At 45.0% G+C, this 60,948-nt stretch overlaps 2 protein-coding genes across 4 annotated transcripts; one reads left to right on the top strand and one right to left on the bottom strand.

Annotated features, from left to right (window-relative positions):
- C7H6orf52 (chromosome 7 open reading frame, human C6orf52) lies at positions 3,276-10,858 on the top strand. 2 transcript variants are annotated; one of them, XM_021098146.1, is made up of 4 exons: positions 3,276-3,798; positions 4,118-4,208; positions 8,955-9,000; positions 10,534-10,858. In XM_021098146.1, exons 1-4 carry the CDS (start codon positions 3,728-3,730, stop codon positions 10,710-10,712), a joined length of 387 nt encoding a protein of 128 aa, XP_020953805.1. In that variant the 5' UTR covers positions 3,276-3,727; the 3' UTR covers positions 10,713-10,858.
- On the bottom strand, positions 19,079-58,547 carry LOC100152566 (N-acetyllactosaminide beta-1,6-N-acetylglucosaminyl-transferase). 2 transcript variants are annotated; one of them, XM_005665561.3, is made up of 3 exons: positions 55,643-58,543; positions 26,337-26,429; positions 19,079-22,279 (listed from the first exon to the last, which is right to left on the bottom strand). In XM_005665561.3, exons 1-3 carry the CDS (start codon positions 56,565-56,567, stop codon positions 22,089-22,091), a joined length of 1,209 nt encoding a protein of 402 aa, XP_005665618.1. In that variant the 5' UTR covers positions 56,568-58,543; the 3' UTR covers positions 19,079-22,088. The 2 variants fall into 2 exon arrangements, with proteins under 2 accessions (XP_005665618.1, XP_020955827.1); XM_021100168.1 differs by lacking the exon at positions 19,079-22,279 and adding an exon at positions 22,286-22,450 and having other exon boundaries at positions 55,643-58,547.

Genomic DNA, 60,948 nt, shown 5'->3' with positions numbered 1-60,948 from the left:
CTCAAAAGATGAAAACTGGAGCCCTATCATTCACGACTCAAAAAATTTGACTCCACAAGTCGTAAGGGCTTAAACATTACTAACGTTGTAAAATTCCTAGAATAAAATAGAGAGAAAATGTCCTTGACGTTGGTGCTTTCAATGATTTTTAGGCTGTGACATCAAAATCACAAACACCAAAAGCCGAAATAAAAAAGTGGTACAACATCAAACAATAAAGCTTCTGCATCACATAAGAAGCAATCAACAAAATGAAGAGACAATTGACAAAATGGAGGAAACGACTTTCAGAACCTATATCTGATCATGAATGAATAAACAAAAAATGTGGAAAAAATAAAAATTAAAAAAATCAAAACCGCCTGACTGTTTCCATCTCCGGAGCCTTGGTCATGGCCTTCAGCACCCCAGCTCCTGCCGTCCTCCTGGATGGGTTCAAGGTCCTCTGTTTACCTTTCCCCCTCAGCCTCCTTACCGCCCGATCAGGAAGGTTCAACTCCCACATTCCTCTCCAAGTACAGCTCCACCTGTCACCCATCCATAGCCAAAATTCGGATTTTCTTTTTACAAAAAAAAAAGAAAAAAGAAAAAGAAAACAAGTCAGTTCTAAAATAAGGGAAGAGAAGATATTAAAGTTTTTACAAAAGAATCCTTAACTGATCTGTTGAATCTGATTTCTAAGCTGCTACAGTATTTAAGAATTGTTTGGTTTTTCTAAAAAATGCAACAGGAATTCCCATTGTGGCTCTGTGGTAAGGAACCTGACTCGTAACTATGAGGATGTGGGTTCGATCCCTGGCCTTGCTCAGTGTGTTAAGTATCCAGCATTGCTGTGGCTGTGGTGTAGGCCAGCGGATGCAGTTCGCATTTGACCCCCAGCCTGGGAATTTCCATATGCCATACATGCAGCCTTAAAAAGAAAAAAAACAATAATTAAAAATAAAAAATACAACAAACTACTGAATATACTGAAGAAAGAAGTAGAGTCACAGATAACCTAGTGGGCACCCATGGGGAGAGGGGGCGTGGGAGGTACAAGCTCTGGGGTGTAAGGCAGCCTCAAGAATGTATTGCACAACACAGGAAATAGAGTCAATATTCTGTCACACTGTAAATGGAAAGTAACTTTTAAACATTGCATAAAAAATTAAAACCAAAGTATTTTTTTAATCTGCACAAGTTTGGGGGGAGAAAAATCTGAAAAAGAATGGATGTATCTATAACTGAAACACATTGCTGTACACCTGAAATTAACACATTTAAATCAACTCCACTACAAAAATTAAAAACAAAACCAAAAACTTGTTAAAAGAATTATTTTTAGGAGTTCCCGTCGTGGCGCAGTGGTTAACGAATCCGACTAGGAACCATGAGGTTGCGGGTTCGGTCCCTGCCCTTGCTCAGTGGGTTAACGATCCGGCGTTGCCGTGAGCTGTGGTGTAGGTTGCAGATGTGGCTCGGATCCCACGTTGCTGTGGCCCTGGTGTAGGCCGTTGGCTACGGCTCCGATTGGACCCCTAGCCTGGGAACTTCCATGTGCCGCGGGAGCGGCCCAAGAAATAGCAACAACAACAAAAAGACAAAAAAAAAAAAAAAAAAAAAAGAATTATTTTTAACTTCATATAATTAATTTAAAACAATAGTGGCTTAAGAAAGACATTTATTTCTTGGAACCTGCTGTGGTGCAGTAGGTTAAGGATCCACTATTGCCACTGCTCTGGTGTGGTTCACACCTGCAGCTCGAATTCCATCCCTGGCCCAGGAACTTCCATATGCCGGGGATGCAGCCAAAACACCAACACCAACACCCAACGAACGAATAAAATCCCGAGACACTTATTTCTTAAATGAAAGGCATTTGGAGGCTGGAGGTAGGTTAGTCTAGTTGGGGTACAGGGGCCCTGTGGTCTTCAGGGACCCCAGACCAGTTCTCTGAGTCAGATCCTGTGTTTGGGTGTGTGATGGCCTCCTTGATATCATGTCATAGGCCAAAAGGATGCAGAGGTATTGTGGCTTCAGCCACCACAGCTGTAATCACAGCATGAGGACTGGGGGGAAGGTGGAGGGCAGGAAGGCCTCCCTCCAGCTCAGCAAACTCCCTCTGCCCACACAGCTTTCCTCAACCCCCTAAGGATAGTTCTATTTACATCTTATTAGCCAGACTGGTCACCTGGCCACTCTACCTGCGAGGGGGCAGCTAGGAAACGCAATCTTTTAACACAATCTTTTGCCACCCCTACAGAAAGTTAGGGTTCTGTTAGCAAAGAAAAGAAAACCAGATATTGGGTGGCTTTTAGTGATGTGTGCACAGCTGCTCTAATCAATAACATCTCCCCCAAAACCCTGAGGAAATTCACCAGCGTATAAACTCCACTGTATCTCCAATGCCTGGCACCTGCCTTCTGCATAGCAGGTGCTCGGTAAAGGAGGGGCAAATGATTTGAATTCATCATGATTATTTTTGTTCATATGTCAGGTAACTATGGACTATATGAAGCACTTGAAAAGTGGGAGAGTGAATTAATAGTGGAAAAGTTATAACAAGCTATAGGGAAATGGTCAAACCCTAAATGTCCCTATTTAGACTTAAAAATTACCTTCTAATGTTTGACATTTTGTGTCGCTTTGCTACTAAACGTGCATGGGAGCCGGCTACAAAGGCAGGGTCTGAGGCCCCACCTCAAATCTATGGCATCGGAACCCACATTTTAAACATGTTCAGGAAATTCAAATGGGCATTATGTTTACGAAGCACTGCTTTATCATGCTTCAAAAAAAAAAAATGGAACCACAGAAATATTTTTTTAAAAATTTTTCATCAGGAGTTCCCACTGTGCTCAGCAGTTTAAGAACCTGACTCGTATCCACGAAGCTGCGGGTTCGATCCCTGGCCTCGCTCAGTGGGTTAAGGATCTGGCGTTGCCACAAGCTGTATTATAGGATGCAGACACAGCTTGGATCAGGCATTGCTATGGCTGTAGTGTAGGCTGGCAGCTGCAGCTGCAGCTCTGATTGGACCCCTAGCCTGGGAACTTCCATATGCTGCAGGTGTGGCTGCAAAAATAAAATAATAATAATAAATAAAAAGAAAAAATTTTCCTGCACTTGCATTAAAGTAGGGGGCTGTGTGTCTGAGAGGCCACGTCTTCCCTCCCAGCTGGTTGGGATAATGATTTCAACCTGCAGGGGCTGGATTTTAAAAAGAGAATGGATTTTGAAAAGTCCATTCGATGCTGGTTCCAATAGTTATTCTTTGCAGGTAACAGATTGGAGGAAGGACACATCAAATTGTGGTATTTGTCTTAAGGTTTAATGATTAAAAGTGACTCTCTTACGTATCACGGTAGGGGGTGGGGTGGAGACTTCTGTCTGCCTCACAGCTGCCCAATACACATTCCCTCTCTGTCTGCCCCCTCCCCCGCCATGCCCTCCCCCTTCTGGCTGGCACTTGGGGGAGGGAGCTGGCAGCTGGAAGCCGGAAGCCAGGAGCCGGTGGAATAGTTTGCAGGTGTTCCCCCAGGTGACCCCAATACCTCCCCCCATCCACTCTTTAACCCATGTTGTCAGGAAAGAAGGGTTGAATTACCTGGCAGGACTGGCCACTGCAGGTAATTATGGCCTCTGAAGCAGCTGGAGGAGTTATTTGTTTCGACCAGAAGCTGAGAGTGTTTGATGCGGGAGTGAAAACTGTGGACCCCTGGTCTCTGGTCCTCAAGCACCTGCATAAATGGCTGGACAGGAGAGTTGTGCGGGCTTTGGTACAGCTCAGCAAAATAATTTTTACTGGTACTGGCAAAGGTGAGTTGATATCTCCTACTCGGAATGACAATGAGAGCCCATAGCGTTCCCTGTCATAATCCGTTTTCAGCCGTGTACAAACTTCTGCTTTGAGAAGAGGTGTTCTTAAAACAGGGAGAGCAGAAATCAGGCTTACGTGTAAGGTCTGGGAGAGACGCGGGAGTCCTGGAGTGTGGAGTGGTCCAGCCTTGATTGCAAGTGATTCCTGTCCCCGCCCCTCTACCCTCAGAGTGAAGCCGGACTCCCAGCCCTGCCTCAGTTACTCCTTTGGCAACTGGTTCGGGCAACAGCACAGTGGTTGTTCTCCTTCTGGCTACAGCTGTGGCTTTGCAATGGCTGGAAATGGACCCAACCTTTATTCTGCACCTGAGACCCCAGGATGCACAGCTGGAACGTGGCTTCCACCCAAGGTATCTCTTGTTGGCCTGAATCCTGGGCCCATCATGTGCCCAGTCTGGAAACTTCCTTTTCCTTTCTTCATGCCTCCAGAGCCTCTCATTCAAATTCTCATTCCATAAAAGCTGATGACCTGAGCAATTTTGACTTGCAAAGACAAAATGATAGGCTGATGAAGTCTATGCCTGAATTCTTACTACGAAATTGTAGATTATCATCATTCAATCGATTTTACTCTTAAACATTTAAAATAGGAAAGAGGTAGTTTTGTGTTTTGTTTTGCAGCGAATATCAAGTCACTTTAAAAAGGTACTTTAATTTTTTTTTGGCTGTGCCCATGGCATGTGGAAATTCCCAGGCCAGGGATCAAACCCTTGCCACAGCTGTGACAACACTAGATCCTTAACTGCTAGGCCACCAGGGAACTCTGAGATTTTAATATTTCAATTACTAAAGTTACGTAGTTCTTCAAAAGATGTGCTGGAATAAGGGAGAGGCTGTCTGACTCCTCTCTCTCCTTCTTCCCTCCCCACTTAGAAGAAAGCATCATTCAGGAGGATCTAAGGCTTCTAGATTTTTTCCCTTGTACTCTCACTAAATCACTCTGGTTGGGCTTTATTTCTCTTTGGCAAGTTGGAGGCGCCTTGGGCAAGAACGGATGGTGTAGGATTGGCTTCCTGGTTTGCTCCTTTTGTTTGTTTGTTTTTTAGGGCCGCACCTACGCCGTATGGAAGTTCCCAGGCTAAGGGCTGAATCGGAACTGCAGCTGCCAGTCTATACACCACAGCCACAGAAACGCTGGATCCTTAATCCACTGAGCGAGTCCTGGAATCGAACCCACATCCTCATGGATACTAGTTGGGTTTGTTACCGCTGAGCCGCAATGGGAACTCCCCTTTCTTTTAAAAAATGTTTTCTTTTGTTATTTTTTTCTTTTTTGGCCACCCCCCAGTGCAAATGGAGTTCCCAGGCGAGGGATCAGATCCAAGTTGAGGTTGCAACCTACGCCGGATCCTTAACTTGCTATGCTGGGCCAGGGAATGGAACCTGTGTCTTGGTGCTCCAGAAACACTGCTGATCCCATTGAACCACAGCGGGAACTCTGAGCTTTTTTTCAAAGCAGCCCAATTGGATGTGCTGTGGTTTTAGCTCATCACTTATCAACTGACATTTTAAATGTTTTCAGTGTTGTAGCAAACTTCCTTTTACCTCTTTTCAAGAATTTGAGTGGGTTTTTTGTTGTTGTTTTGTTTTTAAATTTTGTGGCTATGGATAAAATTCTGAAATGAAAGTTCTGGATTAAAGGATATAACATTTACATTTTCAAACAGCAAACTTCTCTCCAAAAAGCCCACCTGAGTTTACACTTTTCAATGATGCTAGGGCTTGTTTCTCTGTGTTTTTCTGTGTGTGATTAGCCAGCCTGACAGGTGAGGAAGGCACTTGTTTTTCATTGAAGGCAAATACCTTTCAAATGTTTGTTGATATCTGGTTCTGTGACTTTGTTGAAAATGTCCTTTATCCATCTTTTCTCTGTTGGGTTGCATCCCCCCTTTTTCTTGACTGTGTGAGATATTTACATATTAGGGAAAATAACACTTTGCCATTGAAATGTTAAAAAAATGTTCTCCCCAGTTTGATCCCTAAGGCACAGAGTTAACAACCTATGATGGCCTTGGCCTTAATGCCAGAGTTGAATTAATAACTAAGCCCTCAGTTTTTGTTTATTTTTTTAATGATTTTTTTTTCCATTATAGCTGGTTTACAGTGTTCTGTCAATTTTCTACTGTACAGCAAGGTGACCCAGTTACACCTACATGTGTACATTCTTTCTTCTGACATCCTCATGCTCCATCATAAGGGACTAGATCTAGTTCCTAGGCTACACAGCAGGATCTCATTTAAGCTCTGTTTTTAAAACTTGCATTTGCTTAGTATCTTTTTGCCCAAAATTGCATAATTTTCAAGTCTGTTTTATGTGTACCCCAATGTAAAATATCTTGTTAGCTTTCTTGACTTTTTTCTTTTAAGCCCAATTTGTCTTTGAGTTTTTGAGCAGATATTTGAAATTGCATCATTTAAAAAAAAATCTTTTGCTATATTACCTGAGGTTGTATCATGGTTTTTTTTTGTTTTTTTTTCCTTTCACCTATTTCTTTTCATGCTCTTCTGGGAGATGGTCTGTCGGACTTCTTGTGGTTACTTTTCTGTCTTTAAATAGAGAAGTATAAATGTGAGGATATTATCAAGTTCAGAAATGAAAGTATTTCACTCATGAGAACTAAGAAATTAATACCCTGCAGAGAAGTTTCAAAAGACAATGAGAAACAAAAATAAATAAATAAAAAGAAAAAAATTGGAAGAAACAGAAAAGAAATTAATACCCCTTTTCTCTCCATCACCCTTCTTTCCTTCTCTCTGTATTTGTTGGCAAGTTCTGTTTTTGTGTTGTTGCTTTTTTAAAAAAAAAAAAAAATCCCACTCTCTAGTCAAATTATTACTGTAGGAGTTCCCGTCGTGGCGCAGTGGTTAACGAATCCGACTAGGAACCATGAGGTTGCGGGTTTGATCCCTGGCCTTGCTCAGTGGGTTAACGATCCGGCGTTGCCGTGAGCTGTGGTGTAGGCTGCAGACGCGGCTCGGATCCCGCGTTGCTGTGGCTCTGGTGTAGGCCGGTGGCTACAGCTCTGATTTGACCCCTAGCCTGGGAACCTCCATATGCCGCGGGAGCGGCCCAAGAAACAGCAAAAAGACCAAAAAAAAAAAAAAAAAAAAATTATTACTGTAACATACAGGGTTTTCTTCAAGAATTATCAATATACTCTCTTTGGTGGCTGAGGTTATCATACTTAAGCCACGTGCCTGCTGTCATGGTGGGAGCTCCCAGTTGGGAAGGGGGTCAACAAGGTTCAAGATGGTGGGGGTTCCGTGGCAGGTGTCTTTCACTCACATGGCTTCACCTTGGCTTCCCTAATAAAGCGTGTCCTCTACCCTTTATACACTTTAAAGAGATGTTATACACTTGATAGAGATATAGCTTTATAGTCGTCTCCCCCACTGCCGTATTCTCATGTCCAAAGCCCTCGGCCCCCCAAGTTAAGGGATTAGCCCCCGCGAGCTCTCTTTTAACACTGTGTTGTGCTTGAGATTAGAGCAAGCGGAGGGCTTCAAAATAATTCTCAGGTCTTTGAGATCCATCAGTACAACGTTCCCAGACTACCTCTAGCAGAAGAAAACCAGCTGTTACAGGTGCCCTCGTTCAAAGACAGCCAGTCGAGTACCTGCCCAGGTGAGCCTCCAAGCAGAGAGAAGGCACTGTCTCAGCTAACTTCTGCTCCCGGCCTGGGGAATGGGGGACCCACATTTACCAGAGGGCACATTTGCAAAGGAAGAAGCAGGAGATTACCTGGACACTGTGTTATGAGAAAGGCTTCATTTAAGGGCAGATTCTGGCTGTCTTAGCCATTTCTAAACAGAAACAAACAAACAAATCATCCACATGTGTGATAAAACTTTTGGTAACCATGTAATTTACATGGTTAAATTTCAACGCCAAAGGGAGGCATACTTTCAGATAGATTGATAAGAAGAGATAGTAGGTCTTGGGCTTTCAATCTCATTCTTAACAGCAAGGGAGGCTTAATTAAGTTCACTGGTGCCAGGCACTCATTTGGCCCTTCCTGGATTGGGCAGTTCCTGGAAACAGCTGTACATCCTTGAAAAAGACAGAGTCTTGGCAGATGCCCACAGAGAGGAGCTGTAAAAACCTACGCTGCCCTGGGAGAGCCCGTGGAGTCTGGATTAACTGGCCAAGATTTATTGGGGGAGTGCTTCTGGAATTTACTTCCCTCCTTATGTAAGAAGGTAATTGATGGATTTGCCTTTGGGTAGCCTCTGTGATTCCTTCAGCACCGACTCTCCTGGCCCTTAACTGAGCTGTGGGGTTGGGATGTGGTCAGAAGGTGGCAAGGGGTATGGGCTTGTGTAAATTTTGCAAGTTGTCACCTGGAAGGAAGGGCAGAGCTCCCGGTAGAGAGTTGAGCGTCTGATTCAGTGACCGGATTCAGGCCAGGGTCTTTGCTGTTTAGTTTCCTGCTCAGGCCCCAGGATGCCAGTTCGTTCCCCAAGATGTCAGAGAGGCTGACGCTCCTCCTGTGTGACTTCTATTGACCAAGTTCACCCATTTCATAATTGTAGGATAGTATCATTTAAAGATTCTTTTAAGGAGTTCCCTGGTGGCTCAGCAGGTAAAGGATCTGGTGTTATCACCGCTATGGCTCTAGTTACTTCTGCGGCACCAGCTCAATCCCTGGCCTCAGGCACAGCCAAAGAAATATAAAGATTGTTTTGATCAAAATTCAAAATAGAGTTGATTGAAAGGGAATTTTTCCTTGTTTTATTATTTGTAAGAGCTTCCAAGAAAGCATGTCAATAATAACTGTTTCAGTAAAATCATCTTTTTTTTTTTTTTTTGGTGTTTTTGGGGCTTCATCTGCAGCATGTGGAAGTTCCCAGGAGGCTAGGGGTTGAATCGGAGCCAAAGCCACTAGCCTGAGCCACAGCCACAGCCCCAGCAACACAGGATCTGAGTTATGCCTGCGACCTACACTATAGCTCATGGCAACACCAGATCCTTAACCCACTGAGCAAAGCCAGGCATCGAACCCAAAACCTCATGGTTCCTAGTTGGATTTGTTTCCGCTGCACCATGACAGGAACTCCCAAATCATTTTTTCTTAAACTACTGATTTTCATTGTAGGAAACCACAGCTCTGGCTGAAAACCAAGATGAAGATTCACTAGAAGGTAACAGAAACCTTATGTTGCACTAGCTGAAAACAAAACTAACCTTTTCCCAGGTTAGTTTCTAGCTAACCGAGGGATCCTATTGGAAATTTCTAATGTAGGTCTCCCTTTGTTTCTGAATTAATTGTTATAAACAGTTGAATCATTTATACCAATAAGTTAACCAAACGGACAAAGTAGCATGTTTATTTTTTCAAAGCCCCGTTGAAGGGATTTGGTCCTGGCTCATTATTTTTCTTTTTTAGGGCCCCACCCGCAACATACGGAGGTTCCTAGGCTGGGGGTCGAATTGGAGCTGCAGCTGTCAGTCTACACCACAGCCACAGCAATGCCAGATCTGAGCTGCATCTGTGACCTGCACCACAGCTCATGGCAACACTGGATCCTGAACCCACTGAGCAAAGCCAGGGATTGAACCTGCATCATCATGGATACCAGTCAGGTTCTTAACCAGCTGAACCACAACAGGAACTCCTCCTGGCTCTTTCTTTGGAAACATATTCACCCAGGTGCTCATGCTGGAAACTCAGGACTCATCCTCCACCCTTCCTTTCTCTTCCGCTCCAAACTGAACGCATTTCCAGATACCGTCCATTCCTCTCCAGGTTCTCTCTCTTCTATCCATGCTTCTATTTCTTTTGCCATCTAGATGCTCATTGAGTCTGAAAGCACTACTTCTTTTCTAGCTTCTCTTTCTTCCCTTAAAATTTCTATTTTTAAGTCCTGTTGAAAGTAAACACACAATGCCAAATTGTTAAATGTTGGCAGTATTTCCTACTAATATTTTTTCAAAACTCTTAAATTTTTTTTCTTTTTATGGCCACACCTGTGGCATATGGAAGTTCCCAGGCCAGGGGTCGACTCGGAGCTGCAGCTGCAGGCCTTTGCCACAGCCACAGCCATGCCAGATCCGGGTCGCATCTGTGACCTATGCCACAGCTTGTGTCAGTACCAGGTCCTTAAACCCCTGAGCAAGACCAGGGATCGAACCCGAATCCTCATGGACACCATGTTGGGTTCTTAACCCCGCTGGGCCACAACAGGAACTCCTAAAAACTCTTATTTTAAGCCTTTTTAAATATATGTGTTGTAAAAACAACAACAACATCAAAAAAACAAACAAACAAAAAAACTAGGGCCTTCTTAGTATATCCACTCGGGTTTTTTCTCCAATATTAAAAATTCTCCATCATTTTGGTACGTTGAACTTAAAAGGAACAAAGCTTGTCCTGCCATTTGTTCAATTTCTGCATAAGTTCTTCCTTTAGCCCTGGTCCTCCCATTAGAGGCTCCTCTGGTGAAACAAGATGTGCGTAGAACACGATTCTCCGTGGGTCTACGGATGCAGCATCTCAGTGATGGTCCATGCGTGGCTGGGAAGGTAGAAAGGGATGGATGCCACTCCCGCAAGCTCCCAGCAGAGCCAGAATCGAGTCCCTGGTGGAGGAGGTGCCTCTCAGAAGTCTCCAGCAGTCGCTGGGATGTCCCCCTGGTTTTGTTTGTTTGTTTCATATGTATCGTTGGCTTCTGCAGATCCAAACCTTCATTTGAATATTGACGCGTCAAACGAAGAGTTTATGGTGAAAAGCGAAGAACTCTATGACTCGCTCATGAATTGCCACTGGCAGCCTCTGGATACAGTTCATTCTGAAATCCCCGATGAGATCCCACACAAACAAAATGTTCACCCAGCTACCCAGCTATCACATTAATCCTATCGTATTTTGTCTCTGTTTAAAAAAAAAAAAAAAAAAAAAAAAAAAAGAATCTGGATTCTGTAGGTAAATACAGATTTCCAAGACTTACATGTGGTTGACATGAAAGCACATACTCTGAATAAACTTTTCCAGTGCATTCATTTCTGGATGTGTGTTATATTAAATAGATGCTGGGAGAGGTCACAGAATTGTTGGTAAAACAGGCTGCACTGTAAGACATTTGAAAATAGTGGGGGTTTTTTTGTTTTTTGTTTTTCATTTTAGGGCTGCATGTGCGGCATATGGAAGTTCCCAGGCTAGGGGCTGAATCAGAGCTGCAGCTGTCCGCCTACACCATAGCCACCGAATCTTGGGATGTGAGCCACATCTGAGACCTACCTCACAGCTCATGGCAATACCAGACCCTTTAACCCACTGAGCAAGTTCAGGGATTGAATCTGCATCCTCATGGATACTCGTCGGGTTCATTATTGCTGAGCCACAACGGGAACTCCTGAAAAGAGGTTTCATATGAGACGGGCCTGGCCTAAACCGATGGTGGTATTAGATACTTGATATAATTTGCTGCTTTCCTCTATTCACAGACAAGGTAAGTTTTCTCCCCTGCGTCTGGTATAGAAAATGTAGATGGATCTCTATTCCGTGATCCACAGGCTTTCTTATGAGACAATTAGACCATGTAAGACAGCAGAAACTCACCTGTCACAGGTGTTCCCATCATGGCACAGTGGTAACAAACCCAACTAGTATCCTTGAGGATGCGGGTTCCATCCCCGGGCTCACTCAGTGGATTAAAGATCTGGCGTTGCCATGAGCTGTGGTATAGGTTACAGATGTGGCCCGATTTGACCCCTAGCCTCTTGGGAATTTCCATATGCTGCAGGTGCAACCCTTAAAAAAAAAAAAAAAAAAAAAAGAACTCACACCTGCTACAGTTGAATCCTAAGCGTGGAAAACATTTGCTTGATCAAAACAGCCTAGGAGTTTCCGTCATGGCTCAGTGGTTAATGGATCCAACTAGGAACCATGAGCTTGGAGGTTTGATCCCTGGCCTTGCTCACTGGGTTAAGGATCCGGCATTGCTGTGCTGTAGGTTGCAGATGCGGTTCAGATCCATTGTTGTTGTGGCTCTGGCATAGGCCGGTGGCTACAGCTCCTATTGGACCCTAGCCTGGGAACCTACATATGTCACAGGTGCAGCCCTGGAAAAGACAAACAAACAAAAAAAAACCCAAAAAAAGCCTATCGGCCTTCGCAGATACAGGAACTGGACCCCAGTAAATACCAGTTGTGAAACTTCAACACATATATTGACTGTGTCTCTTGGTTCTGGTTGGTTGGTTGGTTGCTTTTGTTTTCTTCTTTGGTCCTGAAGATAAACACTGTCCTGTTCATTGCTTCACCATGAAGAGGTACCTAGAGAGCCCCCCGGGACTGATCCGAGGGACCCGAAGGCTGAAGACTCGTCGCTTAGGAAAATTCAGCCGACTCTATTCATGGACTTCTGCTCTGAGAATGCTTAACACTTGCTAAGCTTTGTCCCAATGAGGCTCAAAGAGATGAGTCAGTAGGGAGTGGAGGGCGGCAGTGATGGAGGGTTCAGGTGTGGGCATGTTAGAATTGAGATGCCTGTTAGCCATTGGGCAGAGGGATGTGCCAGCGACTGCTGGAGACTTCTGAGAGGCACCTCCTCCACCAGGGATTCGATTCTGGCTCTGCCGGGAGCCTGCGGGAGTGGCATCCATCCCTTTCTACCTTCCCAGCCACACATGGACCATCGCGGAGATGCTGCATCCGTAGACCCACGGAGAATCGTGTTCTACGCACATCTTGTTTCACCAGAGGAGCCTCTAATGGGAGGACCAGGGCTAAAGGAAGAACTTATGCAGAAATTGAACAAATGGCAGGACAAGCTTTGTTCCTTTTAAGTTCAACGTACCAAAATGATGGAGAATTTTCAATGTTAGAGAAAAAACCCGAGTGGATATACTAAGAAGGCCCTAGTTGCCTGTTATCCCCTCATCAGGCTTTCATAATATCCAAACAAGAAGATAGATATTTCTTGTAACATTCACGTGGTTTAAAACCCGCAGGGGTTGGTACAGATAGGGCGGTACTTCTCCTAAAGTTCAGGGAAACGGTGATATTATCAATCACTGGTTATTGTGGCCTTAGATCCTTTCCGGTTCGTCGGTCGAGTTAATAGCACCGGACCTCATTGACTGTGATAAGTCCCTGGTTGGCCTATTTTGCGAATGATCGAAAATCAGCAGTAGACTTTGTAGTTCTGTTTGTGATTTTCTTGTCCTGGGAGCAGGGGGCAGACAATATTTCTGTGCTGCAAGGAGCGAGACAAGTGAGAAAAAGGATCCTTGCACTTCTCACTGATGGATGAGCACTGCTTGGAAAAATGTCTTTATTTCTGGCGCTGTCATGTTTTGCTCTACGAAGAAAGAGAAAACCATGGCGCCAATAGATTGGAGTCCCCAGGGTCTGAAGAGGCAATTTCAGTATCGTGTGGATCAGCAGTCAACAGAGCGCTACTTTTTCTCTCTCTTTCTTTATTTTTGGCGGCCCCATGGCACATGGAGTTCCCAGGCCAGGGATTTGAAAAAAACTAGCTTTTCATCACAGATGATTATGAAACACTTTTAAAAAAGATGTCTGAGAGACATTTTCTACCAGACATTTCGATTTGATGGACTTGAAACTTAAAAAAAAAAATGAACTCTGCATATAATGGCCAACTTGTTGCTTCACCCGTTCATGAAATGACTTTTCTCACCTGTTCCCATCATTTCATTTTTTTAAAAAAAACATGGCATCTTAAAATACAAACAAGAGAAAAAGGACTACATTTCAAAGAAAGGCTAATCCATTAAATTTTAGAAGTAGAGCTTTATGCAAAACTGGCTACCGGTTCCTTTTCTCCCCATTTTGTTAAAGGACCAAAGACTGTGATACACACAGTGGCTTCTCCATGGGGCAAGCTGGGGACCACGGTTGAAAAAGTAAATTGGGAGAAATCTGGTCTGTCACATGCTTGGTAATGACTGCAACATCAGCATTTTGGTAAATTTCCTACATGTTCAAATACTTCTCTTCCAGCCTGTACGGTATTTAAGTCACTCTGTGGCTTTGGGTAGCTGTTCTCCCCAAGGGATCTCATGCTATTACTGGCATTATTTTTTAAGCCATCTTTCTGCCACTGGGTCATCTCGTACGCAGCCACGCAACCGGAAAGTCTAATTCACGTACTTCCTGTGGGGCCTCTGTGAAAGCCGTCATGGAATGCTGACCGGGGCGTTATCATGCCTCACCTGCATGTGGCAGGGGACCACCCAAGGTGTGCTAAGCACTGGACTTTACAGGTGTAGACCTGACAGTCATCTGTGCTCTTCCTCCCAGCTCTTCTCGACCCATTACGCCTATTGAGTAAAATCCTAAGAAAACGAATCTAGTTTCTCAACCAGTGATCTGTAAGATGCAGGACAGATTTTAACTGGGTACCCCTGCTTCCTTCCCCATCATTTTCTTAGTGATATGTCTATGGATTTGCACTCCTCTCCTATTCTTTTATTTCATTTCCATAGTCTGGAATAGAGAGTATATGGAATATCCCCTCCCCCCCTTGTTTTTGTCACACCTGCAGCATGTGGAAATTCCTGGGCCAGGGATCAAACCTGTGCCACAGCAGTAACCCCAGCCACAGCAGTGACAATGCCAGATCCTTAACACACTGAGCCACCAGGGAACTCCTTGTCCTTTTCATAGGACCATTTTCATCAGGAAATATCACTTGAGAACAGTCCCTTTGCTGTCATTTGGTTTAATATGATGGTGCTACATGTTATTGGGAATTCTCGGTACCATTTTTGAAACGTTTGCCTGAAGTCTGGTTATTTTACAATAAAACCTTTTAGAAAGCCATCAAAAACCTTCCGTTTTTGCCTTGTGTACAGCTGGTGCCCCAAAGTTCACTAATAATTCACTTTAACAGAACTTAATGGCCTGGAGTTCATAAATAAATTCACCTTCACCTGGCGCTTTTACTTTTTTCTTTTTTTTCTTTCTTTTGCTTTTGAGGGCTGTACCCACAGCATATGGATGTTCCCAGGCTACACCTGCCGGCCTAAGCCACAGCCACAGCAATGCAATATCCCGAGCCTCGTCTGCAATCTACACCACAGCTCGTGGCACAGCCAGATCCTCGACCCTCTGAACAAGGCCAGGGATTGAACCTGCCTCCTCGTGGACACTAGTCAGGTTCATTTCCACTGAGCCACAATGGGAACTCCTGCGCCAACTTTTTCAACTGTTTCTCCTAGTAGCCTCAGGTCCGGATGGCCCACCTGAGATTCATTTTTACAGTTTGACACATGATGCTGGCCCTCAGTTTCTGAATTTTGCCATCTTTTCGAAAGAACCCCTTTGTTTTGGGCCACTCAGTCCTCCTATCTCACATAGTCCCCGGCATCCTTGCCACAATGTAGGTCAGGCTCCCTGGGCTCTGGGCGGGGCTCACCAAGATTAATCTCCTTGGAATCTCCCCACTTTCAAAGTGGGGGTGTCCCTCATGGGAACATGAGCAAGGTCAGCTTCACCTGCTGCCTCCTCCTCCCAGAGACATCACTACTTTCCCCGAGGTCAGAACTCCCATTGGCTTGACCTCTTAATCCCTGAGCCATCCTGACCAGAAGGGGGAGATGTTACAATAGGAAACGTCGCCTTCCAGCATTCGGCTTCCCAAGCTCCAATCATGTACCCAGTCTGTTTAGATGGGTCCCTGCTCTGGTTTCCTACTTGACCTAGACTCCTCCACTAAGTTCTTACTGAGCAAGGAGATTAGGAGCGGTGACTTTTTCTCTTACCTTTTGAAGGAACCTGTGCAAAGGAAAACATTTTAAACCCAAAGTCACTCCCAATTCCTTCAAGTCACAAGGAGATAGAAACAGGGGTTAAAAATGATTAGAATCATAATACATGTTGATTTATATTTACTTTCTGGTATTCCGATTCATAACTCAATAAAGGATACCTACATCAAACACACAACATCATACACAAGCGTTAAACAGATTCTTATGTTGAGACCAACTCAAGGCCAGCTGCTTTCGCTGCTACTATTTCAAATTGCCTTGTAGGGAGTTCCCGCAGTGGTGCAGTGGAAACGAATCCGATTAGTATCCACAAGCATTCGGGTTCGATCCCTGGCCTCACTCAGTGGGTTAAGGATCCAGCATCACCATGAGCTGTGGTGTCGTCTGCAGATGTGGCTTGGATCCCGAGTTGCTGTGGCTATGGTGTAGGCAGGCAGCTGGAGCTCCGGTTCGACTCCTAGCCTGGGAACCTCCATATGCCTTGGGAGCAGCCCTAGAAAAAGGCAAAAAGACAAAAAAAAAAAAAATTATTTTTATGGCTGAATAATATTCCATTGTATACATATACATCTTTTTCCATTCATCTATTTGTTTTTTTCTTTTTCTTGTTTTGGCCGCCCCTGTGGCACCTGGAGTTCCTGGGCCAGGGATCAGCTCCGAGCCACAGTTCCCACCTATGAGGCAGCTGTGGCCAACCCCAGATCCTTAACCCTCTGTGCTAGGCTGGGATCGAACCTGCGTCCCAGCGCTTCATTATGCAGTCATCTGTTGATCGACACGTAGGTCTTGGGTATTGTCAATAGTGCTGCTGTGAACACTGGGGTGCATGTATTTTTTTTAAGTTGGAGTTTTTGCTTTTTATGGATATATGCCCATATAATCGGGTAGAACTGCCCGATTATATGGTAACCCTATTCTTAGATTTTTAAGGAACCTCTATACTTGTTTTACAAAGTGCTTGCTCCTGTGTACATTCCCACCAACGGTGTAGGAGGGTTCCCTTTTCTTCATGCCCTCTCTAGCATTTCTTTTTTTTCTTTTTTTTTTTTTTTTTGGCTTTTGTCTTTTTAGGGCCACACTTGCACCATGACAGGAAACTCCTCTCTCTAGCATTTATTTGTAGACTTTTTGCTGATGGCCACTCTGACCTGTGTGGTGATACCGCATTGTAGCAAAACTGGTATATATGGCTAAGTACCTGAAAATATGAGGTGTAGCACATTGAGAAACTACTAGAAATAATGAAAAAGTGTAGCAAAACCCACAGACAGGACCCAAATCAAATGTTTTCTTTTACGCTATCAATAGCAAGATAGAAATCCTATTCCCCCAAAGCACAAAGACCTCTATGTAATGAAAACGGTAATTTACCTCTGTAATCGTCCTCCTCCAACCCCCCCAAATCCAATCTAACCATGAGAAAAGCATCAGACAAAACCATCTGGGGGGCACTGTACTAAATACCCAGCTGGCACCCCTCAAAATTGTCATCGTCAAAAACAAGGAAAGTCTGAGAAACAGTCCCAGCCAGACTGTGGATGGGACCCGGGACCACCACCACCAAAATAATTATTCGATCCTAAGGATATATCGGTATTGGCTCGTTTGTTGTGACAAATATTTCACAAGAATGCTCTTTTATAAACATGATTCGGGAACCTGTGGGTATGGGGGAATCTCTTGGTCCTAGCAGCAATTTTTCTGTACAATTAAAACTATTCCCAAATTAAAATTAATGTTAATGAATATGAGTAATTTTTGAAGGGCCCAAAAAGGCAAGTTGCAAAAAGATATAATTGCTATTATATATCTACACAGTCAATTCACTAAAAAAAAAAAAAAGCTAGTATGTGTGTCTTTGTATTTCCACTGAGTATACAGAAGCCTATGCACATAACTGATGTAGAGTTAGAGAGCTGTGTGGTCCAAGAGCCACTAGTTACATGGGCTAAAAATAAGTACTATGTCCTCAGTCATCTGAGCCACCTTTCAAGTGCCTAGCAGCTACCACGAGCGGGTACTATTTTGGACAGGACAGATAGAGGATATTTTCATCATAGCAGAAATTCTTTGGGGCAGCATGGTCAGAAGATAGATAGGTACATGTGCAGGCCACCACACTGAAAGGAACTTAAGAATATTTACCAAACACGTCATTACCTCTGGAGAAAGGTGTTCACTTTTTATGTATCTTTCTGTATTCATTCTTTTTATTCTACATTCTTCTGTATTCCATTTTTAAAAAAATGTATGACCTTAATTTTATTCTGCCTTCCAAAAAGATTTTTATTATCATTGATTTATGTATTCTATTTTTATGAGCATATATTTTTGGTTTTGATTTTGAAATGTTTTTCACTTTCAAGGGATTTTGTACTAAAAAAAGGTACATTTGGGGTTCCCTGCTGGCCGAGCTGTTAAGGATCTGGCATCGTCACTGCAGTGGCTCAGGTCACTGCTGTGGTGTACGATGGACTATTGGCCCAGGAACTTCTGCATGTCATGGGCACGGCCAAAAAAAAAAAAGTACATTAGATGTTTAAATGAATTATTTTTCTTAGTATGTCTATCATTTCCCGTGTGTCTATCAGAGGCAATATTTGTTTAGCCAAACTTAGCTCCGAAATGCTGCTCAAAAACTTTGGCATTTGATATTCAAGTGACTATGATAGTACCAACATGTCTTTATTTTTTTAAAAATGACTAAAGAAGGCAAATATAGAAGGACAATTTATGCCTGCTTCAGATTTTTAAATAGTTGTACCCAATTTAAAAGAAAGTGATCTTCCTGGAGTTCCTGTTGTGGCACAGTGGAAATGAATCCGACTAGGAACCATGAGGTTATGGGTTCGATTCCCAGCTTTGCTCAGTGGGTTAAGGATCCGGCATTGCCGTGAGCTATGGCGTAGGCTGGCAGCAACAGCTCCGATTAGACCCCTAGCCTGGGAACCTCCATATGCCATGGGTGCGGCCCTAAAAAGAAAAAAAAAAAAAAGAAAAGAAAGTGATCTTCCATTATATTCCCTTCTCCAACATTCCCAGTTATTCTCCCCATCACCCCACAAGGGGAAAGTTTCATTATTTTTCAGTGAGTGGGCATTTTAGACAGGTAGGTGTGTACGTGTGGATGTATTTATCTGTATGTTTTAGAAAATGCTAGGAGTTCCCGTCGTGGCGCAGTGGTTAACGAACCCGACTAGGAACCATGAGGTTGCCGGTTCGATCCCTGGCCTTGCTCATTGGGTTAAGGATCCGGCATTGTCATGAGCTGTGGTGTAGGTTGCAGAAGTGGCTCGGATCCCACGTTGCTGTGGCTCTGGCATAGGCTGGTGGCTAGGCTCCAATTTGACCCCTAGCCTGGGAATCTCCATATGCTGCGGGAGTAGCCCTAGAAAAGGCAAAACAACCAAAAAAAAAGAAAGAAAATGCTAGGAGAAGTACCTTGTTAAATATCAAATAAAAATACACAATAGCCCCAAGGGTGGAAAACAATATATTAATTTATTTCAAGAGAACAATGTGGAATATCATCAAAAACCAAGCTTTCAGGGCATCTCCACGGACTCGCAGAAATCCACTCGTCCAAACACTACACTCTTTCAATATTAAAGGACTTAAGACACAGAATAAACGACCAACGGCAGACATGTAAACTTCTTCTCTTCCAGAAGATTTCTCGCTCTACATGCGAAAGATCCAGTGTAAAACATTCCTTCTTCTCAGGCGGTTTCATGTAAATAATTTGAAAAAAAAAAAAGGGTGATTTATAGATTCTGCCATTAGCTCCGGGTGTGCTGTCTATGCCTTCAACTCTTCATCACCCGATTCAGTTCTGTTTTTTCAGTAGCAGGAAAAGAAGAAGGCTTTGCTTCCAAGTCATTCCCTTAAATACGATTAACATTCAACAGACACAATTACAGGACCAAAAACTGCATTAATCAGATGCATCCTTCATCGTCGTTACCGTTTTTCATTAGAATAAATAAACCATCAGGATTTTGAAGGGTCCCAGTAGACTTCACATTTTTCTGAGGTGACAGGACATTGTGTCATTACGAACACTGAGACCCTGCTCGGATGCTCAACAGGACTCATTTCATCTTCTCTAAATGTTCCGCCCTGGAAAGGAACCAAGGAGACCAGCAAGAGACCCCAACTCTCAGACAGAGAAATTTGTTTCCTAGTGTTTACTGGCAACCTCGCTAAGCCTCAGTAACTTCATCTGCAAAATGGGGGTAATCCAGGAGCTTCCCTGAGCTGTGACACTTGCAGGCCACGGCAGGGCAAGGCGCTGGCAGAAGGCTGAGGACGCAGTCGGCACGAAGCTTCTGCCTCCTCCTTCCCGTCTCTCTTCATTCTGTAACTGGTGCCATCCTGGGCCCGAGAGCCCACTTTACGACCCTGCACGTGGATGTGTTCAAACAGAACCATTCTGGGAGTTCCTCTGTGGCTCAGTGGGTTAAGGACCTGGCGTTGTCACTGCTGTAGCGCTGGTCGCTGTTGTGGCGTGGCTTCACTCTGGGAACATTCCCACGCTGTGGGTGCGGCCAAAAAAAAAAACTCCAAACAAACAAAAAATGACCACTCAGTGAGATTCTCTAGAACAGTCTTCCCAACGCTGACATCATTGCCAGTATTTTTAGAGTGAAAAAGCTCTGACTGGCGTTTCTGTTGTGGCTCAGCCGGTCAAGTACCCAACTAGATGTATCCATGAATGCGGGTTTGATCCCTGGCCTCGCTCCGTGGGTTAAGGATCAGGCATTGCCCTGAGCGGTAGCGTAGGTCACAGACCTGGCTCGGATTCTGTGCTGCTGTGGCTGTGGTGTAGGCCAGCAGCTGCAGCTCCGATTTGACCCCTAGCCTGGAAACTTCCATATGTGGCCCTAAAAAGCAAACAAACAAACAAACAAACCCCTCTGATTTACTTCTCCTCCTTGTCTCTGCACAGGTCTGGTGTATAACAGACACTCAAGAAATACTTCTTGACTAGAAGCCAAATGCATGAATGGGATGGATGAACGGGATGAAGGAATGAGAGAGAGGCTCACTCACAACTGAAACCTTTTAAAAATCTAGGCATCCTGGAGTTCCCATCGTGGCTCAGCGGTGAACGAATCCGACTAGGAACCCTGAGGTTGCGGGTTTGATCTCTGGCCTTGCTCAGTGGGTTATGGATCCGGCATTGCTGTGAGCTCTGGTGTAGGTCGCTGACGCGGCTCAGATCCGGAGTGGCTGTGGCTGTGGTGTAGGCCGGTGGCTACAGCTCCGATTCGACCCCTAGCCTGGGAACCTCCATATGCCGAAGGAGCGGCCCTAGAAAAGGCAAAAAGACAAAAAAAGAAAAAAAAAAAAATCTAGGCACTCCTAACACCCCTGGGCATTACAAGGCTACTCAGGGGACACCATGAACTCCTTAAAGGCTCCATGGGTTAGAATTTGGTCATTTTGAAGGTAAGATCCCTTGGGTGGCGGTGGAGGGTGAGGGCAAAAAAGGAAAGTGACTCCCTCTGAGGTGTTAGGGACCTGAGGCCAGACCCATGCAATAGCACCGCTTTTCTAGAAACATCTTCATTCTTCAAGCACTGTGCCATGTCTCCAATGGCAAGCGATGGATAAGGGATCAGAGCCCATTCTGGCAAGTATTTAAGAAACAGATCCCCCAGAGACGGCTGTCTTCAATTCTGTCTCCTGTGAATGAATTTACATTCTACACAGAACTTGAGACACAGGAAACTTGAAAATGCTACTGGTGAAACTCCGAATGAGCTCTAGTTCTCAGTTCTGGAAGCTCAAGTTGTAAAGGAGATGGATGAACTACCTAGAAGAAAACCGCTTCTATGCCTACGTGTGGTGAAGCAAAGAGCAGGGGTGCCCATTAACGTGTGGCTGTAGATCTCTTATAAAGGACTCCTTCTCCAAAGAAATCCAATCCTTATTTTCCTAAGTAGTGTAATCTACAATTCTCCTTTTCATTAGCACATTTACATAATTATCTGAGGCAAATCTGACGGCAGGTTAAATTTATCATTGATCAGAACATAAGGAGTTCCCGTCGTGGCTCAGCGGTAATGAACCTGACTAGTATCCACGAGGACTTGGGGTCACTCCCTGGCCTTGCTTAGTGGGTTAAGGAGCCGGCGCTGCTGTGAGCTGTGGTGTAGGTCGCAGATGCAACTCAACCTGGTGTGGCTGTGGCTGTGGGTGTAGGCCGACAGCTGTGGCTCCGATTTGACCCCTAAGCTGGGAACTTCCATAGGCCACAGGTGCGGCCCTAAAAAGACAAAAAAAAAAAAAAACCAAAAAACAAAACACACAAAACTGCCAGAGGGGCCAGAGTGCCAGGAGCACCCTGGGCAACCCTCATGACAATATATTTCACAGTGTCCAGGGGAGAGTTTAAATGTAAAAATGGAGTCAGGTCCTGAGACGGAGGCAAAGAAAGGTTTTCCTTCCCAGCTGTGATTTCCCTTCACCTGTGAGTGGCAGCCAATCAAAAATACCAGCTGGGCTGTATTTCAATTTCACTCTGATTTAGGGTTCTTTCTCGAAGCCTCAGTTCTAGGCATTCCACGGTAAGAGGGTAGGTACTGAGCTCAAACTTGTTAGCAAAGAGGCTTGATGAATTCATCAGCCACTTTAAGTCTCCGTTTCCATAGATACAGATGCCGTGGACGTAGTGGCCTGCAAAGGAGAGAACAAGAAACAGTCAACACAGGCTTGTTCTTGAATCAGGGGCAGTGAACTTGATAGTGAATGGAGGGTTACCGCCTGACGGCTGTCTGGCCAGATCAGTCTCCGGGTTTCTGATGAAAAAGGATTGTTTTGGCTCAGCCCACCAGGTAGTTCACCATTCTATGGGGAGACAAAGGAACAAATACTCACTGGGAGAGAATGAGAGGTAAGCAGTACAAAGTAGGCGTCACGAGGCAACTCATGTATTGTGAAATGTGGATTTCATGGATGAGAAGTTTGAGAAGTGTACAGATGGGAGATTTACGGCTGCTCTGGTCAAACCTCTTCCCTGAGCTCCAGACTGTTCTAGCCAAGTGCCTACTTTATTTATTTAGTTTTTTGTCTTTTTAGGGTTCACCTGTGGCAATATGGAGGTTCCCAGGCTAGGGGTTGAATCAGAGCTGCAGCTGCCTGTCTACACCACAGCCACAGCAAAATGGGATCCGAGCCTCGTCTGCAACCTAGACCACAGCTCATGGCAACGCCTGATCCTTAACCCACTGATAGAGGCCAGGGATCGAACCTGCTTCCTCATGGATACTAGTCAGGTTCGTTACTGCTGAACCACGACAGGAACTTCAACCACTGTGTTCATTTCTGTGTCCCCTGCCTCTGGAAGAGTGCTTGGTAAATAATAGGTGTTAAATGAATACCTGTTGCATCTGCTAATCCCAAAGATGCAAACTATGACACAGAGAATAGATAAACCACAAGCTCCTACCGTAGAGCACAGGGAACTATATTCAATATCCTGAGATAAACCATCACGGAAAAGAGGAGTTCCCGTCGTGGCTTAGGGGTTAACAAACCCAACTAGCATCCACGAGGACACAGGATCCATCCCTGGCCTTGCTCAATGGGTTAAGGATCCAGCGTTACGGTGAGCTGTGGTGTAGGCTGCAGACATGGCTCGGATCCCGTGTTGCTGTGGCTGTGGTGTAGGCCAGTGGCTTCAGCTCTGATTTGACTGCTAGATTGGGAACCTCCATAGGCTGCTGGTACAGCCCTAAAAAGACAAAGAAAGAAAGAAACATAATGGAAAAGACTATGAAAAGGAAGATATATATACACACGCGCAACTGAATCACGTGGTTGTACATCAGAAACTAACACAGCATTGTAAACAACCATATGTCAATAAAATAAAATAAAAACGGTTGTTGAATAAAAGGGCAGAGAAGGATGAGTGGAGAGTTGGTGCATGGGTAGAACTGGGAAGCGTCAGTGGGGATGGATGATGGTTTCAGGTGGGAAAACACCTCTGGAACATTTAGAGATGGGAATTTTCTGCTGGAATAGACTTTTGTTGGGGAACAGGCTTAAAACAAGAATGGTAGGAAGCTGGAACTCTTTCCAGAGTTTGCTTGGCATATGGCAGAACTACTGACTTATACACCAGATGGAAGGGTTGGGCCTTTTGTATCCCATAAACATGGAGAGTCATGGGAGAGTTTTGACTAGAAGAAGCAAGTGATGAAGCCGATGTCAGCAAGATTAATTCTGCAGACTTTGCAGGTCCATTAGGAGCCCATCAAAGGACTACAGCACTTGGGTGAACCACAGCGCCTGTGCGGAGTTCACGGTGGCCATGAGTGGGAAAGGAAGGCGATTAGAGGTAGACTCTAGAAGGACCAAAAGGACTTGCTGATTAATGGGGTTGGGAGGAAGTACAGTAGAGAGACTGAAAATCACTGGAAAAAGCCAGGGTTTGGGAAAGTTAAGAAGTAGCTGGGGGGTGGGTGAGGAAAACTCCATGCATGGGCCCTGTGGCCATGCTTACGAATGGAAGTGATCAGGACAGACTATTCCAGGCTGGATCAAGTCGAGCGTGCAGAGACGCCTTGGCCTTCCAGATAAAGGCAGTCCTTACATCCTTGCAGAGAGTGGAGAAGAACCAGCAGTGAGAATTCAAGAGAGCAAGGGGAGATTCTAGAGGCATCTGCGCACAACTGAGACCACACATGGTGTGACCTCGGCAGTGAGAATGGGTAACTTTTCCTCTTGAAACCAGGAGCAACGGGGAGAGAATGGGTTCACCATACTCTACGATGGAGGAAAGGGATGATGCGACAAAGGAATTGATAAGGAGATTTTATTTTATTTTACTACATTTTTTTGGCCACGCCCATGGCATGCAGAAGTTCCCAGGGCCAGGGATCAAACCTGTGCCACAGCAGTGACAATGCTGGATCCTTAACCTGCTGCACCACCAGGGAACGCCCAAGGAGATGCTCATCAAATGTCTTCAAAGTTCTGCCTAAAGTTGAAATGATCCCCTCTTTGGGGAGGGAGTTCAGCACTAACCATCCCTACTGGTATCCATGAGGATGCAGGTTTGGTCCCTGGCCTTGCTCGGGGGGTTAAGGATCCGGTTTTGCTGCGAGCTACAGTGTAGGTCACAGACGAGGTTTGGATCTGGCATGGCTGTGGCTGTGGCATAGGCTGCTAGCTGCAGCTCCAATTGGACCCCTAGCCTGGGAACTTCCATGTGCTGTGGGTGCGGCCCTAAAAAGCCAAAAAAAAAAAAAGGCGGTCATGATTAAGCGTAGGAATCAGCCTCGTGGGGTCAACCGGCAAAGCAATCTAAAACGTTAGGGCTATAGCATGGGACAGCTGATACAGTACACAGGTGGGACAGAGGGTCCCCAGAAGGAAACTGAGAGGGAGAGGAAGCCAGGGGAAGCTGAACCTCTGGAAATCCCAATTTTAAAAAAGCAAACACATTTAAAACAACAGCGACAGCAACAACAACGCATTTTAGGTTTGGGGCTGGAGCAATGGATACACTGATGAAAGATCCCAGCCCTGTTGGAGCTTCTGTGCTGGGGAGATAGACAGTAAAATATATAGGATGTAAGTTGGTGGAGGACTAGCAGGGTGACCACGAGACTGCAACGGGAGATGGGATCCCCAAGTGTGAGAGTGTAGGTGCTCTGGGATTCTACGTGCTAAGAGGGCTTGTAAAGCCGGGACACACACAGGTTTGGGACAAATGCTATTACTTCCAGCCAAAGGGAAAAGATCCAGAATACTGCTGACTTGCTGGACTGGAGTAATAGCTACCTTCTCTGGGCTATAGCTTCTTCTTTGCCCCATCTACCGGTTGGGGAGGACAAATATCTTTTCATGCTGTGAACTCTTTAAGGCTTTCGGATGTTCATTGGTGTAACCGGTACTCAGAGAAGAAAAATGAGACATTGGTTTAAGAGGAGCTTGGGCGGCCCAAACTTTGTACCCCCTGTAGGTCCCTGGCTAGGGGCTACTTTGAAGGACCTCCACCTGTCATGTGATCAGTCAATGTCCCTAACAACAAGTCAATCTGACTCGTCTCTACCTTCTCTACGGGGGTAGGTCCTGGATACAAGTGATAAGAGGACTGAAGTGAAAACTCTCCTGGGTGTGTGGGTGCGTCTGCTACATAGTGGACAGGGGCTTCTGTGCTGGGGGAGGGTTAGAGCTGCAAAATGATGATGTCACGTGGGTCCTTATGGATGTCCAAGTCCTCACACGTTACAGCGGGAGGGGAGGTAGAGGAGCGGGTCCGAGGGAGACCACCGTGGTCCTAGTGGAAGGGTGATGGGTGTTCTAGAAGCATGTGGAGAAGATAACATATCCCAAGTATGGGGACCCTGATGGATGGAGATCCCCTATTTTCCAAGGAAGACCCACTTTCTCCTCCTGACTGATGTGACACCCCAAAGGAGCAGAAAGAAGAATGCACACCAAGAAGAGAGCAGAAACGAGCAAGAACAAAGGACCGTTATCATCTGAACCTGCCTCTACACCGCCCTAGGTAATTACAAAGCTGGAGAATGCCTTTAAGATGCTCAGATTTACTTTCCAAGGACTGCATCTTGACGCCTCTCGCCACTTTACTTAATAACTCTCGGATGGGGCTCAAGGAGCCAGCGTTCCCTCCCTCCGTGAGAACCCCTGTATTCGACAACTCTGTTCGTGCCCACACCAACAAGCGGTGTGGCCTCGGAGTGTGAAAGGAATGCCTCACCATGGCAGCCTCCGTGTTTATCTTCCATGTCGATCCACTTCACAGCCCTGAGGTTACCAGCCCACGACGCGTTAGGCATGGAGCCAGGGACACCTGCAACGTCAATAAAGAAGGAAAGCAGAAATAAGAACCAAGAGAGCAAAGTGTCAATGCCATCAATTTCCCTTCCAAGTCACGGTCACTTTCCCCTCAGTACATTATCTTTTACATCAGATTTTTCATTGTTGGTGCAAAACTCCAAAGGTTCATGGAGTGAATAGTGGGTGGTTACAGACCTAACCTTGCCACGGTAGAAAGAACCTATTGTTTTTTTGTTTTGTTTTGTTTTTTCATAACAGGTGCTCAAGCCTGTAAGAAATGCCATTGTACGAAATCATAATGTGCATTAAAAAGTTGGGTATTTTTGGTTTCTCAATGCCTTTTCCTTGAATCTACTTACAATCCTATTCTCAAAAATTTTTAGGACTTTCCAGGCCACATTTATCTTAAAGCGAAAGCTCTGGAAACAGGCCATTCTATGTCCTTAGTGCTAATAAGCAAGAGAAGATTCCAGTGTCACTCTTAAATGAAGTTGCAATTTTGGGCATATAGAACTTAATCTTTTCACACAATATCCTTTCTCTGTGTTAAAGTTCTTATTGAGCATTTGGTGTTGCCTAGCATTGCGCTGGGCAGTTAAGAGATGGCAAAAGAAGTAAGACATTCCTGATCACTCAATAAAGATGATAAACTGTTTGCCCCAAGCAATAGGTTTTGGTTTGGCTTGTTTTGCTTTTTATTTTTTAATTTTTAATTTTTTAGTTTTTTAGGGCTGCACCTACAACACATAGAAGTTCCCAGGCTAGGGGTCGACCTGGAGCTGCAGCTGCCAGCCTACACCACAGCCACAGCCACACCACATCCAAGCCACATCTCTGACCTACACCACAGCTCACGGCAGTGCCAGATTCTTAACCCACTGAGAGAGGCCAGGGATGGAACCTGCATCCTCATGGATGCTAGTTGGATTCGTTACCACTGAGCCACAACGGGAACTCGCCAAGTAGTAGGTTTTGAGCTTTGAGTTTTTCCTACACCGGTGTGCTCTGATCTACTTCTCTTCTCTATTCGTCTCAGTTATTCTTTTGACAAAAGTTTACTTGCTGACCTGTTATCTAATTAATATATTAGCTAACCTAACTTGGAGATGTAACGAGCCTTTAAAAGGGAGAGGAGAGCATTAGGTTGCCATTTTGCTGAGCCAGGGCTTTCCCTCCTTGGCACCCCTTACCCTTTAAGCGGGATAACTCTTCGTTGTAGGGCCCATCTTGTGCACGGCGGGATGTTTAGCAGCATCCTTAGACTCCACCCACCCGGTGCCAGTAATACATGCCCTCCAGTTAGGACCATCAGAAATGTCTTCAGATATTCCTAAGTGCCCCCTGGGGGAGCAAAACTGCTCCATTTGAGAAGCACTGCACTACGCTCTCTCCAATAACCCTCTCCATCTCAATACCTTTTGGATGGGCCACAGAGACCGAAGGGTCCATTTAGCCACACAGAGTAGTTCTACGCCAAGATTCCCATTACTGGAAAAGGAACACCGCATACAGAATCAATGTGAGCGCAATTAAAGGAAGACTATTCTGCTGCATAAGAGCTCCAGCCACTTTCACCAGTGAGAAGTGCAATTTGAATATGAATGTGACGTACCCGTCACCGTGCAGATGACAGCCATACTCCAATCACAACAGTCTTTTCTGAGAAGATCCTGTAGGCCAAATAATGTCCTCCCCACTCTCTCCCGCCCCGCATGCTCAAAGAAATCTGAACTCTAATCCCTGGAACCTGAGACTGTATCACACGACACGGCAAAGGGGAATTAAGGTTGCTAATCAGCTGACGTGCGAATGGCGAGATTATCTTAAATTATCCAGGTGGGCCCAATGTCATCATAAGGGTATTTTGAAAAAATGGGTTATCCGTGCTTATTTGTATTATTTTTTATTTTTACAGTTGGAGTGATGTCTAGTTGACTGATGTACAAGGTTTTAATCACTTCTGCTGGACAACACAGTATAACCACAGGGGCATTTCACAGTGGAAGCGAGAGGCGGAGAGCTGGTTGGAGGGGTGCTAAGTGAGAAGCTGCGGGAAGGGCCGGGGGAAGGTGAGCCGCCTCCAGCAGCTGGAAAAGAAAGGCAAGCAGAGGGATCCCGCCCAGACCCTGCAGAGAGGAATGCAGCCCAGCCAAGGCACTGCTGTGGGTCCGATGAGACCAGTGCCAGACTCCAGACCTGCAGAACTGTAAGAGGGGTAGGGACATCATGTAAGCTGCCAAGTCCGGGTGAATTGCTACGACGGCAAATAGAAAGCTAATACACAGACCACTGAGGACAAACTCATGCACAGACCCTAGATGATAGATATTTGTTAATAAGAACAAAATTGGACAAGACCAGTAGGAAGTGTAATTGGTTTAGGCACATAACAAAATTTTCCTCTTTAAAAACATTAATGAAAACAGGTGCCTTTTCAGACAGAAAAAAAAGCTTTGTTCTGTTTTGCCTGATGTCGCATAATAATGATATAAGCCTCTAAATCAAGAACTGTCCCAAAGTCTCCCAGCTAAAATTAAATTTTGCACAGTCTTGTCTGTAAATAGCGTGCATCTTCACGCCTAAGGGCTTTCTATCAGGCAAGATGCCTCTTTTCTTGCTGCCAAACTTGGAAACATTGTTTATAAACATTGAGTATTCAAGAAAAACACAATTTATTAAGCCATATTTCATCCTATTGCTTTAGTTTGCATTCAGTACTCTAAAAGTTACTTTAATCCTTGCCTATCCCGAGAGAAGCTTCTTTATTTTGTTCTTAGCACACACTTTAAAAGAATTTAGAATACAACTTGTCTTGGGTAAGGTGGGAGATGGGGAGAGGGCAGTCTGGAAAGCAAAGCGACAAGCGGTATATTTACTCATGTCAGCAGGATGAGCCGATGTGTGGTGACTTTCATGAATCTAGTTCAATTAAGTAACTACGGCAGAAGAGTGTGAATAAAACACTGCCACGATGAAAATTCCCTTACCCTCATTTAAAGGGTTGCATTTTTATTTTTATTTACTTTTATTATTTTATTTTATTTGTGTCTTTTTAGGACCGCACCGGCAGCATATGGAGGTCCCCAGGCTAGGGGTCTAATCGGAGCTGTAGCCGCTGGCCTACACCACAGCCACAGCAACGCCAGATCCCAGCCGAGTCTGCAACCTACACCCCAGCTCACGGCAATGCTGGATCCTTAACCCACTGAGTGAGGCCAGGGATCGAACCCGTGTCCTCGTTAACTGCTGAGCCTAAAGGATTGCATTTTTAAAAGGACAAAATATTTCTCTTCCTCTTTTATTCTCATTGATGTCATTAACACTGACCATCACAAACTCTTACTCAGAAACACATTGCATTATTCTAGAGATAAAAGCATGGCATTTATTATTAATGACTGTTGTCTTTAAAATAAAAGCGTAACACCTATTAGCCTCCTGCGAATGAAAGTACAATCCTCAACTTCTATACTTGGATGACAAATCTCAAACATATTTGCTTAAATATTGTTCAAGTTTGTGTTTTAAAAGTTACATTTTTTTTTGTGGCCGCGCCCATGGCTTATGGAAATTCTCAGGCCAGGAATCAAACCCGTGCCTCTGTGGAGACACAAGCTGCAGTAGTCAGGTTCTTAACCCACTGCACTACAGCAGGAACTCCTAAAAATTACAGTTTAAAAGTGTGTGTGTTGGGGGGGCACAAACAGACAATGTTGAATTCTATTTTTTTGTTTGTTTTTTTAAGGTTTTGGGGTTTTGTTTGTTGCAAAGAATATATGAGGCACAGACATATCTGGCAAGAGCTGGCATAGACCCTTGCTTTTCAAGTGTGGTTCCTGAACTGAGAGCTTCAAGATCACCTGGGAGCTTGTCAGAAACGAAGAATCTGGGAGTTCCCATTGTGGCTCAGCAGTAAGGAACCTGACTAGCATCCATGAGGACTTGGGTTTGATCCCCTGGCCCTGCTCTGTGGGTTAAGGATCCGGCGTTGCTGTGAGCTGGGGTGTAGGTCGCAGACGCAGCTCAGATCTGGTGTTGCTGTGGCTGTGGCCGGCAGCTGTAGCTCCGATTCAACCCCTAGCCTGGGAACTTCCAGGTGCCGCTTGTGTGGCACTAAAAAGCGCACACACACACAACAACCAAAAAAAAAAAAAAGAAGAAGAAAAAGAAAAGAAATGCAGAATCTTGGTCCCTACCCAGCCCTCCTGCATCAAATGGACATCTTCACAGGATCAGGAGAGAATCCCAGTGCAGTCAGGCCTGGGCTGTATCTACGCTGCCAGAGGACTCGGCTTCTCTGCCTCCTCCCCTGGAAACCTGCCTCTCAGGCTTCAACAAGTTTCCAGGGAGCTTCCCCCCGTCCTGTTCTCACTAAAATTCTGCCCTCATGAGGAATCTGGTCCTTAGATTCTTGTCCCCCCAGCTGGGGACACAGTCAACCCTAAAACAGCATGAGTTTAAGTTGGGAGGGTCCAGGCACAGGTGGATTTTTCCCAGTGGTAAATACTGTGGTCTACACAACAAGGAGGTTGGTTGATGCGGCATCTTGGACACAAAGGGCGGCCCAGCTGGGGTCGGGAGAAGCTGTGTGGGGTGGAGCTCTGACTTGACAGCATCCGGCCCACAGGAGGCACTGATGCACGTTCCACGGCTAAGTGAGTGTGACAAGCAAGGGACACGCCCTCCCCTTCGTCTTTAGTGTTGATGGTGAGCACGGCTTAGTTGGCGTGGGGATCAGACAGGCCTGGGTGTTACCGTGACTTCCCGACAGGCCACCGTACTTTCAGGTATAATATCCTCTACTTCTCGGTATTGAAGAGCATTTATTTCTTCTACCCTCTTAGCAAGGGTCAACCCGGTTCGATGTGCCCTATAGCAACTGCCCCGGTGGCCAGGGATCCTGCGTCCTCCACATCTGTCCCGCCTCCCACCACTAGCTGGGGGAGGACATACAACCCGCAGCACGACTTCTGGTGACCGCTTCATCCGACTACCTTGCAGGCATCCTTTATTTCGAGGAGCTAAGGGCAAGCCCAAGACTGAATGGTCTCAATGTGCAACGGGCCCACTACTCGGTCAGCAGTTCACTTTGGCTTTGCTTCAAACATCCAGGGAGACCCCAAAGCTGCCAATCTCACTGTTTGTGCCAAAGTCCAATGGCTCCTTCCACTCCCTTAAAAGCATCTGTTGCATCCACCTCGGTTTCCTGTTCTTCCTCAGAGACTGACCTGGGGCCAAACTCCCGGTGGAACAGAAACAGGCCTAGGGACTGGTGAACTTAGTTCTCAGCCCAGCTCTGCCATTAACCAGCTGTGTACCCTTGGGCATCATTTAATGTCTCCCAGACTCACTTTTGAAATGAAGTAGGTAGATTAGATCAGCGGTTTTCAGCCCTTTAGACTGCAATCTGCAGAAAAACAATTTTACACACACACACACACACACACACACATGAAGTAAAGTTTCACAAAACACTTAGGCTTCTTCCATGCCTTTGTTTATGTTATTTTCTAGTCTAGTCATATTACAATTTTCGGTCAAAACCTACTAAATTGGTCCACTAACGGGATATACCACTGTATCTCGTTTTATATATATATCCTATTTATCTTAAAAATACTGGACTAGATAGATGATTGTGTTATTATGATTATTGCTGTTATAATTATGATTATCGTTTGTCAGGAGGGGAGTTACTGGGTCCGCCCTAATTCACAAATATCCTAGGAAGGATGTCTTTTGCATTATTTCTAGGATGGGGCAAAAAAGGCACTAACATTATCAGAGAAAACATTTTAAACTATAAAATCCAATTCTTTCATTTGCTCTTCATAGGCTTATTTAAACAAAAGAGTGGAGATAAAGTTTACAGAGTAAGCAGGAACGTTTTTCTTGGGGCTTAGCCTTTCTTAGACAAATAACTGCATTTGTTAAATAAATGAATGTGATTCTTTGAAACGCAAAAGCTTTATTTATATTGACTTTCTCCTTCTTGTTCTAACACAGTCTGGTTCTCATTACAGGAGACCTATGTGTGCTAACAGATTCTAGCAGGAGCTTATTATTTAAGCTCAGAAATATATTTTTTAACCTATTAAATAAGCAAGAATTCTCGTTTTAAATGTCAAAAGTCAATGCTGGTATCCAAGCATTGAAGAGGTTTTCTCACAGTTTCATGGGGGTGCTGGCAATTGGCACAACTTTGGAAAATCAATTTTGGGGGGAAGGTCATGTCTGAGGCATGCAGAATTTCCCCAGGCAGGGATGGAACTTTTGCCACAGCAGTGACAACACCAGGTTCTTAACCTGCTGTGCCACCAGGGAACTCCTGGAAAATCAATTTTGAAATGTAGGAAAAGCCACTCTAACTGCCAATTCCCTTAGGCCTTTTGAAATTATCAGTTTCAAAATAAGCTAAGGACATCTTTTTTTTTCGTAGGGCCACACCTGCGGCACATGGACGTTCCCAGGCCAGGGGTCAATTCTGAGCTGCAGCTGCCGGCCTACACCACAGCCACAGCCACACATGATCTGAGCCTCCTCTGTGACCTATACATACCACACAGCTCATGGCAACACCAGATCCTTAGCCCACCGAGCAAGGCTAGGGATCGAACCCACATCCTCATGGATACTACTTAGGTTCTTAACCTGCTGAGCCACAACGGGAACTCCAGGAAATAATTTTTTAATGTGAAAATCTCTGTGTGACATTATTTATGCATAATGACTAGTGGCACAGGCTTTGAAGTCAGATAGTTGACATGTATGGGAAAGCATTTCTTCTGACCTCTGAGCAGGCGCCAAGCCTTCCGAGTTTGCCCTAGAGCAAGTGCCTGGTGAGCCAATCTTCTGTTCTGGTTTGGGTCCTGCCTGGTACGGCTCGCTCAGGCAGGCGATAAAGTACAACTCACCAACACTCGACAAATCCCAGTCTCTGCGATCCCTGGCTGGGTGACCTTAAACAGTTATGTAATCACATTAAGACATCACGTACTAATCTTCAAACCCGCATCGGTTTTGTCAGTGTTAAAGCAGAGAATGCAAATGCTGTGTTGAGCATCCTGCCTGGGATACGTCACTAAATACATGGCTGAAAACACAATTATTCTGTTCAAATCACGGGGCCAGGGCAGCTGGGGAAAACACTGCCGTTTTACTAGAACCTAAAGCAAGTTTCTCGACCTCAGCACCACTGACATTTGGCCTGGATAATGCTTTGTGGCGGGGACTGTTCTGTGCCTTGTAGGAGGCTTGGCAGCCTCCCTGGCCTCCATCCACTAGATGCCAGTGGCATCGAAACCTGCTCCCCTTCCCCCCAGGTTGTGACAACAAAAATGCTTCCAGAAAGGAGTTCCCACGTGGCCCAGCAGATTAAGAATCTGATGTTGTTGGAGTTCCCGTCGAGGCACAGCAGAAGCAAATCTGACTAGGAACCACAAGGTTGTGGGTTCGATCCCTGGCCTTGCTCAGTGGGTTAAGGATCTGGCATTGCTGTGAGCTATGGTGTAGGTCACAGACGTGGCTTGGATCCTGTGTTGCTGTGGCTGTGGTTGTGTAGCTGGCAGCTACATCTCTGATTTGACCCCTAGCCTGGGAACTTCCATATGTCACAGGTGCAGCCCTAAAAAGACAAAAAAAAAGAATCCACTGTTGTCACTGCAGCAGCTTGGGTCACTGCTGTGACGTGAGTTTGATCCCTAGCTCAGGAACTTCCGCATGCCATGGGCTCAGCCAAGACAAAACAAAACAAAAATATTTCCAGAGAATGCCAAATGTCCTCTGAGAAGCAAAATCGCCCCTGGTTGAGAACATGGAATTGTACATTAATAAAACCATGCATAAATATTTACATATGAAGTTGGCAAACTTTTGTTCATAAAACTTAAACATCACATTGCTTTTATATTTTAAAAAAAAGCTTATTTACATACCTCTGAGTCTGATGCGCTTCACTGATTTAGTAATTGTGCCTGTGACTCTTCTAAGAATCATTCAACAAAAGGAAAAAATACACAGCGTTCACTGCCGATTAGCTTAAACAATAAAAAAATGGAAATTTACCTAATAGTTGGGAAATGTATGTTAAGTAACTTTTAGCCTTTTTTCCTGTTGATGGGGGTTATTTTTAGAAATAAAAAGGTACCTTTGCTTTTGCCTACCAGTGGTTCATTAATCAGAATGTTACCCATGAAGCTTACTAGAAGATTCTCTTTTGTTTCAGGTAGATGTTACTTAGAGCCCTATAGTCCCTGAAATGATGGCACAGCATCCCCAAAACGAACCTTCCACATTCATCTCTGAAAACTGCCAACAAAGGAGCTCTTCTTCGGTGGTAAAAGGAAAAGATGAAATGAGAAAAGCAAGAAAAACTTGGAATTATTTATTTACTTATTTGTTTTTGGGCCACTTCATGGCATATGGAGTTCCTGGGCCAGGGATCAGATCTGAGCCACAGCTGTGATCCAAGCCGGATCCTTAACCCAGTGTGCCTGGCTGGGGATCAAACCTGCGTCCTGGTGCTGCAGGGACGCCGCCAACCCTGATGCAGCACAGTGGGAACTCCAGAATTTTCAGCTAGAAGCGATTTTAGAAATTTTCACCTCTTAATATACATTCCCCCCCTCCATCATCGAGCTGTGTAAACCAGAGCCTAGAACACTGAAGTGAACTGCTTAGGAGTTTGGATGTGCTAAGTAACGTGTTGATTTTGTTTCAAGACAATTTACTCATTCAAAAGGTTTTCTTGCATGGCCTCTATGTTCTAGAGTAGATGCAGAGTCTAAAGCCATAAATGTCATGTTCTTGCAGCACCCAGGTTAAAAAAAAAAAAAAAAAGAGAGAGAGAAAAGAAAAAAGAATTCAACTGCAGATACTCAGGTCACTGCGGAGGCAAAGGTTTGATCCCCAGGTGGGAACTTTCCATATGCCAGGGGTGTAGCCATTTAAAAAAAGCAAACAAACAAACAAAAAAGGTAGCTGAGTAGAATTTTAGGTGGATCTTGAATGGTGAGTAGGAGGTAATTAGTTAAAAGTGTCGCCACAGGACACAGTGACTGTCTGGAGGTAACAATGGCTTGAGGATGAGAGGAGAGCCCACCACAATTATGCTAAAGGGAATGAAAAGAATTTTTTTCCCTCCTAGGGCCGCACCCACGGCATGTGGAGGTTCCCAGGCGAGGGGTCAAATCGGAGCTGCACCTGCCAGCCTGAACCACAGCCACAGCAATGTGGGATCTGAGTTGCGTCTGAGACCTACACCACAGCTCACGGCAACGTCAGATCCTTAACCTACTGAGCGAGGCCAGGGATCGAACCTGCATCCTCATGGATCCTTGTTGTGTTCGTTAACCACTGAGCCACGAAGGGAATTCTGGCAATGAAAAGAATTTTTTAAAAAATCAAACTTTCCCTTCTACAAAGTACTGCTTCCAAGGGCACAGGGCAAATTTCTAAACTCCAGCTCTGAGAATAAACTTGGGTAAATAATTATTCTTTCAGCATCATCTCTCTAGATTTTCCTTTGAAGCCTTTGGTCTGGGTGGGTACATGCTGTACTTTTTCATATGTCAAAGTGAAGTAAGTTTCCTTTCATCTTATGTCCTTGTCTTTAGTGCAAAATTATTCTAACTCCATGTAGAAAAGAAATGCTGAAATGAAGAGCAAATGGGCTGGATCCATATGCATCATTCTGTGTCATTATTTCTCTAGTTCTGTTTAAGGAACCGTCTCTAGGGTATCACACCTCACAAGCTGCCGAAAAAATGATGACTTTTTTTCTTTGTCGACTTTCCCCAAGTTACTCTTGTCTTCCCCAGAATAAAGCAGCAGGCCTTATATTTAAAGGTTAGTGAAAGCACCTGCAGGAAGAAACCTCACATTATAGCGTCTGTTCAGTGTTGGTGGGAAACCACTCACTTAGATAAGCAACACATTGTGGGGTTGGGCAGGGCTGATTTCTGGCCCAAACAGGAGGGCAGTGCTCTCCTGTTAAGACTTTTATCAGGCGTTCCAGAAATGCCATTACGTCTCAACAAACACCAGAATGTTTTAATACCTAGATTCATCCCCAGACAAATGGCCAAAGAGGCAGCAACTGCTCTGCAAATTGTTGAGCGAAAGGAGAAGGACGAGAGGAAGAAAGAATTTGAAGTAATATTTTCAAACTTCAGAATGTATCAAAACTTTCCACTTGGCATAGCCAAAGGAAGCCATAAAAAAAAAAAAAATGAAAAGACAACCTACGTAATGGGAGAATATAGTTGCAAATGATGTAAGCAACACGAGCTTAATCTCCAAAATATACAAACAACTCATACAGCTCAACAGAAAACAACAAAAAACCCAGTCAAATAAATGGGCAGAAAACCTAAACAGACATTTCTCCAAAGAAGAAGATACATACACATGGCCCTCGAGCACATGAAAAAATGCTCAGCATTACTAATTATTAGAGAAATGCAAATCAAAATTACAATGAGGTACCACCTCACACCAGTCAGAATGGCCATCATTAGTAAGTCTACAAATAACAAACGCTGGAGAGAGTGTGGAGAAAAGGGAACTCTCCTGCACTGCTGGTGGGGATGTAAATGGGTACATTCACTATGGAAAACAGTATGGGAGCTCTTCAGAAAACTCAATATACAACTACCATATGATCCACTCCTGGGCATATATCTGGACAAAACCTTCATTCAAAAAGGTACATGTACCCCTACGTTCACTGCAGCACTATTCCCAATAGGCAAGACAAGGAACCAACCTAAATGTCCATCAACAGCTAAACAGATTAAGAATCTATACACACAATGGAATACTACTCAGCCATAAAAAAGAACAAAATAATGCCATTTGCAGCAACGTGGATGTAACTAGAGACTCTCATACTAAGTGAAATAAGTCAGAAAGAGAAAGACAAATATCATATGATATCACGTATGCATGGAATCTAAAATACGGCACAGATGAACCCATTTACAGAAAAGACACAGACTCACAGATGTGGAGAACAGACCTATGGTTGCCAAGGAGGGGCAGGGGAGTGGGATGACCGGGAATGGGGGTTAGTAGATATGAACTATTATATTTAGAAAGGCTGGAGTGCCCGTCGTGGCTCAGGGGTTAATGAATCTGATTAGGAACCATGAGGTTGCGGGTTTGGTCCATAACTCAGTAGAGCTTTATCCAGTCAGAGCTCTCCCACGGCCCTGGTCAGCGCCAGGCTTCACCCGCTCACACTGCCTGCCCGGCTCTGTTACTATGTAGTTGGCAACACTGGGTTTCCACGCCTCACTTTCAACACTGCCCACGTCATCTTTCATCACAGTCTACACACACCCAGCTGCCCTGCGATCTTTTTGGGAAATGCTAAATTGGTCTTCCACGTACACATAGTTCTCTGTACCCTGGTGGACGCAACCATCTGATATAAGAAAACAAGCTCAAAATAAACCCTGGGGATGTAAGAAACAGCACGGTGGCTGCAGTTCGTAATGCTGAATTGCATATTTGGACGTCGCTGGCAGAGCCCATCTTAAACGTTTTCATCCCACAAGGAAAGAACAGGTGTGAACCATGGTGGTGGCGAGAGATGGTAATTCTAGTTGACGTCACTGCTTATTGGGACCGTCATTTCACAGTACATGCAAGTATCCAGTCATTAGGTCGTACACCTGAAACTAATGAAATATGTCAATTACGTCAGTTAAAAACAAAGGAAAAACAAGCTCATATGTGTTAGTAACTAAAGGGAGTAACGTTTCAGTCCTTAGATAGCCTCTCCTAAAAAAAGAATTTAATGGACTTTTTTTTAAGAGTTCTAGGTTCACAGCAAAATTGAGTGGAAAATGCAGAGATTTCCTATACATTCCCTGCCCCTCTTCTCCTTCGATATGTATCAAACTGGCAAAGATTTAGAAAATGATAATACCCAGTAGTGATTAGAGGAAAATGGAGGTCTCAGACCTGCCAATGGGAGTGCAAATTGGTCCAGTTTTTTTTTTTTTTTTTTTTTTTTTTTGGTCTTTTTAGGACTGCACCTGTGGCATATGGAGGTTCCCAGGCTAGGGGTCAAATCAGAGCAGGAGCTGCTGGCCTCCACCACAGCCACAGCAACACAGGATTCAAGCCACGTCTGCGGTCTACATCACAACTCAAGGCAATACCAGATCCCCGACCCACTGAGCAAGGCCAGGGATCGAACCTACATCCTCATGGATGCTAGTCCGATTCGTTTCTACTAAGCCACAATGGAAAGTCCTGGTCCAATTTTTGGAAAAGCATTATGGCATTTTATATCAAAACTCTTAAAAAACATGCATACCCTTTGACTCAGCAGTTCAATATACTGGAATTTGTCCTGAGTAAGTTCTTTGTAAATTATTATCTGAGAGGCAGTGTAAAATAGCAGTTAAAAGGAGAGACTGAAACTAAATTGAATGGGTTCAAGGGTCTGCGACCACTGACAGGTTAGCTAAGCTCCCTGTTGCTCAGTTGCCTTATCTATAAATGAGGGTCAAAATAGTCCCTATAACTTAACGGAGTTGCTGTGAAGTGTGTGATACACTTAAAACACTCTGAAAGGTGCTTGATAACATACTAAGCGGAATAAGATGTAGTCATCATTAATTAGTAATTTTATTAATAAAACAATTATCTCTTATTACTGAGAATAAAAAGCCCACAATTTGAGGCTTTGCGAAACAAAGGATGGCACATTCAAATGATGGCATGCTAGAACTATTCACAGCAGCCAACACGGGGCAACAACCTAAATGTCCATCAACAGCTGAATGGATTAAGAACATGCGGTACACGTATACAATGGAATATTACCCATAAAAAAGAACAAAATAATGCCATCTGCAGCATCATGGATGCAACTAGAGATTCTATACCAAATGAAGTCAGTCAGAAAGAGAAAGACAAATATCATATGATATCACTTATATGTGGAATCTAAAATATGATACAAATGAACCTATCTACAGAACAGAAACAGACTCATAGACAGATTGGTGGTTGCCAAGAGGGAGGGTGGTGGGGGAGGAATGGACGGGAGTTAGTAGATGCAAACTATTACATTTAGAATGGATAAACAACAAGTTCCCAATGTATAACAGAGGGACCTATATTCAAGATGCTGAGCTAAATCATACTCGAAAATATAAAAAAAAGAATGTGTGTGTGTGTATATATATATATATCTGAATCAATTTGCTATATAGCAGAAATTGATACAACATTGTAAATCAATTATACTTCAATAAAAAATAAAATAGTTTCTCAAACTTAAAAAAATAATGGCATACTACAGAACTATTATAAATTCCGGGGCAGAATTCTCCATGACATGGAAGAATTATGACATACAGTTAAATGAGGGGAACCCATTATAAAAATATGTAAAAAGATATGCTTTTATGTGAAAACAAAGACTAAAATCCATATATTAAAATATTATGTGTGAATATTTTTACTGATTTTGATTTTCATCTTTGTAATTTCTGTATTTCCTTATTTTTAAAATGTTTTAGAAATGTTAACTACCATTACACTTCTTTTGTAATGAAAATTAAATATACCTTCCCAAAATTAACTAGAAAAAAAAATTAAAAAAAAAAGATCCCAGTAACTATCTTGCTTTATCAAATGTTTTCACTAAAAAAAGGATATATTTTAATTCGTTGTGGTTGACTGCCAGAAATGGTCACCAATTCCTCCCATTGCTATATGCATGCCTTCATTCAGTATGATGCTGCAGCTTTTCTATCTAGAGGTGGAGACTTTATCCCTCGAAGCTGACCTTGGTCATGTGACCTGCCTTGGCCAATGGGTCACTAGCAAACATAATCTGAGGTCTGAGGTGATGGGATCCATCCAAGCCCTTCCAGTCTCAGTGGAGCCAGGAACTCAGAGAACCAGGAAACTTCAAGCCACAAAGTTCTTTTCCCCTAGCAAAACCTTAACTGATTGTTTAAAAAGGAGCTATGGTACAAAGGGTCGGAAATGAATGACAGCCAGGTGGACAAGATAATCAATTCCATTCTTCTGCTTTTTTTTCTAAGTCCAGCCTTCATCTGAGTCAGTGATCCCCACTTTGGCTACTCATGAGAATCATCTGCAGAACTCTGAGCACAGCACCAATGACTGTGTCCCATCTCCAAGATAATCTGAATTAATTGGTCACGCATAAGAACCACATTTTTTTTTTTTTTCTTTTCCGGGCCGCACTTGTGGCATATGGATGTTCCCAGGTGAGAGGTCAAATCGGAGCTGCAGCCGCCAGCCTATACCACAGCCACAGCAACGCCAGATCTGGGCCGTGTCTGTGACCTACACCACACCTCACAGCAATGCCGCATCCCTGGCCCACTGAGCAAGGCCAGGGATTGAACCCGCATCCTCATGGATATTAGTCAGATTTATTTCCGCTGTTCCATGAAGGGGACTCCCAGATTTTTTGTTTTAAATGTCCTACATAATCATAATATGTAGCCAAGGATGAGAACTCCTGTTCTTCATAGATTATTTCATTGAACATCCCTTTATAGAGATAATACTTTTCAGCTTCTAAAAACACCAAATGTTGGAGTTCCCATCGTGGCTCAGTGGTTAACAAATCTGACTAGGAACCATGAGGTTGCAGGTTTGATCCCTGGCCTCGCTCAGTGGGTTAAGGATCTGGCGTTGCTGTGGCTCTGGCATGGGCCGGTGGCAACAGCTCTGATTCGACCCCTAGCCTGAGAACCTCCATATGCTGTGGGTAAGGCCCCAGAAAAGACAAAAAAATAAAAATAAATAAAACAAATGTTATGTAAGGAGAGATTTTATTTATTTTTTCACCAAATAAAGGCAACTTTAAGTTTTGAAGATTTTAAAAGTACAGAAAGGGTCAAAGAAGAGACCAATTGTTCCCATCAAATTAGCTGGTATTAAGCATCCTGGCACAGTTACCTTACGAATCTTTTTTTTTTCCTAAAAATATTATTGTATAATTCGTGAAAAACTGAACAGTTTATTGGATTGGATTCAAATGACTCATACAAGTACAGAGAACAAAAATGAAGGTTAAAGAACCCCCAAACACTACAAAATCCTATCTATACAAAAAAATCGCTAAGAAAATATTTCATAAAGTGTCTTTTTGTACAAATACTTCCATGTCACCTTAAGACTACAACATAGCTGTTAACTAGTTGACCAATCTATGCCAAATACAGGTTGCAAATAACCTTTCACAAGTGGCCTTTACCATTGAGATGTATGGGCTAGGTTTTCTTCCGTAAGTTTGGGCAACCCTTCTGCACAGGTTTACTTTTATAAAGGTTTATTAGGACCTAAGCTTTGTTATTTGCAGCATGTAAACCTCGAGCCCTAAGTTTTCTCTGTGATCTGTTTACATGTGTTTGCTCAGAGCTTGGGATTGCTCAAATGAAATACATTTGCATTTCAAGTGGCACTTCCTAGATTTTAGGTGACTATTTCAACTAAAAGTATTTACAATTTACAGTAATGATTTCGCTTCTCATTCTGATAGATGTGATGTCATAGCCGGGTTGTTCCTTCCTGGAATCGATAGAAGACAGGCCCTGCAGGCCTTGTTTCTCGCCTGGGGAAAAGGCCCTTCATGACTCCATTAGACAAATTTTCATCTTGCCCTGCAGACCTTCAAAACAAGGCACCAGGTTACACCCAGTTGGAGGTAAACCAAGAATTCATTCTCAAGTTGTAAAACATCTCCTCCACTTCCATGTGAAAGCAGCCACATAAAAATCGTGCTTGCTTAGGACGCTTGTCTAATTTTAACCCCTACTTACAACGCAAGACAGGTCCAAAGCATTGAAGGTCAATGGTAAATTCCATTTGTTGCGGCATGCGCTGGGGTCTATCCAGGTTGCTAATTCTGCGAACTAAGTGCCTATCTATAACAAGCCTAATCTTTTACACAGAATAGCAGAAGCCCTTCTGTTTATATTCCTCTTCTGCAAATATGAGAAACATCTAAATAAACTTTAAAAAGAGAAGAAACGTGGGGGGAAGCATCTCCGAGCCCCCCACCGCCCTGGCCAACCCCATAGAGTCTGTAGCAGTTTTTAGAAACACAGGAAGCCACAATGTAGCCCTAGCGTTTCCTCTTGACAAAATCTATTTAACCTGAAGTTTGGATGAAAAACACTGGGCTACAATTAGAAGGTATATATGACACAAACCCAGCAAAACTCATTTTCCGGGTCAAGATGAATGTCATTCTTGGGAGTACAAGGGGGTTCCCGGAGCTGGTGGTAGCAGGGATTCGGGGGCTGGTGACTCAGGAGAGGATCAGTTTGAAAGTTCAGTGATTTCAGTTCTGATCGGTGCCTTTTTCTGTATGTATAATGCAACACTTCCATTAAAAGTTTAAGAAAATGATAGAGTAGGTGGGAATGTGATATTTACATAAATTTGTAAAACAAAACATGAAACTTCAAAGAAATGTTGGCCCCTTCAGTTCCTTCCCTGGCTTCCTCCACCCCCGCCCAGGGTCATTTCAGGGACTGAAGAGCCCATTTTGAGTTATCTAGTTTTCAGGTTTTGAGAGCTCGCCTTTTAAGCACTTGAATGCGGCTGTTTCCATTTGTGTAACAGTTATTTAAATATTTTAGGAACTCTGAAGTATGGACATCTTTAGATCAAGACCAGTGACTAATGTTTGTTTTTTCTTTTTAGGGCCGCAGCCTCGGCACATGGAGGTTCTCAGGCTAGGGGTCGAATTGGAGCTATTGCTGCCGGCCTACACCACAGCCACAGCAACACAGGATCTGAGCCTCATGTGCAACCTACACCACAGCTCACGGCAACGCTGAATCCTTAACCCACTGAGCAAGGCCAGGGATCGAACCTGCACCCTCGTGGATATTAGTCCAATTTGTTTCCACGCTGGATCCTTAACCCACTGAGCAAGGCCAGGGATCGAACCTGCACCCTCGTGGATATTAGTCCAATTTGTTTCCGCTGAGCCACAGCAGGAACTTCAAGAGCAGTGACCAATATCCTCAGTTTACAGGAAAAGATAAACCCTTGAGCCATCTACAAACCTAGACAAATCCTCTTCCAAATGAGTTTTGGCAGGAGATCATATTAGAGTATTTCCACATGCACATTACAATATTTTCACATGATCTCCTCGACTTGAAAGGACCTACGATGGAGAAGCTTTGTGATTCTGTCACATTTCTTTCTGGAATAAAAGTGGAATACAGTTTTGGTGATTCTTTAGCCTTCCAATTAAGTTTTCGATGTTCCTACTATTTTTGTTGTTGTCTTTTTAGGGCTGCACCCTCGACGTATGGAGGTTCCCAGGCTAGGGGTATAATCAGAGCTGTAGCTGCCGGCCTACACTCCAGAGACACAGCAACATCAGATCTGAGCCGCGCCTGCGACCTACACCACAGTTCACGGCAATGCCGGATCCTTCACCCACTGAGCAAGGCCAGGGATCGAACCCGAGTCCTCATGGATGCTAGTCAGATTCAGCAACCGCTGAGCCTCGAAAGAACCCCCTTATTATTTATTCTGAATCACAGATACTGACAAATCAAAGGGAATAAAATGACACCAAAGTCAAGTTTAATAATGATCTAACTACACGCGGAATTTACTTTTGGTTTATTACCCCAAATGAATAATATTACTAAAAATGACCCTAATTTTTCTTCCTTCCTTCCTAACCCCCACTCTTTTTTTTTGGTTTTTAGGGCTGCACCTGCGGCATATGGAGGTTCCCAGGCTAGGGGTCGAATTGGAGGTGCAGCTGCTGGCCTACACCACAGTCACAGCAACTTGGGATCTGTGCCTTGTCTTTGATCTACACCACAGCTCATGGCAATGCCGGATCTTTAATCCACTGATCGAGGCCAGGGATGGAACAGGCAGCCTCATGGATACCAGTCTGAGCCACAATGGGAACCCCCCGACTTTTTAAAAAAAAATGAGAGGTCGAACTGGCTCTATTATTTACAGAAAATAATAAATAACAAATAAGTAAATAAATAAATAGCATGGGAACAGAAGTTTGACAAATGGAACCAATACAGATAATCTGCCAGAGGATCTATAAGAAACAATATTCACCTCGGGATGCACAAAGTGAATTCATTAAAATATAAGAAAGGAAGAATAAGAAGCTGCTTTCCCAGACCCCAACGGCTTCATATTCCACGATTTCGTTTTTTACTACATTCTGGAAAAGGCAAAACCATAGGGATGGAGAACAGATCAGGGTTTGCCAAGGGTCTGGCCTTGAGACAGGGTGTTAGGGATTGATCACAAGGAGCATCATGAGGGAATTTTTGGAGGTGATGGAACAGTTCTTGATTGTGGTGGGGAATGCATGACTCTATGCAACTGTTCAAACACAAGGGATGGGACACCAAAAATAATAAATTTTACAGCATATACATTTTAAAATAAAAAGGGAAGCTCCTTCAAATTTAGCAAAAATGTGTACTAGAACAGATTCTTCATGGTAAATGGAAACATTTTAAAATTCTATTTTGTAGTTTACCTATAGAGTTTTTCATTTGAGAAACAGTAATATTCCCACTTTTTAAAATGAATTCTGGAGATCTCTGGTGGTCGAGGAGTTAGGAATGCAGCACTGTCATTGCTGTGGCGTAGGTTCAACCCCTGGTCCGGGTAACTTCCACATGCTGTAGGTGTGGCCATCAAAAAATAAAAATAAAATGAATTCTGAAGACGTCTTATAGAATCCTGTCCTTAAAACCCATCTTTCCGTATTAGATAACATATACTAAAATGTGTTTACTGCCCTTTTATTCCAATACCCAGACATTTCAGAGAGAAATTGTGAGAAGTACTAAATAGATAAAGACCACTGTATTACGATTTACAAGTCCCACCTTCATGACCCAGTTCAACTGCTAAATCATGTGACCCCACCTTCTTGAAACTGGTGTCTTGAAGCTTAAATGATGAGCTTCTCCGAACTCTAACGTGAAATTACTCATCCTACTTCACAAAAATCATTATTCTTGAAGAAGCCATTCTGAGTTTATACCCCTTCCAGAATCATCTGCTTTGGGAATTCCCATCGTGGTTCAGTGGCAATGAATCCGACTAGTATCCATGAGGATGCGGGTTCGATCCCTGGCCTCACTCAGTGGGTTAAGGATCCAGTGCTGCCATGAGCTGTGGTGTAGAAGTGGCTGGGATCCCACGTTGCTGTGGCTCTAGCATAGGCCAGTGGCTAAGGCTCTGATTTGACCCCCAGCCTCGAAACTTCATATGAGGAGGGTGCGGCCCTAAAAAGCAAGAAAAAAAAAAAAAATCATCCACTAAAAAAAGAAAAAGAAAATACTAACACCAAAACAACACTCACTAGGCACCTTCCTGCCACCTCAATTTCCTCATTTCATAGAGAAGGAAGCTGAGGCTCAGAGAGGTTAAGCGACATGGCCAAGGTCAAACAGCTGGTTAGGGACAGAGCCTGGAACCTAGAAAATAAGTTTATAGGTCATTGGCCCCTTACATGGTCCAGTGGCTGAAGTTGGAAACTCCTTCCAAACTTTACATCCTAAAACCAAAATTCATTGAGGCCAAGGTTGGTTAACAATTTGTCAGTGTCAGACAAGCTCTTAACTGATGAGCCGGGGGGGGGGGGGGGCAGAGTCCATATTATTCCCTGCACACTGCCCTGCAAGACCAGAGAAACCTTTAATCTCAGAACAAATTATATATGTGAAAAATTAAGACGGTGATTGAACCCAGCAGAGGCGGCCTATGAGAACACCGGGTAACAGTAAATACATGAAGACTTGGCTGAAACTTGGCAAAATATCTTCAAGTCAATTCCAAAGTCAAACGCACAGAAGACTCATAAAGACTCAGTTATACACATGAAGAGATTTAAAAAAGTACACTACACATGGTACAGCCTAGTCTACTAATCAATTTTTACTCTTAGTAACACACTCCTCCCATGTTCCTTGCAGGAAAAGGCAAGAAAATTACAATTTTAGCAAGCACTGGTATGACTCTTGCTTCTAATGCTTGAAGAACTGGTGCTTAGATTAGTTTTACTGATTAAAAAAGAGAAAGAAGAAAACTCAGTCTGTACAGATGGCCAAAAACACACGAAAAGATGCTCAGCATCACTAACTGTTATCGAAATGCAAATCAAAACTACTATGAGGTACCACCTACACTAGCCAGAATGGCCGTCATCAAAAAGTCTACAACAGGGAGTTCCCGTTGTGGCGCAGTGACAATGAATCTGACTAGGAACCAGGAGGTCGTAGGTTCGATCCCTGGCCTTGCTCAGTGGGTTAAGGATCGGGTGTTGCTGTGAGCTGTGGTGTAGGTCGCAGATGCAGCTCAGATCTGGTGTTGCTGTGGCTGTGGCGTAGGCTGACAGCTGTAGCTCCAATTCAACCCCTAGCCTGGAACCTCATATGCTACGGGTGCGGCCCTAAAAAGACAAAAAAAAAGTCTACAACAATAAATTCTAGAGAAGGTGTGGGGACAAGGGAAGCCCCTTATACTGTTGGTGGGAAGGTAATGGTCAAACAGTGTGGAAGTTCCTCAAAATAATAAAACAGAGCTGCCAGGGAGTTCCTGTTGTGGCTCAGCAGTAACAAACCCAACTAGTATCCATGAGGATGCAGGTTTGATCCCTGGCCCCAATCAGTGGGTTAAGGATCCTGCATTGCTATGAGCTGTGGTGTAGATCGGCAGCTGCAGCTCCCTTTGACCCCTAGCCTGGAAACTTCCAAAAGCCTTGGGTGCAGCCTTAAAAAAAACAAACAAAACAAACAAACAAACAAACAAAAACCCTGCTATTATTATCCAGCAATCCCACTCCTGGGCCGGAGAAAACCATAGGTCAAAAAGATACAAGTGGAGTTCCCGTTGTGACTCAGCAGTAACAAATTCGACTTGGATCCGTGAAGCCACAGACAGGTTCGATCCCTGGTCTGGCTCAGTGGGTTAAGGATCTGGCATTGCTGTGGCTGTAGCACAGGCTGGCAGCTGCAGCTCTGATTCGACTGTTAGCCTGGGAACTTCCATATGCTGAGGGTGTGGCAACGCTGGATCCTTAACCCACTGAGCAAGGCCAGGGATCGAACCTGCAACGGTTCCTAGTCAAATTCGTTAACCACTAAGCCACGACGAGAACTCCTCCTTTTTTTGTTTTTTAAGAGCCACATCTGTGGCACATGGAGGTTCCCAGGCTAGGGGTCGAATCGGAGCTGCAGCTGCCGGCCTGCACCACAGCCACAGCCACAGCCATGCAGGATCAGAGCCGCGTCTGAGATCTAGGCCGCAGCTTGCAGCAACACCAGACCCTTCATGCACTGAGTAGGGCCAGGGATCGAACCTGCATCCTTATAGATTCTAGTCAGGTTCTTAACCCGCTGAGCCACACCAGAAACTCTAAACTGCTTAAGTGTTCTCATACTGTTCCAACTACTCCTCTCAGGGTGAATGAATCTACGTCTAGTTTTTCATGGTCGTGCAAAGAGAATCAGACAGATTTTACCGAACACCTTCCTTCAGTCTCTCCTTAGATTAGAAGTTCTAGGCCATCTTTAGGTTTTCTTTTTTTTTTTTTTTTTTTGTCTTTTTTTGCTATTTCTTTGGGCCGCTCCCGCGGCATATGGAGGTTCCCAGGCTAGGGGTCGAATCGGAGCTGTAGCCACCGGCCTACGCCAGAGCCACAGCAACGTGGGATCCGAGCCGCGTCTGCAACCTACACCACAGCTCAGGGCAACGCCGGATCGTTAACCCACTGAGCAAGGGCAGGGACCGAACCCGCAACCTCATGGTTCCTAGTCGGATTCGTTAACCACTGCGCCACGACGGGAACTCCTAGGTTTTCTTAATACATAGTTGTGTGAATAAATAAACCCTTCGCCTCCTATTTTACACCCAATTTTTTCATCCACTTCTCGAGACAACCTGATCAAAGCAGCCATCGTTACTGGGACTGCAGCTCCGGGCAGCCAGCTGAGGCCCTAGAGCTCAAGAGAGGGGTGTCTCCCTCCACAGCTGGGGTGTTTCTCAGCAGGGGCCTCATGTGCACAGCACTTTCACAACCTCCACCAGCAGCAGATGACACCATCAGGGCCGTCAGGCTTGGCCTTCAACACTCTCAGTTCCTTTCTCCAGCGGGGCGGGGGGGGGGGGGGGGGCTGCCTTGTTCTCAGCAAAGGAGATGGAAATGCACAGAACCCATTTTCCTGCCAATCTGTAAAAGACAGTCTTGCCAGCAGTTCTCAAGGTGGGTTTCTAGACGAGAGGCATCACTATCTCCCGGCAAATTGTTAGGACTACAAATTCAGAGGGCTGCCCTGATTCTACTGAATCTAAAACTCTGGGGCTAAGGCCCCACACTCTGTTTTTCCAGGCCCTCTAGTGGATTCTGAAGCATGCGCTGTCTGGAAGTCACTACACTATTCGTGTCATCTTTCTTAATACTCATAACTTACCCAGGAACTAAACAGTCTTTATCATTCCCGTTACCGCAGATGGGTAAACTGAGGCTTGGCATAGACTAAGACCAGTATCACATAGTTAGCAGACAATGGGAGCCAGGACTTAAACTACACTTCTCCCATTCCAAAGCCTTTTCGTAATATCATGAGAACTCAAGGGGAGGTGGGAGGAGACGCTGCTGCAGTGGTTCAGAGAAAGAGAGGAAGATAAATATGTGTGTATACAACTGATTATTTATCTGTTATGACTTTGAAATGCAACTAATTTTTTTTTTTTTTTTGGTCTTTTTGCCATTTCTTGGCCACTCCCGCGGCATATGGAGATTCCCAGACTAGGGGTCCAATCGGAGCTGTAGCCACCGGCCTACACCACAGCCACAGCAACGCGAGATCCGAGCCGCGTCTGCAACCTACACCGCAGCTCATGGCAACGCCGGATTGTTAACCCACCGAGCAAGGGCAGGGACCGAACCCGAAACCTCATGGTTCCTAGTCGGATTCATTAACCACTGCGCCCCAGCGGGAACTCCTAATATTTTATTGTTTTAAAGAATCATTGAAATGCAATACTATGGTTTGTGAAAAAACAAAAACAAACAAAAAAATGGGAGTTCCCCTTCTGGCTCAGTGGAAACTAATCTGACATCCATGAGGACGCAGGTTCGATGCCTGGCCTCTATCAGTGGGTTAAGGATCCAGCGTTGCCATGAGCTGTGGTGTAGCTTGCAGATGTGGCTAGGATCCCAAGTTGCTGAGGCTGTGGCGTAGCCTGGCAGCTATAGCTCCGATTCGACCCCTAGCCTGGGAACCTCCATATGACACAGGTGTGGCCCTACAAAGCAAAAAAAAAAAAAAAAAAAAAAAAAAAAAGCCATAGCTTCAGTATGGTTTAATTACGCAAATATCCTGTAGCCTGTCCGGGTTGCTCTACCAGGAGCTCGGCCTCTTACGACTTATCAGTACTTACCAGCCTAGGCACTCAAAGGCCAGGCTACACTGCAGATTAAAATCCTTTAATGACCTCACCCAGATTACCGTCCCACCAAGAGCCTAGAGGCTTTACCTAAGAGGAAAGACAAACCAAACAGACCTGCATCACTAATACCATATTTTGAAAATCATGTCCAAATTTATCACGTGTATTTTAATACTATCTGGCCCTACCAAAATGATTTCATTTAAAACCTCTGTTCAATGGACAGGAACCCAAGGAAGTAGCTGTTTTGTGTCATTCCTCCTTCAATCAGAATTTCTCGGAGTTCCCTGGTGGTCTAGTGGTTAGGATTTGGCACTTTCACTGCCACAGCCAGGGTTCAATCCCTGGTCTGAGAACTGAGATCCCACATCAAGCCACTGGTGCCACAGCCAAAAAAGAAGAAGAAGAATTTTATCTCCATATTGCCTGAGTAAGTGCCGGTGTAATGTCATCTGGATACCAAAAAAAAAAAAAAAAAGCTTTGCCATAAACCTGAATGCTTTAATGATGTTCATACAAACATGATGATACCAATCGATCCGTGTTCATAAATCTCAGTCACTGTACAACCCAAAATGCACCCTTTGTGGCGCTAGGAACTGAACTCAAGTTTGAACTGAGCTGCAGAGAACACAATGCATACTTTGAAAAAGTCTGGGGCTGATCCGGCCACACCCAGGTGTAAGGCCCCTGTAAACTTTCTGGAGCGGACACATACCTTCCCAACGGCTCGGTGTTGACCTTTGCTGAGAGCTACACCTGGAGAAATGTTTCAAGTTTCTTTCTATTGTTGTCTTTCATTTCCTCATGCTCCCGATTTATTTTTTTCCCAAGCCAATAGCTAGACACTCCAGGTCAAATTCAGACAGAAGCAGCCCACCCCATGAACCGGGAGTGGGCCAGGAATGGGACAGACAGCAGGGCTGGATAAGTGCCAAGCTGTGGGAGAAACTCAGAGGTGGGGAGAGGCAGGTGCAGGTCAGGCAGAAACTACCTGGAGGCGACCACATAAGGTGTTTCTCTTGCCATCAGATGCCATCCAATGATGGGCTCAGGTTGGCTACCTGGAGAGCAGATTTTCTAAGGAAGGACTCTGCCCTATTCACATTCTCGAGGAGCTCTTGCTAACTCTCCAAGGTATCACTGGATAGCTTTATGCGTACCCGTAGCGTTTGTTGGCCTAGCTATGATGCAATCATACCTTCAAGCCATATCTTATCCACCGTTTCTCTAATCCTGACCATCAAAAATGACTCCCACCCACCCACCTCCGGTAGAGGGTTCATCACCCTTTGATCTCTATCCAGGCCTCCCCGGACCCAACCCACAATATAAAGTCACTAAACTTTATATTCAAACATTCTAATCTCTTTTTTTTTTTTTTTTTTTTTTGTCTTTTTGCTATTTCTTTGGGCCGCTCCCGCGGCATATGGAGGTTCCCAGGCTAGGGGTCGAATCGGAGCTGTAGCCACCGGCCTACGCCAGAGCCACAGCAACACGGGATCCGAGCCGCGTCTGCAACCTACACCACAGCTCACGGCAACGCCGGATCCTTAACCCACTGAGCAAGGGCAGAGACCGAACCCGCAACCTCATGGTTCCTAGTCGGATTCGTTAACCACTGCGCCACGACGGGAACTCCCAAACATTCTAATCTCTAGCTGTCTCCTAACTGCAAATCAGGCACAGCGACAGGATGCATGTGGGGCAGTGATGGGGAAGATACAAATGGATGTCACCTTTCTCACCCTTAGAGAACCTCCACACGGAGCAGGGAGGGCAGAGGAGGATTTCACTTAGCAGGCAGCTGAATTCTACACTGGCAGGAGTGACCTGGCGCACGGGAGAGCCCTGAGTTGGAGACCCAATCACCTGGGAGGCAGGTTATCAGGGATGGCGTCTGGAGGAGGTGACCTCCAAGGTGAGTTACAAAGGGTGAATGGGATTAGTCAGATAGGTAGGAAGGGTATCCTAGAGAAGACACTATAAAAAAAGTCCAACCCCCTCCAATTTTTTTTTTTTTTTTTTTTTTTTTTTTTGTGGCTGCCCGGTGGCATATTGAGCTGCAACTGCAGCAATGCCGGATCCTTAACTCTCTGTGCGGGGTCGGGGATCGAACCTGTGTCCTAGCACAGATGCTGCAATCCCATTGTGCCACAGCTGGAACTGCATCCACTCAAAAAATGTTAAGTGACAATTGCAAAAGTGTGTAGGACCAAGCCGTTGCTGGAACATAAAGCACGCGGTATCAGGTAAAAAGAAGTCGAGGTAGAGAGGGATGGAGGGCCATGCCACATTAAAAGCTTCAACTCGGAGTTCCAGTCGTGGCGCAGTGGTTAACGAATCCGACTAGGAACCATAAGGTTGCGGGTTCGGTCCCTGCCCTTGCTCAGTGGGTTAACGATTCGGCGTTGCCGTGAGCTGTGGTGTAGGTTGCAGACGCGGCTCGGATCCCGCGTTGCTGTGGCTCTGGCGTAGGCTGGTGGCTACAGCTCCGATTCAACCCCTAGCCTAGGAACCTCCATATGCCGAGGGAGCGGCCCAAGAAATAGCAAAAAAAAAAAAAAAAAGCTTCAACTGGACACTCAACATAAGGAAAAGTCATTGTAAAGCTTTAAGCAAGGGAACAAGAAGTTCCCTGGTGGCTCAGCAGGTTAAGGATCCGGCATTGGCACTGCTGTGGCTCAGATTTGACCCCTGCCTGGGGAACTTCCACATGCTGTAGGTGCAGCCAATAAATAAATAAATAAGACGAAAGAAGGAAAGAAAGGAGAAATGAAAGAAAGAAAGAAAAGAATGAATGAATGAAAACATCTTGTACTTTTTTCTCACCTAGATAATAGGGTGCCTGAATAAGGGCCATTTTTTGTACATTTTTGCGATGAACTTAAAAAATATATATAGGTACCGTTTCATTAGTTTTATTGCCTATAGACTTCATAAAATATCTCTGGAAGAATATATAAGGAAGCAGTGATACCAGGAGCTAATGAACCGCAACATTTAAAATTTTTGAAACTTGTGAATATATTTCTTGTTTGTTTTGTTTTTTTTTTTTAATCTTACTTTTAAAAAATGTTTCCAAAAGAGGGATGGCTATTCAGAAGAAAAAAAACCACACAACACCGTGAGCAGCTGGAGTGGAGGAAAATTAGCTCAACATACCAATACACTAGAGTCACTAAACTTTATATTCAAACATTCTAATCTCAAAACTTAAATTTCATAAAGTCATATCCGTCTGCTTCCAGGGCCACCCTCAGTTCACAGAAGAGTGCCTGCCACCACGAAGCAAAATATTTGTTGACTGCTGAAAATAGAAATTTCAAAAATGGAGTTCCCTGGTGGCTTTAGCTGGTTAAGGGTCTGGGGTTGTCACTGCTGTGGCTTGGGTCACAGGGTTCGATCTTTGGCCTGGGAACTTCTGAATGCGTCAGGCATGGCGAGGAAAGAAAGAAAGAAAGAGAAAGGAAAGAAAGAAAGGAAACACGATGTGAAAATGTCAAAATGTTCTATTATTATGATGATTATTTTTGAAGACTTCTATTCTGTGTGAAGACAGCGTCCTCCAGATACTGCGTTTTCTTTTGTTTTTGGAATAAGGATTAGGTTCAACGTCAGCCCGGTGGCTTTTCACCCCCCAGCCTCTGTGAACACATTACCTGAGGAATATTTCCCATTTCTACTGGTCAGAGAAGGGAGAGCTGGACCAAAGCCTGCTCTCCGTGGGGGCTGGGGAGGCGGGCACAGAGGCTCTGGGTGGGCTGTGGCAGTGGGTTCCGAAAAGGACAACTTCCTAGGGCTGCCGCTGGCACCGGGGCACCTGCTGAGCATCTCTGCTTCCAACACACACACACACACACACACACACACACACACACACACACACACTCCCTTCTCCATAACTCCACTAACCTTACTTCCAGCTTAAAGCAGTCAGGGGGAGCTTAGGTCCATGGTCCTCTGCATTTTTTTCTCCTAAACTCATCTTTTCACCTCTCTGGGGTTCTGCAGGGAATTTGCTTTAAATACTCAGCGGCGGGGGCGGGGGGGAATTATTTCTTTTCCTGGGGCAAGAGAAACACTTCAAATGCAGGGTCAGGCCCCGGCTCTGCCTTTTGATAGCGCATCGCTTCGCTCTTTCTAAGCCTCCTTGTCGTCCTCTGTTCATGAGGATGACGCGACTCTTTCTTCTCATAATTAAAAGGGGTGATGGAGAACATACATCTGGTGCCAACGGTATTAACAAAAACAGCATCAGACGCCACGTATGGAGTGTTTACCGTGTCTGGCATCGTTACTTGTGAATGATCCGGAGAAGCTCCGTACACTGGGACTCCCCTCCTGCAAGGCTTTGTTAACCTCGTGGGTCTGAGCTTAAGTTGCTCAGGGGATGGCACGCCTCTGTCCCCAGCTGCCGTGCTGGTCCCTTTTCTGCCCACTCTCAGTAGGTTTCAGGGAGCTCCCCTCTAGGTGAGCCCTTAGGCATGCGGAGTGACTGCGAACTCATAATTGCTCTGAGTCTACTTTCAGGTATGACATGAACAGCACTCATACACGTCAACAGTGAGGACACGACAAGCAAGAGCAGGGAGTGTTTCACCCATGGCTGGCATGGGGTCACCTCCCCACAGGGCTGACACCCACAGCCCAGCTGGCACAAGAGTGGAAATGAGTGCACTGGGACATCACCAGAAGCCCTGCAGGTCGCACAGGTCCTGCCAGACAGCATAGGGGAAAGAGAATTTTGAAGAGAAATCCAGTCTTGAATCCAATAGAGAAATGTGGTGCTGTTTTCTGCCCCTGTTCCTTGGCCCCAAATGATCACCAACACTGGAAAAGACCTCACAGGACACAAAAACAAGAGGCTGCAAATGGGACTATCTCAGAAGAAAACAGGATTTAAATATTGAGAATTGGGAGTTCCCGTCGTGGCTCAGTGGCAACGAATCTGCCCAGTGGGTAAAGGATCTGCAGCAACGGCTACAGCTTCAATTTGACCCCTAGCCTGGGAACTTCCATAGGCTGAGGGTGCAACCCTAAACAGAAAAAAAAAAAAAAAAAAAAAAAAAATTGAGAATTGACTTTGGATCCCCTCTGATTAAGATCTCTTGTATCTCTTTGTTTCAACTCTTTGTTAGTTACCTATTCTTCCAGGCAGTAAAACATCAGACTAAACTTATTGAACCAAGTCTGTTGAAACCTGAGCCCTTGTTCAGGTCTAAGACTAGAGACGTTTGAGCCACAGTGATCATCCGTAAACATCCAAAGAAGATTCAAAGATGCCGAAAACTGCCCGGTGAACTTTGAGCCTCCAAGTAAAACTGAGTAACAGCCTCTGAAAGAAACACTATCTATTTTAACTCAAATTCTGGAAGGCTTATTCAAAACCATTACCTTACAGCCATGCTTATCAAAGACTATGAAAGGCATTTATTCAAAAGATTGAGCTATTGCATATGTCAATCATCCCTCAATTAAAAAAAAAAAATCCAGAGCTAAAAGTCAGTTACCATGTGATTCGAGATCAAAGGTAGCTTTGCTACAAGTCCTGCAGCCTGGCAGACTTAGAAAGCTACATCGCGCAGTTCTAAGACAGAAGAGCTGTCACGAAACTGTCACTAAAAAAGCAAGCAAACCAGTCGCTTTCTGGGCATTTAATTTTTGTTTCCGCAATAATTTCCAAGAGGAGCTAAATGTTGGCAAATTCAACCTACGAATAAGAAAAAAATGGGGATGGAAATTCGTACCTACCTGGAATCCTATTAAGCGTCACCCAGAAGTGTTCGTCAGGGCTGTAGGTGTCTTTGGACCAGTGGAGTAGATCAATGGCCCTTTGGTCTTGGAAGACAAAGTTGACAAACTCCCGGGTAAGCGCCACATAGGCGGTGCCAAAGTAGATGGTCAGCTGATGTGGAGGGGGGGGTTTCAAAACATTAGTGTTTTTCACAAAAGAGCCCTCTTTGCCTAAGTGCTCTTGGTGGACATATTTCGTCCGCTTAATAGCATGATCGGGGGGCAGCACCCCTGGGGTGATGTTTTTCCCTTTAAATCCTTTCAGATACTGAATGATCTCCCTGTTGGTTTTCAGGGGGAAGTCCTGCCCGCAGGTGTTGATGGCGTATTTCCACGGGACTTCAGAAGCTAGAAGGTCTTCCAGGCAGTTCAGGTCCGCCTGGAGCCTGGAAATTCCTGCGTAGACCACGGGCTCTATCTTTGAAGCAAGAAAAGCATTCTGGAAGCAACTCAGTAACTGCCACACGGACTTCTTAAACTCGGAGGTGGCTTTCTCATCCACATGGACACAGTAGATATTCTGGGGCATATAGACAGCCCTGAAGAGCCTTTCGAAAGTGTCAAAGTCCTTATGGATGACCATGACATATGCCAAAGGGAAGGCAGCTTCTTCTTTGGACAGGGGGCTTGTGATGTAGTGACTCTGGATCCGGTAGTCCTTGCAGGGGGCACTTCCCACCCCTGACGTCAAAGTCTTTTCCCACAGAAAGGATGGCTTATCTTCCAAGGCGCAATTACAGGCATGGATTTTCAAATCCCTTTCACTGGAACCATTCAGTTTCCCGAAAGTTTTCGGCGGGCTCAGTTGGCTATTGTAAAGTATCACCAAAACACCCACACTGAACACAGCGAAGGCAAAAAAGCAATACCTCCAAAAGTTCATTATTTTTCACTTCCCCGGGGAAGGAATCTCTTTCCAAGGACTGAGAAACGATCGGTGCCCGAAACCACCAGGCTGAAGCGACCTCTTTGCCCAGACTTGAATTTCAACAGCTTTTCCAGAGGGGTTTCTTTTCCCGGGGTCCTTCAATCCTCATGTATCCTCTGCCTCGGGGTGCGGCCATCCTCGTTGGTTCGGCGACGGGCCAGAGATGCTTCTCGCGCGCGCCCTGGTCTTCGGGCCTCCGGTGCGGAATCGCCGCGGCCGGCGGAGCGCGCCGGGCTCGGCCCCGCCTCCAGGAAGCCCGTCTCATTTGCATCCAAGACGCCAGAGGATCGTAGCAAATTGCCTTCTGGTCTGGAAGGACGGCTCCTTTCGCCGGGGCGGTTTCTCCGGCCTCACTCCGCCCCCCTCCCTCCAAGCTCTTCTGATCGCGCTGCTGGGCTCACGCCTGCACCTTGCCTGCGCCCTAGAAGTGGTTCTGCTCTTGCTGGCGAGCCCCGCAGCCTGCTAGCCGGCTTGGAACCCACAGCCTTCGGACTGCTGTTCCTCCGCTTGATTTCTCTTCCTGTTGGGCGGCCCCCTTGTTTTCATTTCAGGGTTATCTCTACCTCTGGGCATACACAGACACAGCTAAGGACAACCCCCCTTGCAACACGCCCAAGAAGAAGACTATCGCGGGGTGGGGGGGAAGGCTGATGGTGGGGGGGCTGTTCGCTGGGTTAAGTCAGACAATTTCTGATGATTTTACATAGCACATCGCACTTCCCTGGACTGGCTATGGACAGAGGGAAATAAGAATTACACTCGTGGGGGCGTGAGATGGCGGCAGAAGGAATCTAGGAGTGACTTTTAACTTTAAAGGGTCGTACATGAAATAAACACATCTTCGGTGGCCTGCCAGGGAGAACGGTGATTGGCATTGCTCCCAGACAGCAAAGGCTGGTTCCCATTTCACACAGAGCTTCAGATAACTTGAGCTCTTCACACAGTATTATCTACCGAATGTGGAGTGAGGAGCCACTGGGTCTCTTTAAAAGCCCGACATCTTCCGATTTGAGGTCATTTGGTAGAAGGCAAAGGATTCTCCTTTCCACCCCACCTCCTCTCCCACTTCCTTACTCTGAAGAAGAAAGGACAAAAGTCTTCAGAGCTGTGGCGGAAATTCCTGGAAGTCTCAGTCAGTGTAATGCAGGGGAGGCGGGAGAAGAAGCCCAGCAGGTCTGATCACATTACAGAGGGGTTCTCATAGCTCACCTGTGCTGGTGCCGCCAGCAAATCAGCAAACGTGGGGGCGTGCTGCAGATGAAGGCAGGTGGTAAGGAGCTTCTGGGGGAAAGTTACTGGTCCCACTAACAGGCCAACTGTGGCAGCCCCAGGAGCTACAAGTGGCCCCCCTCCCATCTCATTCCAGCAGTCACCCAGCTAGTCTACCTGTCCGGGCACGATGTGGCACCTGGAGCAACTAACTGCTCCTGTTAGGAAGACCGTGGTGTCTAAAGAGCAAGCGCCCTGCCCTCTTCCCATCACGTGCCAGCACTTTGCTTTCCACAGTTCACTGGACTCAAAATGACAGCAGTAGCATGGGTGTGGCTGAGAATGAAGAGTGTGGCCCGCAACAGCAGGAAACCAAGGATGCTGCTGCCATCGAGCCATCGCATGACAACTACTCCTGACAGTGAGCCCTGAGGGACCTCAGGATGGAAACAAGATGCGTACCACCAAGCCATCAGCCACTGCAGTCCCCCCAAACCCTCCCCCCGGCCCAGCGGTTCCCCCTGAGGACACTCGGGTGGGAAAGCACAGGACACCGGCCCAAGATACGGCGGTGCATGCATATCAAATCAATGATTTCAATGAACCCAGACTTTTGCATTTCCCATACATAGAAAAGCATTAAATTCCTTGAGATACCTGGTTTTCTTTCTTCCTTCCTTCCTTCCTTTCTTTCATCTTTCTCCCTCTTTCTTTTTTTTGCTTTTTAGGGCTGCATCTGCCAGGCTAGGGGTCCAATTGGAGCTACAGCTGCCAGCCTATACCATGGCCATAGCAACTCGGGATCCAAGCTGCTTCTGTGACCTACACCACAGCTCATAGCAACACCCATCCTTAACCCACTGAGCAAGGCCAGGGATCGATCATGAATCCTCATGGATACGAGTCAGATTCATTTCCACTGTGCCACAATGGGAACTCCCTGGTTTTCTTTAATTAACAATAGTCTGCTCACGTTTGGACTACCCGGTCCTTGTTGCAAAAACTCCCTTGCTGCTACGGAGCAGTCCCTTGAACCCATCTGTGAGGCTGTCTCCTGGCATGAAGTCCTCAGAGTGTTCAACTTTTAGGTTGTGCAATTCCCCCCCCAGCCAACCTGACAGATACTGATTTAGAGGGGGACCCAAAGGGTTGGCAGGGATCTCAAAGATCACCTAGCACAACCCTGTATTTTACAGATGAGGAAACTAAGCCCGATACAAATATTTTTTTTAAGGTCATTTGGCTGGATAGTAGAAGTCAGAGCCTTAAATCTGCAGCTCACTGGTCCAGATACCAGAGCCAGTCTAGTTGGTTTCAGATCCGAGCTGGTCACGAACCAGCTGTACCAGCAGGGTAGTTCCTTAACCTCTCTAAGTGCCAGTTTCTTTGTTTGCCAGATGGAAAATAACAATAGTTCCTATTTCACATGATCGTTAAAAACATTGTCAGGAGTTCCTGTTGTGGCTTAGCAGAAACAAATCTGACTAGCATCCATGATGAGGCAGGTTTGATCCCTGGCCTTGCTCAGGGGTTTGGGATCCCAAGTTGCCATGAGCTGTGGTGTAGATCACAGACGTGGCTTGAATCCTGTGCTGCTGTGGCTGTGGCCGTGGCCAACAGCTCCAGCTCCAGTTTGCCCCCTGGCCTGGGACTCTCCATATGCTATGGGTGTGGCCCTAAAAGGACAAAAAAAAAAAGATGAAAACATTAAATCAGATAATTCTTTGCTGTTGTTGTTGGCCACGCCCATGGCTTGCAGAATTCCTAGTCCAGGGATTGAAATGGTGTCACTGCAGTGGCTTGGGTCAATAACTCAACCCAATTAAAAGCCTTAAGAAAATAAATGCTGGATCCTTAACCACTGGGCTGCCAGGGAACTCCTAAAAGAGACAGCTCTAGTTCAGTTTATATCTGCTTATATAAGTTCAATAAGCATTAGTGATTGTTCTGCTGTTGTTTCCTTTTGAAAAAGAGCCAATGTTTTTGACCCTGTTAAGGAACCGATCTTTTGATTTCTGTTTACTAATAATAGAAAAGGAAAAAAAAAAAGCATTTATTTTCTTTTTTTTTTTTTTTTGGTGACTGAAACTATTTTTTTTTTTATTTTATTTTCCCACTGTACAGTAAGGGGGTCAGGTTATCCTTAGATGTATACATTACAATTACATTTTTTCCCCAACCCTTTGTTCTGTTGCAACATGAGTATCTAGACATAGTTCTCAATGCTATTCAGCAGGATCTCTTGTAATCTATTCTAGTTGTGTCTGATAAGCCAAGCTCCCGATCCCTCCACTCCTCCCCTCCAGCATTTATTTTCTTAAGGCTTTTAATTGGGTTGAGTTATTGCTACTCTAAAAGAGGGAAGGTTAAGAGTTCCCATCGTGGCTCAGGGGTAACAAACCGGACTAGTATCCATGAGGACTTGGGTTCGAACCCTGGCCTTGCTCAGTGGGTTAAGGATCTGGCATTGCCATGAGCTGTGGTGTAGGTTGCAACATGGCTTGGATCCCCAGTTGGTGTGGCTGTTGTGCAGGTTGCAGCAGCAACTCTGATTCAACCTCTAGCCCCGAACTTCCATATGCTGCAGGTGCAGCCCTAAAAAGCAAAAGCAAAAAAACCCAAAAAACAAAATCATAAAAGAGGGAAGGTTAGAGTTCACTCTTCCTTTCCCATCACTGTCTCCCTTCACCCTGGGGAGGGAGGGAAATGCAGGTGCTGAAAGGGAAGTACTGAACAGTTTGTTTTGAGGGTTTGACTTCCTTTCATTCTTACTAGAGCTGCTCCTTTTTCTGCAAAGTATGCAGAGCCGGGAGGGAAGGCAGAGAGAAGAGAGAAGACCTGCTCTCACTGCAGGTTCGGTTGGTTTTTCTCCTCTTTGCTTTAGATCCTCAACCCTTCAATAAGGAGCTCAGGTCGGATGCTGAAGCAAACCCAACAAACCTTTAATCGTGATCTAGTCAAAGCGGTTGCCAATGAGCAGGAGTGCAGCGTGATTTACAGTTCAGAACAGCAGGACCCCAAAGCCCTGCTCCAGTCTGCTCTGCCTTATTTATTTACACTGATTTAGATGAACAGCCAGCGATAGGGCGCGATTCTTTTTTTAGTGCTTGGCCCGGCAGGAGGTTTG

The sequence above is a fragment of the Sus scrofa genome, chromosome 7, assembly GCF_000003025.6.
Source record: "Sus scrofa isolate TJ Tabasco breed Duroc chromosome 7, Sscrofa11.1, whole genome shotgun sequence".
Taxonomy (NCBI): domain Eukaryota; kingdom Metazoa; phylum Chordata; class Mammalia; order Artiodactyla; family Suidae; genus Sus; species Sus scrofa.
The sequence above is the reverse complement of the archived record's forward strand: the minus strand, read 5'-3'. Positions and strand labels throughout refer to the sequence as shown.

Excerpts from the sequence above, each read along its gene's own strand:
- C7H6orf52 (XM_021098146.1), top strand. The coding sequence starts at position 3,728 with ATGGCTGGACAGGAGAGTTGTGCGGGCTTTGGTACAGCTCAGCAAAAT. Across the intron at positions 4,209-8,954 it reads GAACGTGGCTTCCACCCAAG|GAAACCACAGCTCTGGCTGA; the intron begins GTATCTCTTGTT and ends TTTTCATTGTAG. Across the intron at positions 9,001-10,533 it reads AGATGAAGATTCACTAGAAG|ATCCAAACCTTCATTTGAAT; the intron begins GTAACAGAAACC and ends TGGCTTCTGCAG.
- LOC100152566 (XM_005665561.3), bottom strand. The coding sequence starts at position 56,567 with ATGAACTTTTGGAGGTATTGCTTTTTTGCCTTCGCTGTGTTCAGTGTG. Across the intron at positions 26,430-55,642 it reads GACGCTTAATAGGATTCCAG|GTGTCCCTGGCTCCATGCCT; the intron begins GTAGGTACGAAT and ends TTGACGTTGCAG. Across the intron at positions 22,280-26,336 it reads TAAACACGGAGGCTGCCATG|GCCACTACGTCCACGGCATC; the intron begins GTGAGGCATTCC and ends TCTCCTTTGCAG.